A 64415-nucleotide genomic window follows, 5' to 3' on the forward strand; every position below is an offset into this window, starting at 1 on the left:
GAGAGAAAGAGAGAGAGAGAGAGAGAGAGAGCAATTCAGTGCAAGTCTTATCAAAATCCTAATGGGGTTTTCAAAGAATTTGAAATTCTGATTCCAAAATTTATATGGGAGGGGGAAATCTCAGAAAAAGCGAAGAAGAATAGGGTGTGAGATTTGCACCCTATCACAATTTATCAGAAGCTGTACTAAGATAGTATTGAAGGGTGTATTAAGATGCATTGGAGGAAGAATATAAAGATATAAAATATAAAAATATAAAATATATAAATCAATCAATGGAATGACATAGAGTCCAGAAACAGACTTATAAATATATGGAAGCTTGAAGTGGCACTGCAACTCTCTTCTAAACGGAGGGCATTTTTGAAGTCCTAACCCTCCAGTACCTCTGAATGTGACTATATTTGGAGATAAGGCCTTTAAAAAGGAAATTAAGATTAAATAAGGCCATATGAGTGGGGCCTAATCCAATCTGACTTGTGTACTTTTATAAGAAGAGAAAATTTGGACACACAGACACCAGAGATGTGCATGAACAGAGGAAAGGCTATACGAGGACACAGCAAGAAGATAGCTATCTGCAAGTCAATGAGAGAGGCCCCAGGAGAAATAAAACTTGCCAACACCCTGATCTTGGACGTCTAGTCTCAAGAACTGTAGAAAATTAATTTCTGTTGTTTAAGCCACCCATTCTGCAGTATTTTATTACAGCAGCTCTAACAAACTAATACACTTCTTTTAAATGGAATCATACAGTATTTGGGGGCTGGAGGTGACTGGCTTATTTCACTTAGCAAGATGTCCTTAAGGTTCATCCATGTTATAGCATATGACAGGATTTCCTTTTTTTTAAAGCTGAGTAATATTCTGTTATATGTATATAGGACATCTTGTTTACCCAATCACCTGTTCGTGGACATTTCGGTTTCTTCTACCTCTTGGCCATTGTGAATACTGCTGCTATGAACAAGGGTGTGCAAGTATCTCTTCAAGACCCTGCTTTCAATTCCTTTGTGTATATGCCCAGAAGTGGGATTACTGGATCACATAGTTTTATTTTAAATTTTTTAGTAAATGCCATACTGTTTTCCATAGCCATTACACCATTTTACAGTTCCACCAGCAGTGCACAAGGGTTCCAAAATCTCCACATTCTCACCAACACTGACTTTCTTTTTTTTTTATAGTAATCATTCTAATGGATGTGCAGCAATATCTCACTGAGGTTTTGATTTGCATTTCTCTAATGATCATTTGGTATTTTTAAAAATTCAGACTAAGACCTCTACCATATACACTCACTATATTGGAAAAACTAATCTGATAATAACAAGGATTGATGAGGATAGAAAAAAAACCTATACACTGCTGGTGGGCATATACATTCTTAACAATCTCTTTGAAAAACAACTTGGGATTGCCTTGCAAAATGACATTCACATTCCCTATGACTCATCTATTCCACTTCTAGGTAGTCCATTCTTGCAGTGTTTTTCAAACCTTGGGTCACCACTCATTTTTGAGTTCTGTTACTCATTTACTGAGAGTCACAATTAGCATTTTTTTTAAACATTGGAAAGGTGAGTATTGTTTTATTTTGTGAAACTTTTATATACATGCGTGTAAACACCAGTTGAAGACAGCAATTGCATTTCTTTATTATTTCTTAATCTTGCTTTTCAGAGTGAGTAGAAGGGGAGAAACATAGATGTGAGCAAGACATATGACTATTTGCCTCCTGCACACAGCCCTGGGGATTGAGCCTGCAACTGACGTACGTGTCCTTGGCCAGAAGTGAACCCAGGACTCTTAGTCCATGGGCCCATGGTCTAACCACTGAGCCAAACCGGCTGGGGCACCAATTGCATTTCTTATACTATGGGTAGTGGTCAAAAAAATTGTAAGCCTCTTCATGTTGACCCCAAGAATAAATGTACCTGCTGAGAAGGGTTCCTGTTGCTAACTGGGCTCAAATTTATAAACAGAGGCCTCTCACATAAACGCGTCAGGGAGAAGCTTGCAGTAAGCTGCCAGCCTCCTGCACTGAACTACCTGCCTAGAATGTGTTCCTGCTATCTGAGCCAATCCTTATGAAGGAGTGCCTAGAACTGTATTTCAACCAATAGGGCTAAGACTTTCCTTGTCTGTTTGGAGCCTCATAGTTATATCCCCATTTGCATCATCACTAATGAATCAGAGCAGCTCCATTATAACCAATCAGGACAGTGCTTTTTGGACCAATCAAACTGTGAGGATTTGGAGTCCTAATTTGCAGGAAGATGAACCAAGCAGGGAACCTGGCAGGGACTTCGCTGTATTTGTCAGCTCCTCTCTGACTCACAGAGCACACTTTTCCTTCCTACAGAAAACTGAAGGCTAGAGCTGAAACACCAAAGATCGGCCTGGAGCAGGATGGCCCCCCAAGCTGGTGGAGCAGACAAAATTCTCATCCCAGGGCCACCTCACGGCCACATTGTTCTGCAGCCTGGCTCTTCATAATTGAACTGCAGTACTATTGTGCTCTTTTCACAGACATGCTGTATTACAGTTCAGCTGTTTGCACTAAATAAAGTGTCCTTCACCACACCTCAAATTAGGGGTTCCTGTTGCATTGAATTGATGCCAACAACCATTGGTGGAGACTTAAAATTTTGCACATGTGCACAAAGAGAATGTATGAGAATGTTCATAACCACAGAAAACTGGAAACAAACCAAATGGCCAGAATCATAAAGTTATGGTATATTCACACAAGGTGACTATAAAGCAATGAAAATGAACGCATGAATCTCACATCTTCTTAAGTGATAAAAGATCACAAAGACTGGTATTTTTATAAAGCTCAAAACCAAGTAAAACTAAACAATATGTTTTTGAGGGTTACACATGCGGAAAGAGATTAAAAGTACAAATTTGTAAACAGGAAGTAATAAATAATATTGGGAATATATTTGACAAGTGGATGAAATGGGGAAGGAAAACAGATGCAATAGTATTGGTTGTATTCTAGCTCTTAGGCGCATTCATGGACATTCATTTTATTAATATGCCACATAACAAATTTATACTAAATATATTATGTGCATATGTATTTTATTATTTATAAAAGTACTCCCAAAAGTGTACATCCTCTACCTTTTAGCACAGTAGTGAGTCGCCATTTCCAAACAAAACCTGAATTTCCTGAAAAACAGGTTAAGAAGTTGAGGCAACAGCGAGGGAAACTTTTTTGCAATTCATTAAACTTTGCCCCATGTATCCACACCTCAGCTAAGGCAGTATAACATCGATTTATGCATGGGCCATTTGGTTAGCCCTCAGCTAACAACTAAACTACGGAAAGAGTAATTAACCAGACCCATACCTCTCAGTTATGAATTTAGAGTGGGAACAAACTTTCATTGCTTTCCTAATTTCCTTTAAATGATCTTGGGGCAGCGCACGCAAACTTCCGATCAAGTGGAAAGCAATGCATTTATTTCTGAAAAGTAGCTTGCAAGAAATAACAAAATAGCAGTTGTGGGGGAAGCGAAGAGACAGTAAAGAAAACAGGAAAGAAATCCCCCAGGAGAAAGGGATTGTGGAAGCTGGGGAGGGGAAGGAAAAAAAGGAATTTTCACACTGAGAATTCCCAAATAATATGCAAGATCGGGGGGGGGGGGCTTTCAAGGGCTCTTTTCGATGTAACAGCAGTAAGGAAATTCAGCTGAGGAAATTTATGCTTTTAAAAAGGACGATAAGGACGGCGGCCCGGCTTCAGCAAAACCCACCGCAAAGATGGCGGTGGGACGAAACCCCTTCTTCTCCCGCTGCCAAAGGCTCTCGCCTCACATTTCCCACAAACCCCTCCGCGAGGCCCCGCTCGCCGAAACCAGCCCCGCCGGTCGCCGACCGCTGCGCATGCGCAGCACGTCGTCACTTGCGCTCCCAGGACTCCGAGGAGCTGGCAGGAGGGGTTTTCCCAGCTTCCGCCGCCGCGTCGCCTCGGGTCTCGAACGTCTGGTTCGCGCTGCCTCCGCCGCCGAGGGGCAGTCGGGGGTCGCGAGGCCGAGCGAGGGGCGCGCGGTGGCGCGGCCATGGGGCTGCGCCGATCCCGGTGACAGCGGGGAGCGGAGCGGCCTGGGCCCTGAGCGCGTCTCCTCCAGGGGGCCTCGCCCTCCTGCTCGCGGGGCCGGGGCTCCTACTGCCGTTGCTGGCGCTGCTGCTGGCGGCGGCGGCCAGGATCATGTCCGGCCGCCGCTGCGCCGGCGGGGGCGCGGCCTGCGCGGGCGCGGCGGCGGAGGCTGTGGAGCCGGCCGCCCGCGAGCTGTTCGAGGCGTGCCGCAACGGGGACGTGGAGCGAGTCAAGAGGCTGGTGACGCCGGAGAAGGTGAACAGCCGCGACACGGCGGGCAGGAAATCCACCCCGCTCCACTTCGCCGCAGGTAATCCGGCGTCGCCGCCTGGACTCGCGCCAGACCCCACCTGCGCCCCGGGGTGCGCAGGCTCCAAACCGGACTCGGTGCTCCTGTGCCCCGGCCGTTCCCCGCTGGGACTCGACCTGGTCGTCTCGTTCTGGTCAAGCAGGGACTGGGGGAAGCGTGCCGCACTCACTGCAAGGGTTTTTGGGGCTTTGTTTTGTATCAACAATACTTGTATCAACTTCCGGTCTTGCTCCCTCACAAGGCCTCTGCACACAAGGAAGAGTGGGGGACGGAGTAGACCTTGGAATCCGAAAGGCCAGTTACCTCCAAAGGCTGTCGTTCTTGCAAATTCCGCTATAATTTTTATCAATCCTTTGGGTTAAAGTGTTAAAAGCCTTTGTAAAATGCAAAGATGTTATTTAGAAGGAGTAGCTTAATTGGCTCTTGACACATTGCGTTAATGGGTTTATCTAGATAGTCGGTCGTTAGCAAGTTTCTGGAAAGACTAGAACTGGAAATTGTCAAATTCGGGAGATCTGAGGTCTGGTTTAGTCTGGATCCGGGATGGTGGTTTCCCTCCCCCCCCCCCCCCACACACACGTTGGGGTGGACCGTAGTACCATGAGAGGAAAGATTGTGCAGATACTTTAGCTTGGATCTAGAGTTAAATTGGAACTAACCTTGCCTCATTCTAAGATTTATAACGTTTAAATGACTTTCAGTATATACTAGTTTCACTTTATGATATAAGCATATTACATTTTATTGAAGAATGTAAAAGAACTAGAAATGAGACACTCAGCTTATTTCCTTTTTCTTTTTTTTTCTTTTTTAATTCTCACCCAATTATATTTTTTCTATTGCTTTTTAGAGAGTGTGGAAGGGAGGGAGGAAGAGAGAGAGAAGCATCATTGTGAGAGAGACACGTCGATTGGTTGCCTCTGCCTCTCGCATGCCTCTGACCCTTAGGTGTGCTGAGGCAACGCTCTAACCACTGGGCACACTGGCCAAGGCTCAGCTTATTTCTATAAAACATTTATACTTTTAATTTTGAGGAAAGATCCTCACTATCCCTGTCCTCATAATTGAAAATGGAAGTAGGGTCTCATATTTCTGATAATCCTGGTGTTTTGTTTTGTGTATTACATGATTATTTAAAATAATTTTTTATTGATTTTAGAGAGAGCGAGAGAAACATCAGTTTGTTTTTCAACTTTTTTATGCATTCATTGGTTGATGCTTGTATGTATCCTGACCCAGGATCGAACCCTCAACCTTGGTGTATTAGGCCGATGCTCTAACCAACTGAGCTTTCTGGCCAGGGCTAAAATAATTTTTTGAAAAAGCAGAAGGATATGCATTAAAGCACTCTGTTCTTTTGGAGTGGGAATGATGCGCAGAGGAGGAGCATAAGAAAGATTTCCTCGTTCACAGACACTGCTTTTACACTTTTTTCCAGCAGAGATTTGTTTGCTTTAACCTGTACCTGTTTTAAAATGTAAATATTGTTAGAAAGTGTGCTTTCTTGATCACTTACATCTTTTTGGAGTTCCCAGTCGGAAGCCTTTTTAAAGAAAGGTTTGAGGGACTGTTGGTGAGAGAACTAGAAACAGCCTGTGGGCAGCAGAAAGGAAAGAATACTAAAGTCAAATCTCACCTGTTTAGCCATTTTGCCTAAAATTTTGGTGTTCAGTGCTGCTTTCCCTCAGCTAATTTGGATTGTCCTGTTTTACCATGTAGTCAACATTTAAGCAACTGATTGGACAAACTGTCATAAGTAATGGATATGTAATCCAAAGGGTAGTGTTACTTAGATTCTATTAGCTTGATCTGTGGGATAAAAATAACCAAGGAAGATCGTAGTTGCTACCTTTCAAGAATTTGATGTATTAATGAGTTCATATCTGAAAATAGTAATATTTAGAAGTTTAAGATTATGGGATTAGCTTCTTACTGACTTTGTTCTGCCCGCACCATCCCACCCTCAGTTCTGTCCCAAGATTTCAAAGTACTTTCTACATAGGTTTCATTGTGGTTCAGACTGAAATGGAACACTTATTTTAGGAACAAACCCACCCCTCACAGTTTATCCATATTATCAGGTACAGGTTAGAAGATTAAGAATTTAAGGTATAAAAAGAATAATAAAATAAAGGTTGCTAATGGTCTGTATCAGGGGTGGGAAATGTCCAGCCCACGGGCCAGATAAGGCCCGCAAAATCATTTGTCTGGCCCTGCCTGCCAAGGCAAACCGCAGGCGGGACTAGAAATTCAATAGATTTAGGAGCTTTTTTCGTAGCTAATTTTTAAGTTGATAATTTTGTGTGGCCCACAAATGATGTCACAAATATCCAAGTGTCCCTTGGTGGAAAAAAGGTTCCCCACCCCTGGTCTACATTAAACCAGAGCTTTAAAGCCCTGCGTTTAAAACCAGGCATATAACTTCATGTTTTACAAATGTCTAATCACTATGTTGTACAAATAAAAAATAATATAATATTGTATCTCAACTGTAATTGAAAAAAAGCTTTTTCAATTTAAAAAAATTTTTATAGTAAAAAAAAATTTTAAGTCCCCCTCTAATTATGCAGAAGTTGCAAATTGCAAATCACAAAAAAGAAATTTATTTTTAATTAGCTTTGCAAATTCAATCTAAATTATTAGATTAATGAGAGAGAACTTTTTTTCTTAATTTTTAAGTAAATGCATCCATCTGCATTTTCTCTTACTATATGGAGAGTACATTTTATATCTTTGGTGGATAATGAATTATCAGTCATGTTAATGTGAATCTGAACATGCTATTGGAAGCTCGATGTAGGGGGTGAGACTAGGAAACTGCCTGACCAAGTGGTTTCTTCAGTTTGTACATTATAAAGGAAAACTTTTTTTTTTAGCCAAAGTTTGGAGATTTTACTGAGGAAGAGGGGAGGATGTTTTCGTCTTTCTGTTTGGATGCCCAAGGAACAGGAATGAGAGATCTGTGCAGACCAAGGAAAATGGATCATGATAGAAGAATACTTTAGAAAAAAATTGTGTCTTCTAAAACATTTAGTTAAAAGAATAATCAGTTGCTATCCCCAAAGGAGTTCTAGTAATGAAAAAAGCCGTCAACATAAATTGAAACTTTTCTTCTGTTGGGTGTTTTTTATTGAACTAGATTACATTCCTTCTAGATAAATATGCTTTAAGAAGTCATTTTTATAAGGAAAATTGTTTCCCCTTCAGTCCCACCACCACCAGCTTTCTTTTTCCCTCTTTTCCTTCCCCCTCTCTCCCACACAGAGGAAATGAATGAATTTTTTGTGACAAGTCGCAAAACTTGTAGAGGCAAGTTGGTGGTAGGGAGGTTGCAGTTTTAATTTTGCTAAAAGCAATAGCCTCTGAAATGGTTGACAGTGTAATCCCCTAGAAAACAGCAGATGTCAGTAAAGGGAATTGCTTCTCTGAACTTGTTTCTGAAAAATAAAGAGGGACAGAAGCTTGGGAGAAAGTCATCTTATTGTCCAAAGAAAGAAATACGCATTCTCTAGAATCTTAGAACTGAGGTGGGGTGTGGGGTGGAATAGAATTCCATGGCTTGAGAATTTTAAATATTTTGTGGGGGTGTGCAGAGAGGTATCATTCAGTAGAGAAATGTGTAATCATTTATCAGTTTCAAGGAATTTGGATATAGAGATGGTGGCAAGAGATTTTATATATATATGACAAGTTGGAAAAGATCTTGCATTGTAGAGTTCTAGCTAAACAAAGTAACACTTGTTTTGTATTTGTAGTGTGTTATGTTACTGTTTTGTATTTATAGTATGCTATTCAGCCATGTACATTGGACCAGTCAGGCTTAACCTTGATTATTGTGTTTAATTGTGTAGATTGCATATAAGAAGGATTATTATTATTATTCAGAGAAAGGAAGTGGAATTAAAGCCTTTGGAATTTATTATACAAGCAACAGATGAAACTAGAGTTACTTATTCTAGAGATGAAAGACTAAGGTCAGAATATTACTGTCTTCACATATGTGTAAGACAGTCCAGTAGAAAAGTGAGTGGATATAACTTGTATAGCTTCAGCAGTCAAAACAAGTACTAGTAGATGGAAGATTACAAGAAGTTAAACTGCCTTTAACAATCTGTTTAGCTGAGGAATTGGCTGGATTGGCATCTTCCAGAGATGCTATAGAAAGGATTTCTGCATAAGGTGGACAATTCGACCAACAAGTCAGAATCTGACTGGTATAAGAAAGTGGAATGACTCCCCCAACTAAAGGATTTAACAACTCAGCTACCAAAGATATAATAGCTTTTGTACTTGCCATTCATATCCTTTCCCAAAGTGGTACTTTTAAAGACATCCAATATCATTTCAATAGTATTTCCTTCTTTTGTCTGTAGGCCAACATCATAATTATGGGAGATGCATAAAATGTACCCACATTCCTTACCTAGAACTAGACCTAGAGATTATTGTTACCAAGATTGTTTTTTGCTGTGTGGGGGGGGAGGGGGGTTGAGTAAACCCTACATCAATAGAAAACCCCAATATCGAATAAACACCAGTATGTTTAAGAATTCAGAATCTTTCTTGAGTTAGCAGATCTCCAAGTATATTATCAAGAGTTGAGCTACACTTTTTTCCTCAACTCTTGCTGGACTTAGAGGTAGGTGATTGACTTCATTAACAGCTAGTTTGGAGCACTTGTTTCAGTACTTCCCCATTTAGATTGTCAGAAATTTCATCACCCCAAAGGTCATGGTGCCCTTTTCCAGATTTCTCTTAGTTTTACCAGAGAGATGGTATATCCATCCCAAGTTGAGCTGGAGAAAACCTTCTCTCTTGTATTCCTCATTCTAAAGAAATACATGTGGAAAATACCGTTCTTGGATCTTTGTTAACTAAAGTTACTAGTAAGTATAAAATGGCATCCCTCAGAAAAACCTGACAAGAGTCCTGGCTATGTAAATCAGCCTAAGACTGCTTGATTATCCATCCCATCTCCCAGACTGCAGGAGCCTTCTCTTTTTCATGGCATTTATTCACATTTTTTTGTTTCTGAATGTTTTCTTCTGACAAAGCCATACATGACACCAGCTTACCTTTAAATTGTCAAGACATCACAGTCATGTCATATTGGACCAGTTATATCATCAGTGGGCCATCATCTTTGGGCTGTAAAAAAGGGGAGGTGGCAGCTCTCAGCAAAATTTTGAGTTTACATTGGCTTCTCTGTAGTGACTTCTGCCTTATAGCTTTTTGGAAGCCATTCAGATGAAAGGATATTTCCAATATAGCAGCAAAATATGATACTGTTAACAGTAGTCATGGTTAGCAAGACAGTTCCTGGAACTGCTGAAACTGATGGCACTAGGTAGTAATGAAACTTGACAAGAGAGAAATTGAATAGACTGTTTTTCTTAGTGGTCACAAATCATCAGCTCCATATTCCCTGTGAGGGTCATTTGCTTACTATTTCAGCAAAGTTTTAGACATGCACTAAGCAAATGTTTATTAAGTCCTATATGCTAGATCCTGGCCTTGACCAGTGAACAGAAATGAACAGGACACAGTGCCTGCCATTAAGTGACACAGTTTATTGATCAGCAAATACACTTTCCAGATATGCCTGCTTTGTTTCACTGTTAGTGCTTTATAGTAGATTCAAACTCAATGTATAATTTCATCAGGATTTTCACTTATAGACATCAAGCAGTGTTTGAAGATGACTGCTCTTCCATAATTATAAAATAAACCACAATATATCCTGAGCAGCCATGACTACTAACTTTAGGCTTTTGATTCCTTTGTAAAGAGATCCTGAGGATATGGAAATTGGCATTGACTCTAAGGATATGCCTATTCATGTTCTGCCTGGCCAGTGAGAACATGATCAGAATATACCCTGCAAAGCTACTTTTCCTTCAAGAAATGAGTACTTAACAGATGCTTTGAACTATTTTTGAGACCATAAGAATGGGGATTTCATCAGGGATTAGCCTTCAGAGTTTAGGAAGCATCTTGAATATAAAGGTTTCACCAAACTCCTAACTGGAAGAATTAAAAATTTTAAATAGCAACGTACTCACCCCCTCTAATTTCCTTTTATGCCAAGTGGCTTCAAACATTCAAAATTTCAGACTCTTCATCTACTCTCAGGATAGCAGCATGACTTCCGCTCACATGTTAATAGTCTTTACAATATGACTTTGAAAACATGCTGATCTCTGTTGTCAGTCTCCAGACAGGTTTCAGACATCTTAATGGCTGAAGAATCATGTTGATACAAACTTATAGAAGTAGAAGTTATCTGTGTCTTGGACTTTTGGTAACTATATAGATATAATCACTTCACCCTTTCTACCCAGCTTAAACATCAATTTCAGTATTTAGGTCGTACATGTCAGTGTTGAGTCTTACCTCTATCTCATCAATGAATTCTTGAATTGTTGAATTTCTTATTATTGCCTATCCAACATTTTAGCATGGCTTCTACTTATTGATTCTAATTTGATATATTTTCTTTGCAGGATTTAAATATGGGTAATTTGTTTTCTTTTAGGTTTTGGGCGGAAAGATGTAGTTGAATATTTGCTTCAGAATGGTGCAAATGTCCAAGCACGTGATGATGGAGGCCTTATTCCTCTTCATAATGCATGCTCTTTTGGTCATGCTGAAGTAGTCAATCTCCTTTTGCGACATGGTGCAGACCCAAATGCTCGTGATAATTGGAATTACACTCCTCTCCATGAAGCTGCAATTAAAGGAAAGATTGATGTTTGCATCGGTAAGACTGTTTACTTTCCAGAATTTTCCTGAAGTAGTTTATAACTATTCTGAATCTGAATTGACTTCATTTGTTAATGTGATCAGATTCTGCCAGGCTGAATTTAAATACTTAAGAACACTTCGTGATTTAAGCTATCCACTATTTACTAAGTGTCATTTTGTGTATGGTACTGGGCTTAAGTTGTTTAGAGAATAGAGACAAGATTCTTGTTTTCTGGAAATTTGGATTCTCTTAGAGATGGCACAAACAAAGAACCAGATAAAGGCATGATAGGGAGCAGGAGTGTTAGAGGAGAAGGAGTGCAGTGAGTTGGCTGGAGTCCAGTGACTCCTTCCTGGAATCTCCCAAGGAAGTAGTGGGAGAAAGGTTGAAAAGGTAGGCAGGCCATCTTTATAAAGAACTTTGAATTCCAGGTTAAGGAGCGTGATATTATGTGTGTTGTGTGGAGTTGTTGAAGACTTTTAAGGAGGGGAACAACAATGTGATGAAAATAGTATATTTTAGAAAGAGTGATTTGGTAGGGGGCTGGTAGAATGAATGGCATCAGGGAGATTAGCTAGGAAACTGTAGAATAACGCAGATCAGAAATGATGAGGGCTTGAACGAAGGTTATTGTAGGAGAATAGAAATGGCAGGATAAGTAAAGAAGCATTTGAAGGGAAAATCATCAGTCATTTAGAATCCTTTAACAAATAGGATTTGCCCAACAGATTGATCATTGACAGAAAATTATATGTGAGAAGGCCTCTTATTTGAGAGTTTTTATTAACCTGGTATTGACTTTTCTGAGCCTAATGTAGTCAGGGATTTTGGACTCTGCTACCTTAGTTCTATTTCCTGATGCAAAACAAGGACAGTTGAAATTCCTTAGGCAGATAGAAAGCCAGTTCTGTGTCCTAGGAAAAGTCCCGGGGCTCTGTGCTGGACTTAAATTGTTCTCCCCTGTCTTCCAAACCCCAAGTCACTATTTATACCAGTCACCGCAGTGTACCTAATTTAGTTTAAATTAGGTAATTTATAAAGATATGAAATAGATTACCAAGTAACCTCTGCCCAATTCTCCTTTTCTTTTGTGTTTGTTATCTTATATTGCTACTGCCTTCTGCTTATAATCCTTTTCTAGTTCCTGAGTCTCAAACATATAAATAATTAGTTTTAGTAATGTAAGGTTTTCCAAACGTAGTTATAGAGCTACACTATTCAATATGGTAGCTGAGGAATTCTAATGTGGCCACTTGAAATTGAGATCTACTCTACGGGGAAAATACACCAGATTTCAGACTTAATTTCAGATAAAAGGAATGCAGAATACCTCAATTTTATATGTTGAATACAATATAAATGTAAATATTGAAATGACAATATTTTGGATGTGGTGGTTTAAATAAAATGTGTTTAAATTAATTTAACCTGTTTTTTTATCTTTTAATGCGGCCACTAGAAAATTTTAAGTTACATATGTGGCTCACATTAATGCCTCACATTTTACTTCTGTTGGATAGAACTGTTACAGATAGGAATAGAGTAGAATGAACAGTAACCCTATCAAAGGATGGAAGCTGGGTTTCTCTTTCTGCATGTATTTGCCTGTCTTTCCCCAGCTCCTTATTTAGAGTATGCTATAATATCTTTATATAACAAATAACAATACAGAGTATAGCATAGGTCTTTTCTTTGTATGTGCTTTGGGTTATAATATAGCAGTTTTGATTTGGGTTTAACTTACAGAAAGTATTTTTCTTTTTTTTAAGAATTTTCCTGTGTGGTTGGTTGGTTGGTTTATTTATTTATTAATAACCACAGGTCCCCATTCCTGGGCTATCCATAGGTTTAGAAATTTAATTTCTGTTATGATAGAACAATCTTTCTAACATACTCAATATTCATTTGGAATGAGAAAAGAAAACAAACTTTTAAGCAGACTTGCCTTTTATTTTCTTATGCACTCTTATCTGTCCTTAGTCACTTGTCTAGCAAAGGAAAATCTGACTAAGCTTAGGGGACATTTATTTAATGTGTATAATACATTAAATAATAAAATATTTTATATATTCTTATCTTTAAACTATAACATTTACCACACTATTGGGATATGAAAGATCTTTAAGTAACCTTGAGACGTCTGGACCAGCATTTCTGAGAAAATGACTTACTAAAATTGTCATTATTACCGTCTTGAAAAAAATCATATTGCTATTTTGCAGTGCTCTTACAGCATGGAGCTGAGCCGACCATCCGAAACACAGATGGAAGGACAGCATTGGATTTAGCAGACCTGTCGGCCAAAGCAGTGCTGACTGGTACGTTTGTGTACTCTCTTTGGGTTTTCCAGGAAGAATATAGAGAATGAGCTTGGTGTAGGTAGTCAGCTTCCTGTGTTGAATGACCTCAACTGGATTTCTAAAATAGTGTCAGTTCAGTTATTTTTTTTCTACAACTGGACAGTTGGCATTTGATTCTCATCTAAGAAAGGTAAAGCTTTTTTGTGTGTGTTTTTTCATATTAAAATTGGTGTTCCTCCTTCCCTAATCCATGCTATTCCTTGCTTTTATCTTTTAAAGAAAATCTTGGGGCTCAAATGAAACCTTGCACTAGTAGCCAGTGTGCCATTCATATTGTGGGCAGCAGTTTGGGTTTCATTTAAGCAAATCAATAAACTGTCCATTTTGTTAAATTATGTTTATTTAAATTGTATTAATTTTAAAGTTTTTTTGTATGCATTATATATGTTAAAGCTATAGGCATAAAGACTTTATATTTAATCCTTTTTTTATTTGTATATACAGTTGCCCCTCAGTGTCCAGGGGGGATTGGTTCCAGGACATGCTCCCCTCGCCCCCAGTGGATACAGATATCTGTGGATGTTCAAGTTCTTTAAGAAGGTGCAAATCAGTGTATATGGTCGGCTCTCCAGATTCATAGATTCCCAACCATGGATTGAAAATACGATTTTCAATCTGATGTTGGATGAATTCTTGGACGCAAAGTCTGCAGACGTGGAAGGCTGACTAAAATAGCAGTATAATAAAAACAATTGTAGTGTTGAAAAATCTTTTGGAGTCACAAAATTGTTAATGATTATGTTCAGTTGGTGATGCTATAGATTATTTAGTCATTTCTGAATGTTAGTATATTGGATTTTGTTTGGCTTTTGCGTGAAGTAGATTCATTCTGTGTGTTAAGTGAATAACATATTGGTTTCCCATAGTAATTTAAGGAGTAAAAATAAAAGGAAAGGTTCACCCATAACCTCCCACCTAAGACAAACTTTGTTAAAATTTTGGTATATTTCCTTCTTGGCTTTCCTTTTTCTGTGCATATTGTTTTTGTATAATTGGGGTCACACTTCATTGTATAGCATTGAATCTTTTTACTCACTTTTATAATATAGTCCATGTTCTTCATATAAATATTTTTAAACTGTACAATATTCTATTGAATAACCGTTTTCCCTTTATTGAAAACTTATTTTCAAGTTTATATGCGTTAAATATAATCAGTGAGCATTTTCATGCATAAAACTCTAATTTTATAATTGAATTTTTTTAATTTCTGTCTTTGGTGTGTGTGTTTTTTCTTAATTCACAGGTGAATATAAGAAAGATGAACTCTTGGAAAGTGCCAGGTGTGTTATAATAAGTACCATGAAATCTTCACCATTTAATTTTTTTAATTTTTTTTGCAATAAGCAAACTATAAAAGAATGAATTTTATTTTAGTGTTCACATAAATGCCTTCAAATAGGATCTGATAAAGAATAGAAATTGCTAATGCCTTTTTTATGTGTGCGTTAGGAGCGGCAATGAGGAAAAAATGATGGCTCTACTCACACCATTAAATGTCAACTGCCATGCAAGTGATGGTAGAAAGGTACTTCTTTTTGCAACTAAGTTTGTGTTCATCTCCTGGTAACATGAAAATGCATTTATCTTCTTATAAATTAAAACACTTGAAGAGAATGCTGATATATTTTTTTAAGCAGTAATTTGGATTAATTCCTAAACTTAGTAAAACTTTATTGCTAATAAATATTTAGTTGTTGGCTTCCTATTTGCAATAATGAACTTATAAACTTTTATACTATACCTTCAGTATGTGTGTTGGATTTTTTAAAAACCAAATTGTGATGACTTTATTTAGACAATAAAGTTATAAAGCTTTCTTCTTGATTTTTATATTTGGATTTTTAGCTTTTTACACTTTTTATATTTGGATTTTTAGCTTTTTACACTTTTCTTTTTAGGCCAGTATTTGAATTTCATTAATTTTCTGATTAATATTTTAGTCAACTCCATTGCATTTGGCAGCAGGATACAATAGAGTAAAGATTGTACAGCTCTTATTGCAACATGGAGCTGATGTCCATGCTAAAGATAAAGGGTAAGTATTTGAACAAAAATTTGGATTTCTTAAATATTGCTATCCTTATAATAAATCCTGTGACCTTATAAAAATCATTTTTTACTAAACTGCATAAACATTTATTGAGCTTCTATAATACGCAGATTGAGGACACGGAATTATAAAACATTAAGGCAACTACTCTAGGGCTTACACTACACTTTAGGGGGCATGAAAAGACACTTAACAATACAAGGTCTCTACTATTATGTGATAGAGAGGGATACTGCTATAGGAGTTCATAGGAGGGAACTCTCAGTAATGGCTGTAGTGACTGGGAAATTTTTCAGGAGGAGATAGTACTTGACCTGGACCCAAATCAAGAAAGCAGAGTGTTTAGGAACCATCCCTCTGTACAACAGAACTGGTGTGAGAAGAGGTGCCAAAACAGATATTGCAGCATATTAGGAAACAATCACTAGATCAGCTTGACTGAAGCAAATGATTCACAAAGGAGAGAAATGAAGGTTAGAGTTGGAGAAATAGGTAACAATTCGGTTTTAGAGAACTTGGGATTTTAGTCTAAAGAATTCAAACTTCATTCTGTGAGCAACGTCAACCATTGAAGGATCTTAAGGGGAATGATTATTCTAAAAGAAGAATTTTAGGAGGTGTATTCTTACAGCATTGTGTAGGGTAGATTGCAGAGGGAGACTAGAAGCAAAAGGAGCAATTAGGCGATTGAGTATTGCAGGGATTCAGGCATAATGAAGATCTATAGAGTGGTGGCAGAGGAAATGGAAATGAAAAGACACAATGCAAGAGATATTACAGTGTAAGAATGGTGGGCAGGATTTGGTGAATGTATGTGATGAGAGTGAAAGGAACAAAAAGGCAACTACATTTTAAATTTTGACGCTGAATGAGTGAGACTCACTGATACACGTATTAAAATCCAGGAGGGAAAATTATTTTAGGGGAAAACATTGAGTTCACTTTTAGAACTCTTGGTTTTATGAGATGATGATGGGAACTCAGGTGGAGGTAACTAATAGATAGTTAGAAATGAAATTAGTGCTCAGGTAAGTAAAAAATTATATAACCAGAAATGGTGAGGAGAGTCTATGAGCCTTTAAAGAGGACAGATAGAACTAAAGACTAAGGCATGGGTGGCCATCATTCACCAGAGGCCATCATGATGGTCAGTGGTAATTACTTGTAAGTAAGCCCCATGGAGGAGCAGCTTAAAAATATGTTAAGATTTTAAGATTCCACTGTACCTTCTTACATAGAAAGTTCTTCTCCCATTGTCGTCATGAAGAAATTGGGTTTTAGTTTCATTAAGGACTATAGCAGTTTACCTTATAGAATCTCAAGAGTTTCAGAGAAGAGTCAGTGTGTGAGCTCCGATTTTGGAAAAGATGTGTAGAAGCAAGCCAGGAGGGAGGGAAACCCATTCTACACCCAGGGAATAGTTCTGTGTAAAGGAATTCAGGGAACTGCAGTGGTTTGGTATACCATTATTGAAGAGTACAGCTAGCTAGCGTCAGATCATCATATGCCAGACCAAGCGGTTGGAACCATTTGAAAGCAAGGAAGAACCAGTGAAGGACATTAAAATAAGGAGTAACTACATCAGATAACCTTTTGAAAGATACTTGGTTATACCTTCAAGGATAAATTGAAGTGGGGGTTATTTCAGTAATACAGGGAGAAATAGTAAAGGCCTAAACCAAGGCAGTGGCAGTGCATTGGGGATGGAAAAATGGATTTGAAAGAGACTTGGGAGTTAGAATTGCAGGACTTCATGTTCAAATGGATGTTACTAAATTTTATGCATTTTTATTAGAAGGTCACATAAGCCATTTGCTATTTAAATCTGACTGTAAATTTTAATTAATTAAATAAACTAAGCCTAGGGAATCTATAATAACAGGCTTTCCTCCCGTCTCATATTGTAGTGATCTAGTGCCCTTACACAATGCCTGTTCTTACGGTCATTATGAAGTAACTGAACTTCTGGTCAAGGTTAGTTCTGTTGTACTTTTCTTATATAAGTTATTTTAAATGCATAGTGTGTCTGTTCTTCTATGTGTTTTGGGTGCTTGGTGGATATAGGAGTATTTATAATTATTATAAAAGGTAGATGATTGATAAGTCAGCATTTGACTGCTTGAGATTTTTGAAATTCCGTAAGATTTTAAATACAAAGTAGTGCTACCATCTTACGAATAGCAAATTAAGTGATTCTATAATTTGTGGCTAAAGTGAAATTTCAAAACTCTTGAAAATATCTGAGAGCAATTTTTAGTGAATTGTATATTATTAAAACCACCAGTTACATTTGCAAGACTTGCCCAGTTGTACTTTGAGTTGAAACAGGCTTACTTGGTAAGCTTTTTCCAGTGTGCTGCTGGGTGGCTGCTGTTTAACAGTCAGGTTCCCAAGACTGGCAGATTCCTTATTTTGCTCTCTGTTGGATGAGAATAGATATATATTCTCCTTAGAGTGGATCCAAGGATGTTACCCACACCCCAATTTTTTTGTTCCCCAGTCTCTATATGTATTTGACCACTTGCTTTAGACTTCTCTCACTCTGCACTCGTTCTGCCCCTTGAATACTTTTCCTCATTCTATCAGCAGTTGTCATAGGAAAGGAGAGGAGACATTTGTTTCCAATGCCTCTTTGCTTCCTTTGAAAGCAGAGAATACATTTTCTCACAGAAATGACTTTATTATAATGGTGGATATTCTGAGTAGCCCATAAGCCTAGACCAATAGATCAGAGTTTAAAGTACATATTTAACTTAATATAAAAGAGAACTTTCTAACAACAAGAGTTATCTAGTAAGTATAGAAAGTTATGTCACTTAACAGTTAGTTCCCAATCATTGAAAGTACTAAGTAGCTGTCACCTTCTACAGGGATATATCTATGGAAGGAATTTTGTGTTTGATGAGAGGTTAAACTAGAATGATTTCTGTGGTCCATCCAACTCTAATACTTGGAAATGGCAAAATTAAAAAGTAACAAAACGAAGTATTAGCAAGGCAATGGAGCACTGGAACTCAAACATTGCAAGTGTTTGGCAATTTTTAATAAAATTAATCATATCTACCATATGACCCAGCAAGTTCCATTCCTAGGGGTATATGCAAAAGAAATGACAGCATGTGTCCGTAAAGAGATTTGTACATGAATGTTCATAATTATTTATAATAGTCAAAAACTAAAAATAGTCCAAATACCCATCGACAGGATGATGGGTAAGTAAATTATGGTATATCTTGTACAATGGAATGCTATTACTCATCAATAAAAATTATTGATAGAACAACATGAATGAATCTCAGAAATGTGTGAAAAAAGACAAAAAGTACATACTGAGTTATTCCATTTTTATGAAACACAAGAACATGTAAATCCAGTATATGGTGCTAACAGTCAGAATGGGAGCAGGGATTTTCCACACATAAAAGGAGCATGAGGGAACATTCTGGGGCAATAAAAGTGTGCTATATCTTGAATTGGGTGATGGTATCATGAATATGTACATTTCTCAAAACATATCAAACTGCATTAGTCCCCCTACCCCCATCCCATCTACAGTTTCATTTTCTGCATTTTCAGTTACCTCCAGTCAGCTGGTCCAAAAATATTTTAAATGGAAAATTTCAGTAATAAACAATTTATACGTTTTAAATTGCATGCAATTCTGAGTAGTGTGATGAAATCTCATGCTTTCCTACTTGGGACATGAATCCAGTGTATCCCCTCCTGCCCATTAGTCATTTAGTAGCTGCTGTGTCTGTTATCAGATCAGCTGTCCTGCTTCTATTTAAGTAAACCTTATTTTACTTAATAATGACCCCCAAAAGCAGTAATAGTGATACTGGCAATTCAGATATGCCAAAGAGAAGCCGTAAAGTGCTTCCTTTAAGTGAAAAGATGAGTACAGTACAATAGGATATTTTGAAAAAGACTATTCACATAACTTTCATTACAATGTATTGTTATAATGATTCTATTCAATTATTAGAATCTCTTAGAGTACCTAATTTATAAATTAAACTATCATGGGGAAAACATGGGGTTTTGTGCTGTCCATTGTTTTAGGCATCCACTGGGAGCATTGGAACATATCCCACATGGATAAGGAGGAACTACTGTATATACTTAAGAACTATGTATTTTACCGTATGTAAACTATTTCAAAAGAAAAAATTAGTTTTTGGAAAAGATGCATGTTAAATCTAAAGCTTCATTCTTAACTGTTTTTAACAATAAAAGAGTTAAATAGGCCTTTATGGGTAGGCCTAGCAACCAGCTACTGTTTCTTCATGGGGAGAAAAAATGTATTTTTTTTTCTGAAATAATTGGTTTAAAAAGTGAACTTTGGGAACATAACCTGTTTAAGCTTACATGATGTTAAATTACACACTAATAATTCCAAATTCTCTTAAAAATTGAACACTAAATATGTGTTTCCTTCTCCCTCCCTGCCACCCCAGCATGGTGCCTGTGTAAATGCAATGGACTTGTGGCAGTTTACTCCTCTTCATGAGGCTGCTTCTAAGAACAGGGTTGAAGTGTGCTCTCTTCTCCTAAGTTATGGTGCAGATCCAACACTGCTGAATTGCCACAATAAAAGTGCTATAGACTTGGCTCCCACACCGCAATTAAAAGAAAGATTAGCATGTGAGTATAAAATGATGAATGTTTAGCTAAGCTTTTATGATATCAATAAACTAAAAATTACTTCTTTCTTGTTTGTTTCTAGAAATTTTTAAATAGTGATTTCCTTAGCCATGGGTATCTGTTGTTGTTCAGACTAGCATATTTAATCATTTGGAAGTGTCTACTTACTCTGCTCTTAAGATGCTATGAAAAGAAAATACAGTGTGTCCCCATAAAATGTATACACACTTTTTTCTAAAAGCTCAATTGAGGTCTCTTCAGATTTAACACATTGGAATTAATAATTATTCAAAGTATGTATACATTTTTTTTGGGCACACTGTATATTTGTATGTTTTTTAAAGCCAAGTTAAATGTGCTTTATATGTATTAGTCTTATAGATGATATGCTTTTAAAAGGAATTTGGGTTTTATTCCTGTGTTTGATATGACTTTCCAGGGACACTGCCATGAAGTGTTATTTGTAGGATTGCCATCTGGTAAACATAGTCCTCACTCAGATTTTACTATCTGATATTCTTTGGTATCTGGGCAGTTCTGTGGTTTTCTATGTATAGCTGAAGTAGATGTAATGAGAAATAGCGACCTAGTTCAGATACAGTTTTGCTGTACATAAATAGGAAATATATTATTTTGGAATAATAAAGGACAATGGATAGTTTCATAAATCTGAAGAATAAAAGAGAGGAATCTTGAGAAAATACCCTCCTTCATTTGTTCATCATTGGGTGCCTCCTTGGAAATACCTAACTTGTTTGGTTCCCAGTTCTCTGGTGTGTGAGCAAAGCCATCTGCTACTGCTGTAATGTTAGTGTAGGGACTGTGATCACCCTCTTGTTTTATTTCTTTACTGAGAAAAGTTCTATGATTTGGAAAATTCTCAGAACTCCCTTGTCTGGGAATATATTGTTGTATTCCTGATACCTCCAGGCCAAAATAGACCTTGAGTTGGCCATGGGATAAATCTGTGTATACAGTTGGAGATTAATTGGGTCTTAACTGAGGGGAACTGGAATACCACTGTGTCCCTTTTCAGGGGTTATATTTGGAGAATATATTTAGACTCTCAATTTGGCTGTTTTGGTAGATTTTGAATATAATTTCAGGAAAAATACTGTGTCTTTTACTAGGTAAGTCCTATCAATTTGATAATTCTCATGCAGATTTATATACTTTTTCTTCATCTAGATGAATTTAAAGGTCACTCTTTGCTGCAGGCTGCACGGGAAGCTGATGTTACACGAATCAAAAAACATCTCTCTCTGGAAATGGTGAATTTTAAACATCCTCAAACGCATGAAACTGCCTTGGTAATGTTTCAGATTTAAGTTTTTGCAATACAGTAACCAAAAACATGCAAAACTAATCATAATGCCCTACTTCTTCTGATGATACACCATAATGTCCTGTTTTTATAATAGCATTGGTTTAAAATCCATGCTTTTTAGCCCGGCCAGGCATGGCTCAGCGGTTGAGCGTCGACCTAGGATCCAGGCGATCAGGGTTCGATTCCCGGTCAGGACACATGCCCAGGTTGCGGGATCGATCAATGACTCTCTCATCATTGATGTTTCTGTCTCTCTCTCTCCCTCTCCTTTCCTCTCTGTGAAATCAATAAAGATATATTAAAAAAAAAAAAAAAAAAAGCTCTCAGATATAATTTGATTTAAAAAAAAGAAAATCCATGCTTTTTACAATTAATACCTGCACGTATATAAAGAAAAATTTCAAGTAATACAGAAGAATAGACAACCTCACCCTCCAAAGGCAATGCTGTTATTCATTTGAGTATCCTTCCAGAAAAAAATTTTATTTATGTACTGGCATATATTATGTGTAATTTATTATGAATGGTACATATAATTTGCTTTTTTATTATAAAAATTACAAATGTTTATGATTGAAAATTTGTGATCCACTGAAAATAATGAAAAAATAATTCTACCACCAAGATAAAAATCACTTGGTTTTCCTTCTAGTATTGTAATTTTTTTCAAAATTAGATCTACAGTATTTTTTTATCCTCACCTGAGGATATGCTTTTTATTGATTTTAGAGAGAGGAAGGGGGCAGGGAAGGGAGAGAGAATCATTAATCGGTTGCCTCCCATATGCACCCAGACCAGGGATTGAACCCGCAACCTGGATATGCACCCTGACTGGGAATCAAACCTGCCACCTTTCAGTGTATGGGAGGATGCTCCAATGAACTGAGCCACACCTGCCAGAGCAAAATTAGATCTAAAGTCTATATTATCTTCCCTCTGTAATGTATGGATAAAGTGTGTGTATAGAGGCTACTTCCCTAATAGAGCTAATAACCACTCTGTGGAACTGTAACAGTAAATGAGAACCAGGCAATCTGTGGAAAAACAGTCAGAAAAGATGGGAGCTGGCAAGGGTAGGTGATGGAAGAGAGGAAAGGGAATGGTATAATCAGAGGCTACCTTAGAAGCAGAAATTTAAAAGGAACAAAGTCTTACTGTATGAATTGCAGAATGTGCTTTGGATAAGGGAAGATGGCCCTAAGTAAATTAATGTGTTTAAGGGCAAGTTTAACTCATAGTAGCCCTACTTACCTACTATCTTTTATGGTTAATTTTCTTCCTTATGCTGTGATGTAAACTATGTGAACGTTATGTAGAAGCCTATCTATAAAACATTTTAGACCTTCTTGCTACATCACTTGTAAAAACTATCCAAGTAAAACAGTAGCAAAACTGCAGGCTAATAAGAAATGTTAATGCAAAATTAAAATCATAGCAGCATTAAGATGGTACAGAGAAACTTGGAACGATGGACATGGAAAATTTTCTGGTCTGAAGAGCTAATACTACATGTTGTTTTTCCCTAAATATTCTTCTACTAAACACCTTATTTTGTTATTAGCCTTAAAACATACTAGGAGTTAAGTATTGCATAGTTGTGGTCCAGGGGCCACTGTCTTCCAGGTTTCCAGAGATTACAGACCCTGTCCCAGGATGCTGCAGAGGAGTAGGGGAGCAATTTGAAGTAGATGTGATCAAAAATTCTTGAAGATAAACTATTTCCATTCTCTGTGCTATCCTGATAGATGTCCTAGAGTGATTACTCGTAACATATCAAAGGAGCTATGTTCACCAGTGGTTTTATTAAGAGCAAAGGAATGGTTTTTGTGACAGCAGCAACATCAAAAAATGAATCTGGAACAAAATTATGAAGATCAGATAAGCTTTATCATTAACATGTCAAAATCAGAACAAATTTCATGTGTTCTATGTACTTAGATACATAAAACAACCTAGTTTAACAATTATCTAGAACTTTTTATTCCATGGATTTTCAGGTTTCAGTTTTATCTTAACATATTTACATAGATTGATTTCACCATTCACTCATTTAGACATTTCTTGAACACCTGTTGTATATGAGCATCATCCTGGATGTTGGGGATGCAAAGATTTGGGACATTACCACGAGGTACTTACTAGGTTTATACCTAACGAATTCCTATCTCTTGTCTCCCTCCCTCCTTGTTATATCATACACATAGAGATGCTGCCATATCCAACTTAAATCAGTATCATTTTCTCTCATTGATTTTTGCCAAACAGGTAATCGAAGCTCCTTATTCTGCTGGAGCAACTGGTTGAAAGAGAAACAAATACTACTCATCTGGCCAGCTATTCTCTCAGTGCTATTACAAAGTAGAATCCAGAGCTGATGAGTGCAATGCTATTTCTTCATGTAAAGAAACCCTAAGCTTTGGGGTATTTTATTTATTAACCTTTAAAGAAATAACATAAACACCATTCTGAATGGGAGCGGTTTTGAACAGAGAATTGGTCACATTAATATATATTTTTCATCACATCAGTAGTGGCTTTTACAAAGATGTAGGACAACCTTAAAGCTTGATCAGAATATTTAATAATAGATATTATTACCTGGTATATCTGGTAAATAAGATTTTCAGGCCCTGCCAGAACTTGGTAATCACTGCAAATTCTATCCATTAGAAAGTCTTTGAGTAACAAAGTTAAAAAAAAAGTCAAAAATAAAACAAAGAAGTAAAATAACTTCTTGATTGGAAACAAAATATTCTTAAATAAAGATCAGTCAGGTATAGTCCTTGATTAATGCTGCAATTTAAATTATCTAGCATTGTGCTGCTGCATCTCCATACCCCAAAAGAAAGCAAATATGTGAACTGTTGCTAAGAAAAGGAGCAAACATCAATGAAAAGACTAAAGAGTAAGTATACTCTTAATAATTAAAAATTATTGACATTTTATATTTTGAAAAATACACTTATTTTCTGGCTGGTTTTTTCTCTTTAAGATTCTTGACTCCTCTACACGTGGCATCTGAGAAAGCTCATAACGATGTTGTCGAAGTTGTGGTGAAACATGAAGCAAAGGTATTACCTTTTTGGTAATCTTTGGTAATCCAGTGAGTTCTTTTCTACTTGGCAGATTAAATGCCTGACTTCCTAAACTATTTACTCTCTCACAAGTATTACTTTTTTCCTCTTATTCTATACTTAAAAATAGTCCTGCAGATACTTTATCTGGTTTGTGTGTTTTTTGCTAGAAATCATGGATTTACTCAAAAGTACATCATTCTTATATATCCATCTTTCTCTCTTCCTTTTAACCACACCCCACTGGTCAAGTTATCCTTAACGTCTTTTTTTAACACTATACTATTCAGGAAGATATCCCCAGCTGGAGACATACTGATTCTGACCTATCATCTTTTCCAGTATTTTTTTCTCATATCTTCTCGTTGGTTACCATGTTAACTCTTGTTGTTTACCCCAGCCACAGTCTTTCTTCCCCTCTTTTATTTCTGTGACTACACCAAAGAACTTGGAACAGAAAGAAAGAAATTATTTCAATGACTTGACTAAAAACATAACTCCTCATATTGGGATATAAATACTACTCATATTGGGAATTTACTGTTTTTTAGTTGGCATTTGTGCACAAAGCATTTTACTCATGGAATAATTATGTTTTCATCCAGGCTACAAATCATTAATTCTTATTCAGGAACTTTAAAAAATAATACTCAGTAAAAGACATTGGGATTAATAGCAGTTTTTACAGTTTTTAGCCACAGGTCCTTGCCTTTAAACAAAATCTTAAGTAGAAATTCATTATATAGCAGAAAGAATGGAGCTACTCTGAATGAAGCAGGAGAATGAAATAGAGATCCTTTCCCCTCGAGTTCTTCTCTAAATGTGCTTTGCAGAAGTTTTCTCTCTTTCCTTTCTTAGGTTTCCCTGCGAAGGCACCACTTAGAATTCTACAATTTTTCTGTTGTCTCTCAGTGTCTTAATTTCTCTTTGCTTTGGGGGAATTCTTGATAATGTATAATCTCTCTTTCCTATTGTAAATTATTGAATAAAGTTAAGTTATTTCTGCTTGACTGCTTGGCATATCTCATTTGTTTGTCCGTTCTATAACTTTCCACTGATTGCTTTTTTATACATGTGATGCATTACTAGAAGAATATCTGGATGCATGTTAAACTTGAGTTGTGAAACTCAATGAAATCATTTTGACTAGGGTGGCCAGCAGTCCAGGTTTTTCCAGGACTAAGGGATTTCCAGAAATAGGACTTTAAGTGCTAAACCTGGGGAAGTCCCAGACAAACCAGGACAAGTTTGGTCACCCTAATCTTAAAGCAGAGTGGTACCCAAATAAACTTTTCAGGGGAATGTGTTTCATATTTCAGTGAGTTTTGGTATATGAGTAAGTAGAGTAATTGCCCTGTGCATTTTAAATCACTTTCAGGCTCCATAAGCTTGGAGATTAGCCATTTGTAGTCTAGTTTTGGATTTATTGAGAAAGTCTTACTATATTCCTGTTTAAATATTCTCCAGTTCTATCAGTATGAATTGAACAGTTACTCAAAACACAGTAGTGGCCACAGGATTGATTACTGAGGAACTTAATTACTCATTTATGTTTTGAGGAATTCTTCCCCTGGTGGGAAGGGATGGAGTTAGGGATGAGATGGGGGGGGGGGGTTTACAGGTGATTTTTTCTATTATGAACATTAAGAAAAATACAAGTTGAAAGAATTTTATAGAGAATAACTGTACCTACCACCTAGATTCTGTTAACATTTACCATCTTTTCCATCAATATATCTTATTTTTTTGGACACATTTCAAAGTAATGTGCAAATTACTGTGCACTTCTCCTTAAATACTTCCACATATGCATCATCTAGAGGTCAGCATTCGTTTACATGGTGATTGTTTTTATGTAAGATTTGCATGCAATGAAATGCATAAATCTTAAATGTACATTTACTGAATTTTCACTAATGCATACACCTGTGTAATCAAAACTCAGCAAGATTATATCAGAACATTATATCATGGCAGAGAAAGGGCCCCATCCAAGCAATCGCCACTCCTAGAAACAATAACAGTTTTAATTTTTTCCTACATAGATTAGATTTGCCTTTTCGAGGCCTTCATGTCTATGGAATCATATGTATTTGCTCTTATATAAAGCTTTTTCCTCAATATACTATTTTGGAGATTCATCCACTTATCAAAAGTTTGTTCCTTTTTATTGCTCAGAAGTATTCCATTGTGTGAATATATCATAGTGTATTTATTTATCTCTGGCTTTATTACTGGCTGTTTAGTAATAGTCTCCACATTTCTGGACCTCAGAGATCCATAAAAATGCATGGATTAAACTTGGGCAATGTCTAGCTCTAAATGCAGTAAACCTATTAATACTTTAATGCTAAATAGAGCTGTTATTCAACATGTCACATTTTTAACCCAAAATCTAATCTTCTGATGCCAGTCCATGAATTGTTAAATTTATGTTCTAGAGTTAAGCATAAATACTTGTTTTGAATAGGTTTCTTAAGAGAATAATTGACAATTTTAAAGTAGTAACAAATGTTAAATACATGATTGGATGGTTTAAATTTTGCATTTAAGGCTAATTTCAGCTTTTTTTGCATTGTTAAGGTTAATGCCCTGGATAATCTCGGTCAGACTTCTCTGCACAGAGCCGCACACTGTGGCCATCTGCAGACCTGCCGCCTACTCCTGAGCTATGGGTGTGATCCTAACATCATATCCCTTCAGGGCTTTACTGCCTTACAGATGGGAAATGAAAACGTGCAGCAGCTTCTTCAAGGTATTAAATGCTTCCATGAAATGAATTTTTTAAATCTTAAAATTTTTTCACATGTCACAAAAGAGTTGGTAGTAAAAGGAAAATTTTTTAGAAATTTTGGCTGTTATTTCTTCCTAACTCATACTCGATGCCCAAATGTTGTTAATCTTAGTTATGATTTTGTTCCAGTAGCATTTTCTGCCCAGTTTCTCTGAATAAGTAGCTGACTCTTAAGTGTTTATCTAGAAAACTTTTAATACTATGATACAATAGTAGCTGTTTATTTTTAAAGAAGAGAAAACTTTAAAAGGTCGGTGTCTTAGTAGAGCAACCATACGGATAAATAATACTCTAAACACTGGCCCTATGTCTACACTTTTTTAAGACTTTCATATATAAGGCATGTAGATTTTGTGCAAGGTCACCAATTTGACTTATTAGAATATATTTAACTATTGAATTCACCCATTCATTACATTTAAAAGTATTTAGATTAAATATTTACACACAATCTATAAATATCTGCACATAAGTTAAAAATTTTATCCTCGAAATCTGGTCCCATGATTTTAAAGTGTCTTTGCCTACATCTCTACATTTTATTAGAATTTAATAGAGTGTCTGACATCTCAAATCTCTAAGTAGAAGAAATGTAACAGATCAAGCCTTTTATATCTTTGTCCCCCTTGATGATCCTTATACCTATGGTCTAGAAACCACATTTTGAGAAAAACACTGCTAGAATACATCAAGGCAGGTTGATAAAACCTCCTGGAAGCTGGCAAAACTGTGAACAAACTACAGGACTGCTTGACTTCCCCATGTACCACATACTTCTTTCTGTGTCAGTTTTGGGGATACAACACTAGTCCTGTCTAGTTGCCTAGTGAGGTACATTTACAGTCTTGGTAGTTTTATGCTAAATGCTATTACTTTTCCAGTTCCTTTCTTAGGATAAATTATCACAGTACAATTCCCAGGTCAAAGGACAAACATAATTGTTAAGTCAACTTCTAGAAAAGTTGTTACGTACCATTTTACACTCTACTGCTAACAGTATATGACAGGACATGTTTTTCTTACCAGCACTTGGTATCATGATTCTTAATCTTGTGTGAATTTGTGTATGTGAATTACAGAAGTAATAGATGCTTTTTTAATGCAAATTATAGAACTGCTATTCCATAGCTCCCCCATTTCCTCTTTGCCCACTAATGGATTGGTGGGGCGGGAGAGCAACACTCATCATTTTGCATTTTTAAGATATATGTTGCATTATTTTTTCCATTTTTTTCCTTTGCTTTACATCTTTATTTAATGCCTGGCAGATATTTTTCCAAATCAATTTTGGTTCTGCTTTTGATGTACTATCAGATGGGTTTATATTGCAAGATAAAAAATACCCATGTATAGTTTCTTCTATTATATTTAAGGTTTAATTTTTACACTTAAGTCTTTAACCCATCTGGAGTTTATTTTATTCTAAGATACAAGGTACGTGTCTTCTTCCTTTCCTGTGGGATTTATATATGCTATATAACAGAATTTTTCAGACCTGAAAATGAGTTTAGATATGTTCTAGCCCAACTTCTCTTTTTAGAACTGAAAAAGTCTGAGGCCCAGAAAGTTCAACTATCTTGCCCCCCAGTCAGATAGCTAGTTAATGTCAGAACCCTGGTTAGATCTCTGGCCATTGCTCTCCTATATTTTTTCCCCATTCAACAGGCTTAGTTATAGAGCAGGCCATCTTTCATCATCTATTTTATGCTCCTTTACATTGCTTAAGTCACATTTTATAATTATTATTCACATTTACATACATTTCACTTATATATATGTTTCCACAAAAGACTTTTAAGAAAGTCTTATTGTTTTTTCTCTGCTACCATAGGGATTTCCTACTAATCTACCAAACTAAAAGAACTCTACTTTCAGATAAATTTCCTCCTCCCTTAAAGCTTGGTTCTAGGTAGTAATTACCCTTCTCTCTCTCTTTAGAGGGTATCCCATTAGGTAATTCAGAAGCAGACAGACAATTGCTGGAAGCTGCAAAGGCTGGAGATGTAGAAACTGTAAAAGTAAGATACAATCTTATGTTTTTAATTTTGTGTTTTTATTTTGAGAGTGTTTAATGAGTCTGTACTGTAATAATGAAGAGCCTAGTTATTTATATGTGTCTTGTTTTAAGAGGTAAATAATGCTAATCTAGTTCCCTGAAAATAAGAATAATTGAGAAATAAAAGAAACTTTAATTTCATATGCATCTCTGTAAATGCATCACAGTCACAAATTGAAATAAACTGCATATTCACAGAAATGAATTTTGTTTAAAGAATCTATATATTTGTCCCTTTAAAAGAATAAGGTGCTGTGGCCAGGTAGCTCAATTGGTTAGAGCATCATCCCAGTACGCCAAGGTTTCGGCTTTAGTCCCGGGTCAGGGCACATGAAAGAAGCAACCAGTGAATGCATAAATAAGTGGAGCAACAAATTGATGTTTTTGTCTCTGTCTCTCTCTCTCTCTCTCTTTCTCTTTCTCTTTGTCTCTTTTCCTCCCCTCTCCCTCCCTTCCCCCCCCTCAAAAAATCAGTAAAAATTGTTTTTAAAAAAGAGTAAGGGTTTTTACTACTCCTAATATTCATTTGACTTTTTTTGAGCACCATGACTTATTACCAGTGTTGCTTTTATTCCCAAAATGTTTATACTTTTCAGGCAAAATACTCTTGAGTATTTTGAATGTTACTCTTACAGCCTTTCTCAGCTAGGCTTTGTCATCAAACCAGAGAACACAAAGAATTGTTTGATTGACTATTTTCTTCTCCTAAGGATGGTACATAAACAATAGCATTCTATTAGTTCATTCCATATAGTGCAATATAATTCTCTAATGTAGTTCCTTGACTACCAGCATCAGCACCACCTAAGAACTTGTTAGAAATGCAAATTCTCAGGCCCCGGCCCAGATACACTGAGTTAGAAAATCTGGAGGTGGGACCCAGTGCACATGAAAATTTGAGAATTACTAGTCCAAAGCAGTGCTTCTCAAACTTCAGTTTGCTTAGAGATCACCTAGGGATCTTGTTAAAATGCTACTTCTGACTCAGTAGTTGGGAGTCTCAGATTCTGAGTTTTTAACAAGCCCCAGGTGATGCTGATGCTTTTATGATGCACTGTACCTCTACGTACTGTATATTTACCAAAAATGCAAGTTATAAGTGCTGATAATTGATACTTAGGTTCCCTTTACGTAAGTAGTAGTAGTGATAATGATAAAATATACCTACTAGTTTCAGCAAAAGAAGAGGATACAGGTATTGATGAGAGGACCAAAACAGTAACAAGATGAAATAAGGATAAAGAGCAAATAGCTTCTGAGGATGCTCATTTAATGAGGCAAGAGAATGAAAACAAGCCAGAATGTGTAGCATCTCATTTATGCTGTGTCCCATCCTACAGAAATTGTGTACTGTTCAGAGTGTGAACTGCAGAGACATTGAAGGGCGTCAGTCTACACCACTCCATTTTGCGGCTGGGTATAACAGGGTGTCTGTGGTGGAGTATCTGCTGCAGCACGGAGCTGATGTGCATGCTAAAGACAAAGGGCAAGTACCAACTATTGCATGGCCTGTTGTTCTTTTATCTGACCTTTTTAGGAAAATCTGGAAATATTTTTGTGATACTTGGTAGCTCTTTTATTTTCAGGGAAGTCTGTTAGCTTAAATATAGCTTCTTCATTTTAGGTAAGATTTTATGATGGTTAGCATCTATATACAAACTTATTTGCATAGTGCTTTATATTTTATAATGGCCAGGGAGATTGCCGTATTAGTGTGATATTGATTTAAAATTTTTTCAATTTGCTTTGAGGATATTTAAATTCTTCCAGTTTATCTTAAAATTATTTTTCTTTAAAAATATACAATTCTCAATTCTAGATATTGAATATATATGTTTGTTATATTTTTTGCAATTTTAAGTATTTCCTCCTTGCTCCTCCCAAAAAATAATTTCATTTATGCTTTCAATAAATATTTAGGATCTATAAAATATAATCCATATAATCCCTTCTACAGTTCAAGAAATTTTTCGCTATATGTAATTATTTAAATTAAAACATATCTTTGTGTTGCATTGCTTACTTTTTTTTTTTCCCCCCCAGAGGCCTTGTACCTTTGCACAATGCATGTTCTTATGGACATTATGAAGTTGCAGAACTTCTTGTTAAGCATGGAGCAGTAGTTAATGTAGCTGATTTATGGAAATTTACACCTTTACATGAAGCTGCAGCAAAAGGAAAATATGAAATTTGCAAACTCCTGCTCCAGGTATATTTAAATACTTCCTGTAGACAGGGTGTATTATGACGTAGAATATGTTTAATACTTCTGATAACTCTAATGTAAATAAACTAGTAAAGGAATAGGAAGCAGTTACCTAATTCTTTACCTAGATTTCAGAATAAATGTCAGGAACAGTATTTTAATATGAGTCTGTTTACCACACATAGGTTTATTATTTTATTTATTTATTACTTATTTTTAATTTAAATTTTTTATTGTTGACTTGCAGTTGTCCATTATTGCCCCCCTCCTTTGCCCACTTTCACCCAGCCCCCACCTCCCTCTCCCTTAGCCTTCACCACACTATTGTCTGTGTCCATGGGCTATGTATATATGTTCTTGAGCTTATCCTTTCACCTTCTTTATTCAGTCCAGCCCTCCTTCCCCTCTGACATTTGTTAGTTTGTTCCTTGTATCCATGCTTCTAGTTCTGTTTTGTTTGTCAGTTTATTGTGTTCATTAGATTCCACATATTGGTGAGATCATTTGGTATTTGTGTTTCTCTGACTGGCTTATTTTGCTTAGCATAATGCTCTGCAGATCCATCCGTGCTGTCTCAAAGGCTAAGAGTTTCTTTTTTACAGCTGTGTAGTATTCCATTGTGTAAATGTACCACATTTTTTTTATCCACTCATCTGCTGATGGGCACTTGGGCTGTTTCCAGATCTTGGCTATAATTATAAATAATGCTGCTGTGAACATAGGGGTGCATATATTTTTTCTGATTGATGTTTTGGGATTATTAGGATATATTCCCAAGAGTAGGATCTATGTGTCAAAAGGCACTTCCATTTTTTAAGTTTTTAAGGAAACTCCATACCGTTTTCCACAGTGGGTGCACCAGTCTGCATTCCCACCAGCAGTGCACATGGGTTCCCTTTTCTCTACACCCTCACCAAAACTTATTGGTTGTTTATTTATTGATAATAGCCATTCTGGCAGGTGTGAGGTGATAATCTCATTTTAGTTTTAATTTGCATCTCTTGATGATTTGTGGTGTTGAGCATTTTTTCATGTCTGTTGACCACCTATTCTTCTCCCAGTTCACTTTTCATATGCCTCTTGGCCATCTGTATGTCCTCTTTGGAGAAGTGTCTATTCAGGTCCTTTGCCCATTTTTTAATTGGATTGTTTGTCTTCCTGGTGCTGAGTAGATTTATTATTGTATAAAGTCAACTATTGTCATATAATAGTTCTCTGATTATGTTAAATAGTTGATGGATTATGTAATTTATAAGCCAGATTTATTTAACACTAATAAAATTGATAGTACTGGTTCAGTACAGGTACCAGTGTAGATATTTTACAGTAAAAACAAGAGTAAAGTTAAATTTATACTTTATTTCAATGTTTATGAGAACTAAAAATGGTATACATGAAAATAGCAATCTTGTTAACCTTTAAGGTAGACTCTTAGTAGAAAATAGTTTTCTTTAGTATAGTTACATTGTCTGTTCTCATTAACCAAGGACAAACTTAAGTCAGTTCCTCTTTTTCTTTTTCACATGCCCAGCATGGTGCAGATCCTACAAAGAAAAACAGGGATGGCAATACTCCTTTGGATCTTGTTAAAGATGGAGATACTGATATCCAAGATCTACTTAGGGGAGATTCAGCTTTGTTAGATGCTGCCAAAAAGGGTTGTTTAGCCAGAGTAAAGAAGTTGTCTTCTCCTGATAATGTGAATTGCCGTGATACCCAAGGCCGACATTCAACACCTTTACATTTAGCAGGTAAGGGAATGAAGTTTCACAGATTTAGACTAGTGACATCTTAAGGCTTATTTTACCTGGGTAAAATATTTTCTACAAGTAAATGTAAAAGATTCAAATCAATTATCTTCTGATGCCACTGTTATACTCTAGTGTATCTGTATAGGACAATTGTATTTCATGTTCAGTTTAGTACTAGTATGTTACATTCAGTAAGAACAGTTGAAAGAGGCTATGCCAGTCACCGTGTGCTTTGGAACCTTTATTCCAGGTCACCATATTATTTGAATCATCTTTGGTGAGTGAGTTTTGGGTACAGAAACTTAAAAAATATGCCTGCTTGATCCAGCCTTCCTCATGGAAATCTAAAGCTTTCCATTCTTCTGGTAATATCTATTAAGCACAAGCAGAAAAAAATCTTGACTTTCAGAAGTTACATAAACCTCTTACCAAAGTTATGTCTTGTATTAGTTACAAAATACCACAGACTGGTGACTTAAACAGAAATTTAGAGACCCTGTTTACAAATATAGTCACATTCTAAGATTCTGGTGGCTAGTGCTTCAGCATAGGGATTTTGGAGGACATGCTTGAGTACATAATATTTTTTCTAAGTTTTCACTCAAAACCGGCACCTTGCACCTTTGTTTTTAGTGCAAGTATACAACATTGTGGTTTCAGTACAGCTTTTTCAGCTGCATTGAAGGTGCTAGAGAATGGGCCATTAAAATCACTGAGCTACAGCTAAGACTTCAGTGGATTTGTGTCCTAAGCATATTTGACTTATACAATTTTATTTAAATGCACACGGTTTAAAAAGAGAAAAGGTAATGCAGGTGTTTCTGCCACTTAAGATGGGAGATGGAAATCTGCTCTTCTCCCAGTTCATTTCAGTCTTGGTGAGTAACTGAGTGTGTTCCTAGTGTTTAAGGGATGATTTTGGTTATATGCAATTTTACCTTTAAATTCTAACCCCATGTAAGTTGGGACCCCACTCTCCAAGGAAAAGAATTAGTCCATCTATGTGTCTTTTGGAGAATTTTGGAAGTGATAAACCACGAATGCTAACTAACATGGTGAGAAAAAGCTTTTCTGCTTCCACTGGCAATCAGAAGTTTCTGGTTCATGCAAGACAAGATCTGACCTGATTTGAATTGTGCTATTTGTATTTATTCATATTAGCTTTTTATATTTCTATGGAAGCTTATCTAGAACATTTAACATTACTATTTGAATCTGTTGTCTTTGTAAGTGGCAAATATGTTGTATGCACAAAATATTTCTGCCCACCTGGGCAATATACCTTGAGACCTGGAAGGACTTTTGGATTCAGTATAATACTTAGCTTATGATAGTTTTGTAGTTTTATTTTTCTTTACTTGATCTTAGTAAAATTTTTTTGCTTTGGATCCTTTAGCAAAAGGATAAAAACTATAATAAAAAATAAATGTGAATAAAATAATTTTAACCATTTTAAAGTTTCAAGTCATATCTCATTTTATTTTGGCAAAGTTAAGTTCCAGATTTTCTTTCAATCTATGAATATGTGTCATACTATACTTCACCATAAGATTATGTGTTAACAAAGCTGACAATTCCCAAAATGACAGCTGATAGGTTATGGCATATTTATAAAGTACTAAGTTTTTTACTTCATAAGTTTAGCAACACATAGATTCTGCTCCCAGACTTGTAGAGATGTGTACTCCTAAGTTCTCTCTAGCAAAAAGCATGTCCTGGTGGCTTTCTGGGGAATTTGGGTCCTGAGACCCATGCTGGGTGCTGTCTCCTGCTCTGCCAGACACTTGAAATCCTAACTTAGCTTTTATATGATTGACTGCCTTTAACTTGCAGCCCTTGAGACCATGTATCTGAATTCTGGAAGTTGTATATAAAAGCCATGAAGGCAGGGACTTTGGGAAGGTTTTAAAAGATACATACAGGCACATTAGTCAGATTCTCTAAAATGAATGGGCATTACCACTGAGAGCTTCCAGCTGCCAGCGGGCGGATTTTTTTCATAAGATAAATATTTAATAGACTCTAATGGGGAATTTCGGATTTCTATAAATATATGTAACTATTTTTCATGTTAACAATTAAAAGTAATTTTGCTTCTTTTCTAAATCAGCTGGTTATAATAATTTAGAAGTTGCAGAGTATTTGTTACAACATGGAGCTGATGTGAATGCCCAAGACAAAGGAGGACTCATTCCTTTACATAACGCAGCGTCTTATGGGGTAAGTTCTTCATGTTACCTTTAAAAAGAGTCTTTTGAGATTTTCAAACTGAAAATCAGTATTGTAGTTCAATGGGAATTTAGTTTGACTTTCTCATTTTATAGAGAAGTAAATATGAGGGCTAAAGAGGTTAAATAACTTCCAAGTTTCAATTCTGAATCTATTATAAGCTTGCAGTGTGATGTGCAGCACATTTATCATTCATTTGATTACCTTACCACCTCTCATTTTCACTGAGCTATTGATTTGTTTATTTGTTGGTGTCCAGGAAACTCATTGAGATTCATAGGAATCTGTAGGTTCAGATGCGCTGTGGCTGACCTTTTATAGCCCTAAATGTCACAACCAGTTTTGACTATCTTTAGTAGTATAATTTGAATAATTGAGGAAGGCTACTGACTTATAAGTGGTTGTTCAGCAGTTACAACTCCTGAGTAAATGAGAAATTGTTAAGGTCATGTTAGTTTAGTTCCTTCCTTTGTAGAATTCTTCATATTTTCTAGGTAGTGTAAGTACCCATAAATCATGGTGTTGGGGAAAAAACAGTTTTTCATTTCCAGACTAAGTGTGAAAGCATGGAAAAATAGGTATATGGCTAGTTTCTTTTTAGGAACTCAAGTGTGATAAAATTTCAGACTGTAACAGGAATATTTTCTTTTACAGCATGTAGATGTAGCAGCTTTACTAATAAAGTATAATGCATGTGTCAATGCCACGGACAAATGGGCTTTCACACCTTTGCATGAAGCAGCCCAAAAGGGACGAACACAGCTTTGTGCTTTATTGTTGGCCCACGGAGCTGATCCTACTCTTAAAAATCAGGAAGGACAAACACCTTTAGATTTAGTTTCAGTAAGTGATGGGCTCTTTGAAAAATCTCAGTGCTTTTCTCACTTTTTAAAATTCACTTTCGTATATATAAAATGTCTTCATGATGAGTGTGTAAAATCTGGTTTTTAGCCCAATGTAAATGTAGGACTTTTTTGGCATTAAAACATAATAACTAAATAATAGGATTATCAGATATTGTGTTTTAAATACTTTGGGAAATAGAAAAAGGAAGCAGAAGGCATAGCTGCTTACTTTGAGAAACAAAACAGGCACAGGCCTCCATTGAATGCTAGTACAGTGCATACAGTGCAAGATAGTACAGGACATGGGCTTTGATGAATTTCCCCAGCTGGGAACATTGTCCTCAGGGTGCAGCCACAAAACCTGCTTCTAGTAGATTCCCTCCCACACTACCTCATCCCAAAGTTCCTATTTCTTACCCTACCAGAACTGTTCATGAGACAAGCTTGTTTCTCCAGTTTTCTATGGAAGTCTTTTCTTCTGCTCCTGAGAGAACTCCTGTAGGAGTCTCCATACTAGCCTCTACCTTTGCTTTGGCCACTGTAACACAGGTATCTCTCTTGCCTCCACCACTGAGGAAATTGACCAAAGCAATGGAGGGAAAAGGAGAAGAAATTCTGGAAGTAGAAAGGGAAGTCTCTTTTACAGACTGCTTTCTACCAAGAGAGATTCCATTGTTCCACGTTGCATTGAGAAGCTAATTTAGTTCAACTGCATTGGAGGCTAAATAGATTTTTCTCAGGCTGACAGCCCAACCATATTTGCAACATTTTTTCAGGCAAATGTCTTTCCTATTCCAAACTATCTTAAAAGTAAACTTTTCTTGTTCAATCCACCCATTTATTAGTCCACCAGATATAATTGACGAAACAAAATGCTCTGGAGAACATGTGTGGGCTTTAGAGTCAAACATACTGCCTTAGAATTCCAGCTCTACCACTTATAGTTGTACAATCTTGCAAGTTGCCTAACCTCTAAGCCTCAGTTACCTCATCTATAAATGGGGATAAAATATATCTAGTTAATATGAGAATTAAATAAGGTAATGTACTTAAAGAAAATCCTTGGCATATACCAGGTACATAAAAAACACCCAATAAATGGTGCTAATATTATTTTATAAAATGTTATATACATACCTGGCCAGTTTGACTCAGTGGTTGGAGCATCGGTCTGCTGAACAAAGGGTCGCAGTTTTGATTTCTGGTCCAGGGCACATGCCTCAGTTGCAGGCTCGATACCCAGCCCCGGTTGGGGTATGTGCGGGAGGCAGCCAATTGAGCATTGTAAAAGAATGGTATATATCATTAACAAAAAAATTAATGTACCAGTAAACTTGGGGATTTTTTTTCAATTCTAGCAAATTTGATTAAAATGATCTTTTTACCCCCCAAAAATTGTTCATTTTGAGGAACAAATGTATCATTGAATATTTTCCAAAAAACAAATTATTACGTGTGCTAAATAAAGTTCTGTATAGGTTGAATTACTTCTTTCAGAGTAATTGCGAGTGTTAAAAGCTCTTACCTTTTTAAATTGATATTTTTAGTTATAATATCAAAATTATGATATTTTTTCATGCTTTTCCACATTTAACAGTTTTGATTCTGTGTTTTGGAAGAGATGTTCTGAATTATGTTCTATGTTTAATAACAATATAGCTGAATATCACTTATTTGCTTCACTTTTAAATAATCATTTTTATATTAAAAGCAATTCTAGTGCATATCTGGTGGGGTTTTGTCATATTTTAAAATGCATTCTATTGGGTATAGTAGAATTTTAACAGATTTCATCTCTTTGACATGTACCCTAGGCAGATGATGTCAGTGCTCTCTTGACAGCGGCCATGCCCCCTTCTGCTCTGCCTTCATGTTATAAACCTCAAGTGCTCCATGGCATGAGAAGCCCAGGAGCCACTGCAGATGCTCTGTCTTCAGGTCCATCTAGTCCATCAAGTCTTTCTGCAGCCAGCAGTCTAGATAACTTATCTGGGAGTTTTTCTGAACTGTCTTCAGTGGTTAGTTCAAGTGGAACAGAGGGTGCTTCCAGTTTGGAGAAAAAAGAGGGTGAGATTCTACAAAAAATAACTTTCTAATTCATACTGTAGGCACATATTTGACATTTGGAATGCTAAAAAGTTATTCCACTTAACTTTAAATATAACTGTTAGTTTCAGATTAACATAGTCTAAAAGTTTTAGCCTTTTATAATTTTCTTTACATTATAATAATTCCTAATGATATTTCCTTCTTCCAAGTTGAGACTTGATGCTGCTAACCTACTCTTTAGATATAAATATGCTTTTTGAAAAGTTTAGAGGTCCTTTTGGTTGAGCAGTTATGGTTTTATTTACCTCTTCCAGTGCATTATTACAGAGTTATGGAATACCTTTTATCCCATGTCAAAATACTGTTTTGAAGATCATTTTTTTAAAAACATAAAAAGACACACACATACCTGCAGTCTCTAAAAGCTGTTCTCTTTACCTTTTACCCATCAAAATATATCTCATCCTATGTGACATTGTGAAACTTCGTTTCACAAATTTTTTTTGTGAAGTAGCTTACATCCTCAAAGATAGGGAAACTTTTTTTAGTGGAGATAAAATTGACATATAATAGTTTCAGCTCTGTGGAAACTTACTTTAAAGATAGTTAAAAATAATTTTTTTTAAATTAAAAGATTTTTTTCAACCTGAAAGTGTCCTGTTGGTTTCTTCTAGTGATGAACTCTGACAGCATTCTCTTTGCATTTTTTATGTTTTGTTCAGTATTTTATCCCAAGTAGCTATTCAACTTTTGCTTTTTTTTTTTTACTTTCTTCACTTATATAGTAATATTACAAAAGTTTGTTATAATGTTGATATCTATTCTGATGCGAATTTTTTTGTTTGTTTTGGATTTTTTATTTCCCAGTTCCAGGGGTAGATTTTAGCATAACTCAGTTTGTAAGGAATCTTGGACTTGAGCACCTAATGGATATATTTGAGCGAGAACAGGTGAGTTGATGAACTCTTTGGTTTGTTTGGGTGTTTTATGGAACTTCAAGGAAAAAGTAGAACATACTTGAAATGCTCTACTTGTTTGGGGGCTGAGAGGAGATTTTTTTTTTTAAGAGACTAGAAAACAGTTACTCTTCTAATTTGTCTTAATCTTAGAATTTCTGTTCAGTTTTTTAGCACATAAAAATTTGCTCTCACCTAGTAATAGTAAAATAACTTTCTTGAATGCGAAGTTTAGCTTATTCAACCAAAAATAAGTTACCCTTGACCCCCCTTTATTTAGTTCTGTTTTGTCAATCACTTCCCACTGTAAGCCTGACACTTCACTAGCCGCTGTATAGATATGCCAGCTATATATCTAGGTTTTTCTAGAATAGTCCCAATTTACAGTTCTCTTTCAGAATACAGTGACAGATTTTTTTGGTTCAGAACATGCAGTTACCCTAAGGACTTGTACCCTAAGGAACTTCCAATCTAGTTACGGAGCTGTAACAAGAACATATGAAGAGTTGAGTTTTTGGCATCAATTTTAGAAATTCAAAGAAAGGAAAGATTACTGCAAGCTGGATTCCAGGGATAGCTTCATGGAATATGTGTAAATAGAAGAGGATTTTAAAAAATGTCTTTAGTTTCACAAAGTGGGAGTAATGTATTTGCAATAAAAGGATTAGTTTGAACAGTGACACAGAAGAAGTACCAGTTAGCACAGTCTGGAACCTGGAGGCATAGTTGAAGGCATTTATAAATGACTTGGTTGTAGAGGGCTGGTGGAAAAGATATAAAAGTATACCTGAATGTGGTTAATTTCAAAGTGTGCATTTGTTTTGCAGTTCTGTTGTTCTCGGGTTCTTGTGCTAAACGATAATGGTATTTTTAGTAGTTCATTTCTCAACTTCATTTAATTAGCTAGTTAGCTAATTAGCTGCAACTTTTCATTTTCGGTTTCAGTATAACAACTGAATTACTTACATTCCTAAACTGTTCAAAAATTAATTTGAAGTAAGTGTATGAATCTAATACATTGTGCAGTCACCAGTATATGAATGTCCACCAAATGAGTAAGTCTTCTAATCATTTTATTCTCTTTTGTAAGATCACTTTGGATGTATTGGTTGAGATGGGACACAAGGAGCTGAAGGAGATTGGAATCAATGCTTATGGACATAGACACAAATTAATTAAAGGAGTTGAGAGACTTATCTCTGGACAACAAGGTATTTCATTTTAAATTATTGCTATCACCAGTTGTAACAGTTTCCATAAAGGCAGCCCTCAACTTTACTAATTTAAAAATCTGTAATCAAGTCTTAACTCTGCTGCTATTAAGTTTCCTGAGCTGCTGCTGTTTACTGTGTGAACCTAAGTAAAATTTCTGGGCCATTTAGAAATTTGGGGATTGCTTTAGCTCTGAAGTTATTTCTGTTATTTCTATTGAGCTATTTCTAAAGTTAATCTAGCTCCAAAATTTTGATTCTAAAAGATATGCAACTTGCATAGCTTGTACCTTATGGTAATAGATAAGGACTAGGTGTTCAGCCTGCCCATAAATAGTTTATAAATCTCTCTCTCTCGTTGTAAATAACTAAATTCTAAACACTTGCAGTGAAAATACAGGGAGACAGTAATGTTGCAACTGACCATTGATATTCAGGAAATACGACAAATTTCATTGCATTGAATTAAAAAACCTATTGTGGGTTAGAATAAGCATTCAGTAGTTGGTTAACTTTATGGACTTCTCATTCTAGGATGATTTAAAATTTCTTGAGGTCATGAAAGTTTCTGTCATAATTCTTCCTCATAGTTACAAAAGATAAAGGGACTAAATGCTGAAAGGGCTGCACATTTAATAAAGGAGATAATTTGACGAAGAAAAACTCATTAAGAATAGGCGATAAAGAATAGATTTTCTGAACTGTTCCCACAAAACCCTTATGACTTGTCAGGTCAAAAATTAGTAGTTTAAATGCAGTGGAATGTTCTGGTTTAGATCCTGGAACAAAAAAAGGACATTAGTGGGAAAAACTGGTGAAATCTAAAAAGTTTTTAAAAATTGGTAGTAAGCATCAAATAAATCAGAGTATTTTGGTTGATGTTAATTTCCCCCCCCCCAGTGAATTTTTACCTTCAAATTTCATTTGATAGGTCTTAACCCATACTTAACTCTGAACACTTCTGGAAGTGGAACAATTCTCATAGATTTGTCTCCTGATGATAAAGAATTTCAGTCTGTGGAGGAAGAGGTATGTTCATATACCTTAAATAAATGTTGGTTCAATAGCTAAGTTTCCTGGAGGTTTCCAGATCTACTTGAAAATGTAGTGAGGTATTTTAATTGTCTCTAACTCTTTTCCACTTGGAAAACTTTCAGAATCAGCGTTTAAGATACACTCCCTCAATAAAATTTAATTCCAGTAACTTAATTCCAGTTCAGCACTACAATTAATACTAACACAATTTCATTAGAGAAGAGTTTGCTGTCATTTGAAAGAAAATGCTAATATCTCCTCCCTTCATGAAGGCAATTGCAAAGCCCAGTATCTGGGCTTTAGCTCTGAAGTTATTTCTGTTATTTCTATTGAGTTATTTCTAAAGTTATTCTAGCTCCAAAATTTTTATTCTAAAAGATATGAAACTTGGATATCTTGTATCTTACGGTAATAGATAAGGACTAGGTGTTCGGCCTGCCCCATAAACAAGGCCCAGAACAGTGGATGACACTTATCCAGAAAATTTTTCTTCCAGCATTCTTCCTACAAAACTCATGGATCCACTGAAATCTTTTAATAGTGCCTTACACTTTGAAGAACATGTACCCTATATATGTGTGAGTCAAGCACAAACATACAAAATTGAATGTGACTTAAGTCTAAAACCCAAGAAATTCCAACTCTTGATAAAATACAAATTTTGCTTTGTTAGGACAAAACAAATGGGAACAAATAAAGCTTTGTTTTTTAGTATGTCAAGTGGTTGGTTAGCTTTATATGTTTAGCTCACCTGTACATCCACTTGTTTTTTCTTCCTTTAGTTTGCATTATGTAGTTTTCACCTGTAAATACATTTTCAGATTGGTTATACTAGCTAACAGCTATCACTAGAAAATAGTACTTATGAACTTATAGAACTCATTCCTTAAACCACAAAAATATTAACCCATTTTATATTCTCAAAAATAGAATCATATAAGCCAAGAACCATGTTCCCCAAATCAGAAAAGACATAAAAGCTAAATATTTTAAATATTTTTTCATCAGATGCAAAGTACAGTCCGAGAGCACAGAGATGGAGGTCATGCAGGTGGAATCTTCAACAGATACAATATTCTCAAGGTAATAAGTTAGTAAAATTAAAGTTTGCTGAGACTAGTTTTCAAAACCCAAAACAATTAATAACTTTCATAAGAAGATAATGATCTATCCAGCCCAGTAAGTCTTTTACATGGCATCAGGGGATATTTTGGGAAAGAGTATACCCTTGGAAGGTTAAGATTCTGTACAATTTTTATAATCAGTAATTCAGTGCTTATTGAACATATTCAAGTTTAGCTGTTATGCTTTGTCTTGGAGTAATAAGTCCTGTAGATTTAGTTCTTTATATAAACATTTTATTAAGGTACTCTGTGGTAACAAAGCTGAATTTTTTTATGGCTCATAAAAGGACTTCATCTCTATAGTTACATCATGCTTTTTTTTATTTGTCCTGACTACTCCAGGTTTCTGTGAGTCAACATACATGTCACTTCTTTATAATTTAATAATACTACCTCAATACCTTCATCTTTTTCAAAAACAGTCTTTTAAAAATGTTTTAAGTTATTCTAATAAGAGCCCTATCTCCTTTTTGATACCAGTTACTCTTCTCAGGACCTTTTCCAACTTTACTGTATTTTGCTATAGTTTTTTCTTGAACTATAGCAAGCAAAACTGTACACTCTACTTGAGATGCGTAATGATTCTGTAATAACTACATTCATATAGTCTTAATCATTATAAAAATAAGATGGCTAGAATTAAAATGTGGTAAATATCTAATACCTAAATTTTAAACTCAAGAGTGAGCAGTGTCATCTTTCAGCTGTTTTTTTACTGTTTTACAGTAATATACTATTATGAGTATATTATTAGATGTTATATTTTAGAATTAGTAAATACTAAAACTATACATTAAGATTGCTGTGTTCATACTATTAGAAATTAGATGATTGAAAACAAACACCTTATCCAGGTAAAGGATCATACTTCTGCTTGTTCGTTTTTATTAGTTTATATCATAGTATGACATAATGACTTCTTGATATTTCCATTTAGGGCATATATAACAATTTTTAATAAGACAAGTAATTATGCCTATTACAGGCAAATTTTCAGTCAAGTCTACTTTGTCTACAAACAGTAACAAACAGTTTGTTAAGGGGAAGGGCAGGAAAGAGAATATGCATTTGATTTCCAAAATACAGGCACACCTCCCTTTATTGAGCTTCACAGATTTTGCATTTATTTACAAGTTGAAGGCAAGACCCTCCACCAACAAAAAGGTTACAACTCTCTTTGTTGCAATACTTTCTTTGTTGTGGTGGTCTGGAACAGAATCTGCAATATTTCTGAGGTATACCAGTAGTTGATTTGAGAAAGATATGCTATTTCTTCCTCTATAATGTATTTTAATGCAATATTTAATGAAAGTTTTTTCAATGGTAAAATTATTTTTGTTACTTTTTTACCTAAATAAGATCCCCTTGTGCCAGTTGTGTCCCTGTTCCATCTGTGGTAGTACACTGAATTATTTTGAACAAGAACTAAAACCAGCTCCCAGATTTGCTCTAGGACCAGCAGGGGGCTGCAGCACCTTTAAATACAGCTAAGGAACAGCTCTAGGATTGTGAAATTTGACCTCGTAAATACTCCAGATGAGACTAGCATCCACCTTGAACTCCTCCAGACAAAAATTTTAGGAATTGGAGGGATAGGGAAAGATAGAGGGAGTAATAGGGGGTTTGTGTGTGTATGTTTTTAAAATGGTTTTTGGTGTGGCTATTTCAAATATTTTTAATTAAAACCAGATAAAGATAGTACCTTGAGCCAGATGAAGCAGAGGAAAAAACATAATATACTTCTTTTAATACTTATATATAGAACTCAACATGTCTGATTTGGTGGTACTTAGTAAAAATTATAAATTAATGAGAATGGAAGTATTTTAATCAGTTCATAGTATCGACCTTTACATATGACCATATATAGCTTTTTTCCTTTTGAAGTTTTCCGTTTCCAAAATGTAGCTATATTTCCATCTTTTTCTTTTTTTTTTTTTTTTTTAATACATCTTTATTGATTTCAGAGAGAGGAAAGGAAAGGGAGAGAGAGAGATAGAAACATCAGTGAGAGAGTCATTGATCGGCTGCCTCGTGCATGCCCCCAACTGGGGATCAAGCCTGCAACCCGGGCATGTGCCCTGACCAGGAATCGAACCACAATCGCCTGGATCCTAGGTCGATGCTCAACTGCTGAGCCACGCACGGCCGGGCTCTATTTCCATCGTTATGGTTAGGACAAAGTATTTTTATTTGACTAAAATAACACATAGTTTACATTTTAGAGAAAAGTTTTGCCTCTTCTGGCTATGTGGCCCAATTTTCATTAAGATAAGAAGGTAAGTAATTATTATGCTCTAAAGATGTTATTTTTCTGGTTCCTTTTTTATAGATTCAGAAAGTTTGTAACAAGAAACTATGGGAAAGGTATACTCACAGGAGAAAAGAAGTTTCTGAAGAAAACCACAACCATGCAAATGAAAGAATGCTATTTCATGGTAAGATTCTTCTCTTCTACCTACCACCATTCTCCATATTAGAATAGTTTTTTGTCAGGTGTGAAATAATAATGAATCTGTATAGTCCTTGTGGCATTTTAAAAAATCATTATTTCTGCAAGTTTCACATTTGTAGTTGTATTTTCAGCCTTTTTAAAATTTGTATATTTTATAATGGATAGCTTAGAAATAGGATTACCATAATGGAAAAAATACAGAAATGGGAATGTTGACTATCCATATTTTTCTTTTTTCTTTATATAGTAAATTTTGCTTATTATGATCACTGAGAAATTATTTTATTTTTAACTAGTTAATTGAATTAAGATAAGATCTGAAAATCCCCTCAGAAGAAAGTACATTTAACTTTTTATTATGAAGAGCCATTATCATTGAACTTATATTTTCTGAGAACTTTTATTGAATTGAGAGCATCATCATTACTTACCATTCTTGACATTTCCTGGATTTTTTTTTTAATGTTGCAAGTTGGCAAGTATTGCTTGTTCTTTCAAATTTATAATAAATAAGAATATAGGTATTAATGTAGTATTAAGTCTTCCAGCACATTACCCATAGTAGCTCCAATCTGTTCCTTCATTTTGCCTTGATTGCAGAAAATTTTTAGAGACCCATCAAGTTCTATAAAACACAGCATTTAAGTTTCACAATCCCTGGAAGAATGGCTATAGCACTCTAAAATGGTGCATAATATCTAAATGATATTTCTCATTCCAAAACCCTAAAAATCATGATAATCTCTTGGTACAGGGCAAAATAGTTATGTATTGCCTTAATGGTAATAATGAATGGTTTTTATATTTCATAATATAAGTGGTTTTAGTTTTCCCAATTCAAATAATTGATTCTGTTCTTCAGTATTTCTATAAAGTGGAATTCATTGTATTTTCCTGTCCCTTTATGAACAGGGACACTGATGTCGATGAATCAGTTAGCTGTTTTATATCAGCTTTTCCCAGCTCCCACCCTGACCCCACTCTCTGGCCTGGTTCCCATGTTCAGTACCTCCTCCCCTTTGGCTAAGCTCCTCTTTGCACACATGCAAGGAGAAAAGTCAATGTGCAGGGGATGAAGGCACACCGCTGACGCAGATGGAGTTTGTTAAAGCAGGTGATGAAAGGCAGAGCATTGGGGGGATAGGGGAGACAAGGCATAAAGAAGAGAGTGAACGTGAAAAGACCACTTTGGCCACTTTTGTTTTCTAAAAAAAAGTACGTAGACATGGGTGTCATTGTAAAACCCATTCAGCCTTGCTCTGTGAGGTGAATTATAAGATTCTTGGTTCTGATGTATATGGACTTAGGGCCTGGAATTTGATAACTCTAGCATTGTATTTCAAGTGACCTGTTTGTTGCTCTAGTTGAATCTGTATGTGTCTTTATTTTGGCAGCTGAGCCACCACCACCCTATTAGAACATTAATTACTTTCACAATGTCTCTAAAATAGTTATTCTAAAGTAGTGAGCCATCCAACAGTTAACTTGTTATCCTTGTTTCCTGGTTTTGCTTTATTGTGCTGGTGGTGTATGTATGTTTAAGAATTTAACATCTAAGAGGCTTTAGTTTTTGTTCTTTTTTTTCTAAGACCATTTTAAATTGTTATTCATCTGTGTGTATTTTAGGGTCTCCCTTTGTGAATGCAATTATCCATAAAGGCTTTGATGAAAGGCATGCTTACATAGGTGGCATGTTTGGAGCTGGGATTTATTTTGCTGAAAACTCTTCCAAAAGCAATCAATATGTATATGGAATTGGAGGAGGTACCGGGTGTCCAGTTCACAAAGACAGATCTTGTTACATTTGCCATAGGTAAGAGATCACTTGTTCTCATTTATTTTGATAAGAATCAGGTAAGAACTGGTTTCATGTTTGAAAATTTTGGGGTGCGAGGCTGTTTGAGGTTGCTTTTGGCCCTATCACCTGTTAGACTAGCTAATGTTTCTTTAATGATCTTTATGGGCCAAGCACAGTTCTAAGCACTTGATCTGTTTAACTCATTTAATTGGTGCTTTAAAGAATATAGTAGAACATATCATTGGGCATGAAAGAGATTTTATTGTGGCTTTTGCATATTGTGGGACTGTGGAGTCTTTAAAAATTCTAGTATTCACATACTAAAATGGTATTACTTGCTAAGCCTAATTATTTTGTGGCAATGCATGAGGGAGAGTCTCTTCCATTATGATATGCTCTTACTCCTCAATTGGTGATATTACTACTGAAAAGTTGCAGTAAAACACATCAATCATTTAAAAGTACATTATTATCAAATAACTACTTTGTGTGCTCACTTCAGCAGCACATATACTAAAATTGGAACTATACAGTGAAGATTATCCTGGCCCCTGCACAAGGATGACAAGCAAATTCGTGAAGTGTAAATAAGAAGAAAGAAAAGGGGGAGGGGGCAGGGTTCAAAGTAGTTACCTTGGTCTAATACACTTGTTAAAACCAAATACCTTGGCTCTAATTGATAAACTCCTAATAAGTAAATAAATTGTCTTTTGCCATTTGAAATATCGAGTAAGATTAATTCTTGAGATTTATTCTACAGTTAGGGTACTGCTTAAAAAGATCAAGAGCAGTAGTTATCAAACATTAGTAAGCTTCAGAACTACCTACAAGGCTGGTTAAAATGCAGGTTCCTAGGCCCTACCTACTAAATTGCTGATTTAGTAGGTCTGGGGTAGGCCTCTAGAACTTGAATTTCTACCATATTTCCTGATGCTTCTGATCACTGATCTAGGAAAAAAAAACCTAGAGCAGTAGTTCGCAGTCTTAGCAGTATATTGGAATCACTCATGAAGCTTTAAAAACTAATATCTGTGTCCCACCCTCAGAGACTCTCATTTAGTTGGTCTTGGGTATGGTCTGGGCATTAGGATTTTTAAAGGCTTCCCAGCTGATTTTAAGAGGTTGCCAAGATGAAGAACTGTAGCCCTGGAGAGGTCTGTTTTTGTTTTGTTCTTGTTGTTTTCCCCCTAAATTTAGACTTGTATAGATGTCTGAAGTCAGCCCTCCTTCCTCCTTGGTATGACCTCCCATCCATTCTACTTTAGATCATAAATTGGACTGGTTAGGAGGCTTATAATTTCTTGAGATTCTATAAATTGAACACTGCTGTTTTTACTTGTATTATCTGGAGGCTAAATACTTCTGGTTATTAGTAATAAGCAATGTTATAGTACCTCTTCTAAACTTTGGAACAGAATGCTTGGTGTTTGGAAACTTAAGACTTCTATATTCTGGATTATTGTGGGACTGATTGTGACTATAAAAGAAAATCTATTAGAAATGCTAAGAAGGTTTCCAAAGGCCATCTTTAGAATAAAAAGTATAGATACCATCTCTTTGGGGAATAGATTATATCACCTGGTCCACCAAAATCTTTTGTTCTCTCCTCTAAAAATAGAAAAGATAGAAACAATGAAGTAACTGGAGGGGGGGGTGTGGAGAGTCAGTTCATTGGGAACTAAGGGAGGCCAATCATATGCCTGAGGGGAGTGGGAGGGAAACCTACTTAAACTTCTGATAAGGGAAAACCTAGTCGAGGAAGTAACATTTTAGCTGAAACCTGCAAAATGAGTGTTAGACAGTTGAAGGGTGGTAGAATAGATATCATTCTTGACGGTAGAGGAAACAGTATAGTATATATCATGGCCATGGGGTAAGAAAGTTTGACCTATGTGAAGAAATAAAATGTGTCTGGAGCATGAAGGACATCAGATAAAGATAATCTGGTACCATTGTAAGGAATTAGGATTTTCTTCTAAGTACAGTAAGCAGCCTCTAAAAGGGTTTAAGCAGAAGAGTGATGTGATCTGATTTATGGGGTTTTTTGTTTGTTTTTGTTGTTTCCTAAATCACTGGTTGCTTGGATGGAAAATAGTTTAGACATGAATTAGAGTAGAAACAGGAAGACTAGTTCAGAGGCTGTTGTTAAAGTCCAGGTGAAAATTCAAGAGAAGAGAATGGGTTGCAAATATAGAGTGTCCCAAAAAAATGTATACACACCCTTTGGATAATTATAAAGACTGGTTATTAAAATACATTTTATTTTCAAAACTGAGCTATCAGCTATTAAAATATATGTACATTTTTGGGGGACACTTATATATTTTGAAGGTAGAATCCACTGGACTTAGTTGGGAAAATGTCCTCTTTGCAGGCCACTTCTGGGAAGCCCCTTAAACCTCCTTCTCTTTCCCACTTGGGCTATGATTTGTGCTTTTGCTGGGATACAAACAGGATGGCTGAGTCTGCATATCTATAACGTTATTAACATTTTCAGATTTTATAGGTAATTAAAGTGACATTCTTTCATTAATGAGCATAGTAGAAGACGTTCTTACAAAATTATTTTAAGGATAAAATGATAAAAACGCTCATGAGTGCTTATGTATAAGTGCATTAAAAAGCTTATGCAATGTACATAAATTGTCACATGCTACCTTGTATTCAGGGAGATCTTTTCCTTTTCACGTTATAGGCAACTGCTCTTTTGCCGGGTAACCTTGGGAAAATCATTCCTGCAGTTCAGTGCAATGAAAATGGCACATTCTCCTCCAGGACATCATTCAGTCACTGGACGACCCAGTGTAAATGGCCTAGCATTAGCTGAATATGTTATTTACAGAGGAGAACAGGTAATTCAGTTTTATTTGCTCATCTTCAAAAAATACTTTAGAGCCGTACTTTAACCTCTTCCTGCTAACCTGTTAAATTAACAAGTTAGGTTGCCTTAAATGGGTTTCTTTTTAATTTCTTTGGAAATAATTTCAGACTTACAGAAAAGTTGCAGAAATAGTAAGGAGAAATCCCTTATGCCCTTTACTCAGATTTTCTAAATGTTAACATTTTAATATTCGCTCCCCTTGATCAATCTCTCCCTCCTGAGTGGGTGTGTGTGTGTACATACACACACACACATTTTTCCCTGAACTGCTTGAGAATGCAGTTCCTTTACCCTTAGGAACACAGGCATGCTTCTTTACCCTTAAATACGTACTTCAAGTGTATTTTCTAAAAACAAGGAGATTCTTTTAAAATTATCAAAATCAGGAAAATGCCATTGATATATTAATATCTAACCTACAGGCCTTACTCAGATTTTGCCAGTTGTACTGTGTTTTTCCCCCCAGCTTTTCTAAAATGTAATTAATCAGAATCCTCTATTTAATAGTTAACCTGTCTATAGCAAAGAAATGTGTGATTCCCTCTTGTTCTTAGTGACACAGATCCAGTCAAAAGCATCTTTAGATTGTGTTCTGAATTAGGGATATGTATCAAAACTACCTAAGTTAATAAAAACAGACAAACACACATTTAGAACTCATTCCAGACCTGCTGATTCAGAATCTCAGGGATTGGAATCAAGGTTAAGGATATTTTGAGAAAATGCTCTCACATGGCTCTGACCCATAGCACCAAGTTAGAGCCTCTTCCCTAAAGCTTAGGAATCCTTATGGTAAGTCTCCTTTCAAAAAATTTGTTTACCAATATTTGAATTAATCTTTCTCTTCCAGGCTTATCCTGAATATTTAATTACTTACCAGATTGTGAGGCCTGAAGGTATGGTTGATGGATAATTATTTTAGGAAACTAATTCCACTGAATCTAAAATCATCGAAGCAGCTGGTATCCTCTTAGTTTTTTACTCCTCTGCTGAGAAAAATCATCTTGTTCAGCAAGCCTGTGGCAAAAAGATAAAAAATGTGAAAGAAGTTTAACATTCTGACTTGATAAAGCTTTAATAATGTACAGTGTTTTCTAAATATTTTCTGTTTTTCAGCACTTTAACAGATGCCATTCCAGGTTAAAACTGGGTTTGTCTGTACTAAATTATAAACAGAGTTAACTTGAATCTTTTATACGTTATGCATTGATTCTAACAGAAACTGTAATCCCCTCAACAGAACTCATTTTATTAAACAGTACTGTGTTCTTTAAAACACGGCATTTACACTGAATCCAATTTCATTTGTAAAACTGTAAATAAGAGCTTTTTGTACTAGCCCAATATTTATTTACATTGCTTTGTAATATAAGTCTACTGTTTTAGAATTGCAGCGGTTTACAGATTTTTTTTCATGTGTACCGCTCCTCTGCCCTTCATCCTGCATCATCGTGACAATGATCTTCACATTTGATTTCAGAGGTTGTGTTGTCAGCAGAGACTTTGTCAGCTGGGAGATTTATTTATCACATTTAATTTGCTGATGGAAGCATTTATCTCTCATTAGAAATCTTTCCCATTTAAGCGTCTGTTTCATTCTCTGGGGATTTAATTTGTGCTACCTTTGTATGTATAAGATACATTCCAAAGAGCTCTAACTATGATAGTCCCAGATATTAAAGATGGCTTCTTTACTGGCATCAAACTCTGGGTTTCACATTAGGAAGATTTCTCATGTCATTTTATGAAAATTAGAGCAAGTACTTTTATTTTTTTAGAGAGTTTATGTCCTGCCACTGAACAATTACAGTGTTCTTTTTGTGGACTATAAATAGGAAGTTAAATTTCAGAGGCGGGAAGGGTAATCTTGAATAATTTTCCAGTATGTTCTAATCACTGTAAATGTAAATGAAAAAAAACAGCAGATGGGAGTGGGTGGGTTTTTGTCCTAAGTATTTTTTTCCTGTTCTTTTCCTTGGCCTTACTGTTACAGCCAATCTAGACATGATAGGTAAGCTTCACCCAGAGCATGAAGTGTAGGTGTCCCAGTTCTTTCCTGGCCTCCTGAATGGGTAGGTGCAGTGAAGAAGGGTGCTTTTCTGCTCTGGGTCGCCTCATCATGACATTACACCCTGTTGGAAATACTCTTTGTGCACCACATGGTGACTAGGCTTGTTTGGCAACTGTGGAGAGAACGCTATCCCGTAAAATGCCATTCCTATTTTCTAACGTAAACTATCTTTTCCGTGAAAAATACTAAAGCATCTTGGTGCAGACACAAGTTACAGCTTGGCAGTCAGTTGACTCTTGCTTCCTCATAAGTCAAGGCAAGATTTCTACCCACCTAAGTCTTTGTAAATGAGGATGTTCCCATTCACTCTATACCAGTTTACCTTTGTTCTGTGGTTTATTCAGTCTCTAACTAATTGGTCCTTTACCGTAACTTGTACATAAAGTGCTAAAAAATCATGTTTCTTGTCTTGATTAAGAGTTCATCAGAGTAAATGCACATCTGGAGTTTCTATGATGTAATTTGTGATTATTACTTAAGAGGTCAATTCCTGACCTTTAAGTGGTTTTATACAGCTCTCTAATAATTGCAGACATGATCCTAAAGTCATTTCTTGAAACTCGAATGGAGTATGCCAAATTTTATATAATTTTTCAGATTCTGGAAGCTTCCAGGTTTTATAATTAGAAGATAATGAGTTGAGTTAATGGAGTTTATATTTACATACCTTATCTCTAAACATTTAGCCTGTAATCCTCGCCCTATGAGTGAATCTGGAATTGCTTATCATGTAAAATTACCATGGTCTATGAGTTTACAATGTTGCAGCCTGTGTTGTTTCATCTAATCCATTGCTTAATTAGTGTATTGTTTTTCTATAAATGATTATATTGTGGTTAGTATGTTAGCATGGCAATATTTTCAGATAGCTTTTTTGTTTGTTGGGGGGTTGAAGGGGGGTTGGAGGGGTTAGGGGATTTTTTTGAAGTTTTTGCATGAAATGTCTTACTTTATAATGATGGAATTGCTTTTTCCTTTGTTTTGTGAATTTTTTTTGAAATGAGATTTAACTTTCTGTGTGAGTAGTACTATTATATTCATCTTGAGTGTCTTGTACTGTATCACATTCCATACCCTCATTTAATTCTTAATAAACTGTTCACTTGTTTTTCCAGGTAGCATGGTAATTACTGGAGTAGTATAAATGTGTTGAATGGACTTTGAGAAAATGGATTAAGATTCTAATAAACCACAATTGCAGGAAAACATTGTATTTCTGAGTCTAATAGTAATAAAGAATATGGTTTAAAGGTTGAAATATTGAAGGATGTGACCATGTCTGCTCAGATGCTTTAAGACTGAAAGTAGCTATAATACAATTTAGTCCACCCAACACAACTTTTGGCAGGCCTTTTTAAAGCTCATTCCTGGGAAACCTATCTTCTTATAAAGAGGAATATATTTTGTTTTCTATATCATAAAAAATTCTAAGTTTTCAAATCTTAAAGTTGGCAGTATTTATTACTTCTAAAAGAAAGGATAATAAGTTTATTTTAGATTTCAGTATGCTAAGTGTCCGTGTGTGTGATCAGTTCTCCTTTTTATAGTGAGAGAACAGTGGTGTAAATAACCCATAAATCATGGCTTTGAAGTATTTTTCAGCAGCTCTATCTTGCAACTTCAGTTAGGATCATATTAACGTGTTTGCTTGCTAGTTCCTAAACAGGCATTCCCATGTTAGATGTGATCCAGTTGTTTGCAGGGAGATGGAGAAAGAAAACATGCAAATTAATTTCCCTAAGCTTTTGTGATTAATATTCCTGACTTGCCCTTTACCTACTGTCCTGTTCTGTTAGAGGACCAGCGTGACAGAGGAAGCAAGTTATAGTACCCATTTTTCCCCTTGAGAACTGTCATATTTTGATAAAGTTAGACTATAATGTGGCCTTTTCACTGGCTCCTGAATCTCTACCACCCCGTCCCCTTTTTCATGCTTACTAGCTTAGGCAGACTGTGACCTAATAAAATACTTAATTGCACCTTCTTGGAAGGTTTTTGCTCTCCACATACAAGCACCATTATCCAAAATGGGGGAAGAAAGCATAAAACCATTAGAAAAGATGACACTATGAAAAAAGCAAAGTCGATTTGAAAAACTTAGTCTTTTGAAACTAAAAAAAAACAAAACATAATAAAATTAAGAACTCAGTGGACAGACTAAACCACAGATTGGGCATATCTGAAGAGAGAATAGGTGAACTAGGAGATAAGTCAGGAGAAGACCCAGATTGTAACAGAGGAAGAGATGGGAACTGGGAAAGGGCTAAGAGACATGGAGAACAGAATGAGAGGGTCCAGTGTAAAGAACAGGATGGAAGAAATTAGATTTTTCCACAATTTATAAAGGATATGAATCCTCAGGCATAACAAATATCTAGTAGAGTGAATAAAAACATGTCTTCTTCTAGACATGTAGTAGAATTGCAAAAGACAAGAAAAACCCAAAAGCAACCAAAGAGAAAAGACATTACATAGAAATAATGACACTGACAGCAGCCTTTCCTTGGTAGCACTAAAGGCTGGAAAACAATAAAGTATCTTCTGAGTGCTGAGAAAAAATTGATGTTAGCCTTGAGTTCTCTAACAGATAAATTGGTATTCAAAAAAGAGGATGAAAAACACATTTTTCAGATTTTGCTGAAAGAACTCATAAAGGATTATTCAGGAAAGAAGACGACTGAAACCAGAAGGAAGTAGTGGGATACAAGAAGCATGGTGAGAAATTGGTAAACAGACTGAAAACATATTCGTGTGTAAAAAGAGTATGAAGTACTTTATTAACTCCTAGCAATAACATAATATTGATCATAGTTACCATATTTTAAATTCACCACTAGTAACAATATTACCAATAATCACAGTTACAAAATTCAGTCAGCTGTTATATCAATAATCACAATTACCATGTATTAAATTCCTACACCTTGAGCCACATAATTCCATGTAGATTCTCTTTCAGGTAAGGGAACTGGATTCAAGAGTTAAACTTGCCAAAGCCAAGGCTGGTCAGTATTTTCGGATTCTTTTTCCCCTGTGTTCCCCAACCATCCTAAGTCTGCTCTGCTCCTGGGAGCAGTACATCGGCCCTAAGGAGACAGGAGTCTTTCCTCCAGGCTCTGTGGGAATGTCATTTGTTGCCTGTACCATACAGAGATCCAGGGCAGGCAGGCCTCTCCGACTTTTGTGGTACTTAAATTCTCAGATCATGGGTAGTAATAACTGTGTGTCTCCTGGAGCCAGCACTTCTTCCCACCTCAGTCAGCCTGCATATTTGGTCAGAGGAGCTTTATGTTTCTAAAGGCAGAAAACTCCAGGTTGCCGTAGAAGAGGCTTGGACCGAGGAGGAAGTGGAAAATCAAGCTGTGCCTACCACAGTGCCTTCCCTCTTGAGACATTCTGGAAAGAATGATTTTTAAGATCTCTAAACAGCTGAATGTAAAACTGACCAATGGGGGAACAGATGGATTCTGGATGAAGCTGTAATTCAGAGGCTGACAATGATTTCTGTTGACAGTTTCAACCATACATATTTATCAAGAGGGAATAGTGGGAACTCTTCTGGGGAGCGTTCTGTCCCAGAAAGAGGAGACTTCCTGTTCTGACCGCTGAATGAATAAAGGAGGAGTGAATCTAGGCAGAAATGACCTGGCTCAAGTTTAAAAGATTTTAATAGAAAAGGGGTAGCAGATTCCAGTGGAAGCAAATATAGTCAATTTGTATTTATAGACAAGGATTAAATAAACTAATCTGAGGGGTGTCTGTGCAAGCAGTTGTTTGGGAGCAAGATAGATCCATCTGCATGCAAAGAATTGTGAATGAAAGGACCCATGGCTCAGTGGGCAGGCGAGGCATGGGGAGACCACCAGTCCAGATAATCAGACATTCACGTTTCCCACTGTTTTGTTCTATTGTATCCAAATGTGAGAAGCTGCTTTCCAGTCCCCCACATACAAAGCTCTTTATTGGACTTTATTGATGCATGATCCCTGCTGCTTTACTCAAACTGCCAGCCTCAGAAAGAGTTTTGCTTGATGGTGTCTGGCAGCTCAGTTTTGCCCCCAAGTAGATTTATGAGCTGTGAAAGACAGTCAAATTAACACCCTAAGCATTCCTGATAGGATTAGAGGGTCAGAGACGAGCTGGCATTTGCATACCCCCCTGATGCAGACACCATCTTTGTGTCTTCCCAGCCCTTCCCTGTGGGGTTTGGAGGGGGCAAGTAAGAGGTGACACCACAAACTCTTCCCAGCTGACAACATTGAGGGTCACCGTGAGATTCTAGATGATGTTATTTGGCATTTAACATCTAATGTCAGCATCTTCCAATAAAAAGAACTGAACTGAAGTGGTAACTGCATTTACTTTCAGGGCTGGATTACCCATCCATGACCCCCCATGGAGAGATACCATCTTTTCTTTGGGATGGGATTAACTCCCAGTACCCTGACAAGTGCTAGGGTTGGGCCTTAAAACATTCATTTACTGATTGTAACAGTAAAGCACGTGTATTGTAGAAAATTTGGAAAAGGCTAAAAAATACAGCAAAGTAAAAACCCATTATAGAAATAGCTTACCTTTAACATTTTCATGTAACAATTTACAGCCTGTTTTCTGTGCATACAAACAGGTAATTTATTGTTTTAACAAAGCCAGATCATATTGTTTAACCTGAATCTTTTAATACTATATCCGAAGCATTTTCCCATTTACTAAATTACCTCTTTTTAGAAAAAGTTATGAATGACTGCATTGTGTTCCATCACATAAAGTATGTCAACTTCAGTTGTCTGGGGGTCAGGAGCAAGTGCCCTCAGAATGTGCCACCCTGGCATTGCAGATTATTTCAAACTGAAGTCAATAAAAGCTCAACAAACTCAGGAAAACTTTACTCCCCCTTTTTCTTAGAGATTCAGATATAAAACCCTGCTTTCAGAAGGGAACGTTGGCATAATCACCTTAATCATTTTCACCCTAGCTAGACAGGAAACCTCCAGTGTGTGTGCTACATTACCCCGTGTCCCATTGTTTCTGAGATGCCTGGCAAGAATTTTTCTGTCATGTGTGTTCCCCTCTTCCTCAACTACCTGTAAATTGCTCATTCTCACTCGGGAAATCTAATGCCCCCTCCCCTTTTTTTCTTTGTCAAAAATATGTATACCCAATGTTGCCTCCCTGTCTTTGGCATGTTCGTGTTTGTGTGAATTCCCCATGCACATGTAACTAAAATTTTATTTTCTCCTGTTAATCTGTCTTTAATTTGATTATTAATTAGCCCAGGTAGGAGAACTTAGAAGGTGGGAGGGAAAATATTATTAATTTAGCCCCCACAGTTGCATTAGCCAAAGTACCATGTTTTGTTTCAGGGGACAATAAGCATGAGCAAGTGTGTGCCACACAAACAAGATCCAGGATTAAGACTCTCCCCTGAATTTGCACGGCCTGATACTAAAACATGCAACGCTATAATAATTCATTAAAATGCGTGCTGTTATTTCAAGAAGAAACAGTAAAAATTAGTGAAGCCATAAAAAAGGAAAGGCATTTCAAATGGTTGCCGGTGGAAGCGGGGCCCTTTCACAAGGTCCTGAGAGCAGCCTCCGGGGAGACCCACGGGAGAATGTGGCCCAGGCGTAAGGGTGATGGAAGACGCTGGAGCGGCACACAGGCGGTCCTGGATCGGCTCCATCTGTCCCGCCACGGGAAAAGTCCAGCCTTGTTTTCATCAGGCCCAGAAACAGGGCCAGTGTCCGGAGATTCTGTGCCCCGCCGAAGCTTAGTCCAGTTTAGTCCGTGTCTGCCGCCAGCCAGCCAGCCTGGTCCGTGCGCCTGGCTGCGCTCCAGCGGGCACTGAGCCCCGGCTGCTGCTTGGCCTGGGGGGCGGGGGGAACCCTGAGGGACCCCGGCCACCGCCAGGGCCATATGGCCGCTACGCAGCGAGAGAACTTTGTTCAGTTCTGGTTATATTATTTTAGGCTTGGGAAGGACCAGGCGCTTCTTCGCATTAACCAATCAAGCTCCCGATCTTTCCCGGGCTTCTGCTGGATCCTCCCCCCAACCAATCCATTTCCTAGATTCCCTGGAGCTCTGTGTCCCTTACCCAATCCAATCCTTCCCCCAGCTAGGCTCCGCCCCTTGTGGGCGCCATCTTGGTTCCGCTGGGCATGCGCCCTGGAAGGCCTGGCTCCTTTGTTGGCCCATCCCGGCTGCCAGCAAGCTGTGGGAAACCGATTCCCCGCAGGAGCGCGAGGCTGACTCCTGGGGACGCAGGCCCAGGCGCGGCTCCAGCGCCCGGTTTATCAGGCTGCTTAAGATGCGATGCCCCTTGCGCCCTTCCTTTTCCAAAATCTAGCTACCTATGTAACGAAATCAGTGGGGAACGAATTAATTATATAATAAGTGGTCCTATTAATAAGTGATTATTTAGGGAAAAAATAAAATGAAATCTTTACTTCATTCTCTCGCCGGTTGCGCTCCGCGGTTGGAGCGTCCGCCGGTGGACTGAGGGGTCCCGGGTTTGATCCTGGCCGAGGGCAGGTGCAGGCTCCGCCCCGGGCCAGGTTGGCGCCCGTGCTAGAGGCGACCATCCTGCCTCTTGGGTGTTTTGTAAAGCGTGTTTGGGGCTTTCTGTCTTGTCTTTTCTGCATTAAATTGTTTGTGGTATGAGGTGGGTTTTCAGAACAATACCCTAGTTCCTAATCTTGTGTCCGTAGAAAATAAATGTTTATGATTCAATTAAGAACTGTCACTCAGGAGTCGTTTAGATTGTGTTATTAAGAGGCTGCCCGTAAATCCATTGTGTTAGAGGGGCTGTCAACGCTGGCTGTCATTAGACTCGCCTAGAGAGTTTCAAAAACAGGCTGCTTGGGCCTCACCCCAGAAGCTCTGATTCCGTTGCTCAAGAGCGGACCTAGAGCCCCTGCTGACTCTCATGTGCAGCCGGAGTTGAGAGGCTGCTGCGAGCTCTCAGCATTTGATGCCTTGTTAAGTCGCCCTAGCAACTGGCGGCTGGCTCCGTGCAGGCAGGGACTGCCTTCGTCTTGTTCATGGTTGTCTCCCCAGCGTCCAGCCCAAATGCCAGGGACATTTGTGTTCAGTGAATGCAGCGGTTCCTGTGGAGCTCGTTGATTTAGGCTTGAGTGGTAGCTTGTTTAGACCCACCACTGGCTTTGGGGACGGGGGTATTACTGGAGGCTCTTAGAATCTTCTAACTATACTCTAGTGTGGTACAGTTATAATCAGTCTTTTAAATTTATTTTCTCACCCCGCTAGAAAGCAGGTTAGCTCAAGTCTGAGATTCTCATAGAGTTGGAACAACTCTTAGAGGCTACAGCTGTTTTTAATATCTATATGATTTGGGGGGTGGTTTTATTTGCATTTCCATCTCAGTGAATCGTGGATATGGGCAAAGATTCGAGAAGGTAAACCGTTTCAGAAGGCTCATGTGTACTCTGCATTCTGACTTGCTAAATCCTGATGGACTCCAGGATTTCACACATCAGTGTTCAGTATAAAATTTTGTTAGAAATAAAGATTTGGGTCTGATATACCCCCTTGGATTTCAGAAGAAGGTAGTGAAGTCAAGAGAGGTTAACCAACTTATGCATGGCCACCCAACTAATATAAGCAGGACTTGAACAAGCAATGCCCACCTCCTTTCCCTCTTCTCATGCCGGGATATGTGACCACCACATCACTCAAACACAAAGAATTGCTTATAGAGTGGACATTCCGGGGATCCCTGAAGACCTATGGGGAGGGTGTTAGAGGGAAAAAGCAGTAGATAGACGTCTGATCTCTCCAGCAGTTCACAGGTCTAATTGGTACAACACCAAGGAAACACTAGATCCAAGAGCTCACAAGAGCCATGAATCAAAATAAAACACTCCTGGGTCTTGTCTAGGTGAGTTGCATGGTAGTTACTAAATGTGATATTTATCAGAATCACCTGAACAATCTGCAGGTGATAGTCTCCCAAGTGCTGCCCCAAAGGGTCACTTTCGGAAGATCAGAGTGGGTCCAGAGTGGGTCCTGTATTTTTCACCAGCACCCTGGGTAGTTCCAATAGAGCTTATGCTCAACCTGGATCTGAAGAAATACCAGTGACTGGAGAAAGCACTTTACAGTCAGACATGGGTTCAGAGGGCAGCTCTTTCCCTCTGAGCCTCAGTTTCTCACAGTATTAATGAGGAGAAAGATCATGCATGCCCTGCCAACCTAACAGGGTGGCCATGAGGCTCAGATGAGGTAATGTCTGTGAAAATGCTTGGCAAATTATAAGCTGCATATAAATGTGAGGAGGCGTTACCTCATTGTGCCCAAGAAGAAAGGGTATTTGGAAGAGCCTGATTTATTTTCAGGGCTTAACAACAGCTCCCAGCTACTTTTGGGGAGTCTGCTTCAAAATCCACATTTATTTTCTTACTAAACACTCTCCTTCCTTGTCAAAGGGCTTTGCCTGTGACTGGCTTCCTTTTAGGTCAGCTTCTGTTTTTCAGGGCTCAGACTCCTTACTGCATTGGGTATGGGACTAATGAAAAAGGAGTGTTCTCCCTCCAGATCCATTCCTGGCCCTGCCCCCTCAGAATTTCCTGAATTTGGAGGGCCTTCGAGGGTCAAATCTAGGAAACAGAATTGCCCTTTGTTAATCCCAGGTTGTCACAGTTTGCACCCAGTGCTTCAGGGGAGGACCAGTGAAACGGAATAAATGCCGGGCATCTGCCTTGCTGCTTTCCTACAGAGATGCAGAGGTTCCTAGAGGTTAATGAGATAGAGCCAGTGTGGGGTTCACTCCCTGGGGCTCTCCAGGAGTGGTAAGACATCATGCCATTTAGTCAGGGCTTTTCTGGGTCTCTTAAAATGTTAAATAGCACCCTTCTCCTCCCAAAGAAGGAGTTCATGCTCTGTGGTCTCCGATCTAATGAAAATGAAGGCTGCTTCAGCTGGATTCAACGAAGTTTTCTTTCTCGTCTCTCATTTAAAGTGCCTGTGAGCCTGGAACTACCATTTAGAATAAAAAATTGCAAGAGGCCATTTCACAGCCAGGGCAGAGAGAGCCTTAACTTCCAGCTCGCACAGCTTACTTCCACTGACATGAAGGAATATTCTTCCATGTGGCCTCCTCCTTTGGCTGTTCTTGACCTTTCATGATTGATGTACTCATAATTTTGGCAGGCCTTGTGCTTTTTTAATAAAGAGGGGGAAACCATTTGAAGATAGAAACAATAGTCCTTTAACCGTTGTCTCTGCTGCAACAATTATAGCGCAGGATGACGATGGAGCAGGTGAACTGAGAAAGAGAAATGTTTCCCCAGTTGTCAAAGTGCTGCAGTTTACCTTCTCTCTGGTGAGGACCTGCCATTGTAAGTTTTAGACCCGAATTAGCTCAGTATTTCTTCTTCAAGAAGCTTTCCCTCAGTCCCCCTTTCCCATCACCTCTACTCACCCATGATTCTGACCCTGTGGGGTATCCCTCCTAGGCTCCTGCAGCACCTGGTACTTACCCTCTCATAATACTGGCCACTACACTCAACACCCCTTTTGGGGAATCCTGGGAGATTCTTTTATTTTTAAGAGAGAGAGAGAGGAAGGGAGATAGACATGGGTTTGTTGTTCCACCTACTTATGCACTCATTGGTTGCTGCTTGTATCTGCCCTGACCTGGGATCAAACCCACAATCTTGACATATTGGGAGGATGCTTTATCCAGCTGACCTATCTGGCCAGGGCTCCTGGGAGATGTTTGAGGCAGGACTAGTTTCCCACTTACCTTTGAATTACCAGAGCCTAGAGCATCATGGGCTAAGTACTAGTTGAAAGAGTGAATTAATTTTCTATTTGGACATTTCACTTTAGTGATTCTGTACACGCCAGTTTGCTTTCTCTGATGATAAATGTCATTGTGTTTTGCCCACTTAATCATACTTTTTCATAGTCATTTGATCATGTAACAAAAACGAAGCATTTGCACTATTTTACATTTTCTATATATCTTATAAAATATTTTAGGAAATATTGCCAGCTGAAACTCTCAAATAAAAGATCCAAAGTGTGGTTTGTCACAAGGTGAAATGATTTGACTTGGTTCAGGAGCGTTATGTATGAAAATATGTATTTACACTTAGGTTTTCCGTAGACTTAAAACCTCTTTTTGCTATTATTTCAAAGAGTTTATATCTTATAATATATACTTTATAAAATTAGACAGAGGCAAATCAGTAAAAGTGTCTCCATTTGGTAAGTTTCATACATTCCATGAAAGGGCGCGCGCGTGCACACACACGCACACACATTTCTGAAGTTGTACCACCTTTTATTTTCAAAATTCAGACAAAGAAACAGATCTGCCAATACAACCCCCCTGTAACATCACGGAAGGGGTCAGATTACAAGGTTGGGCTGGGGGGGGGGCGCTTTCAGAACCAAGGCAATTGCCCCCGCGCCCCGCGCCCCGCGTTTCTGGCCTGTGCGACGCCCGCGGGCCTGCCAATGTCCGCCTCTGTGCGCCCTCGGGGCTGCTTGAACGGTGGGCAAGGCGGCGCGACTGCGGGCGCGGGCGCGACTACAGGGTCCCGCAGGGGCGCGGGCCTGGCCAGTGGGAAGGGCGGACGCGGAGGGGCGACATCACCCACCGGCGTCCGGCCACCGCCTCCGTTCAGCGGCGACATGCGGGCGGGCAGGCGGCGCGCGGAGCCCTCGGCCCGCGGTAACCCTGTGCGCGCCCCCGGGCGTCGCCGGACCCGCGGAGGGTCCCCGAGGGCGCGGCCACGGCCACGGCCCGGGGCTCGGAGCCTCCGGGGCGCAGGAGGCGCCGCCCGGGTCGCTTTAGGTGTCGCCGTTTTATTGTGTTTTTTTCACCGTTTAATCACCATAATTACTTTCCCCAGAACCACACAGCCCCACTACAATTCAAAGGACTCAGAGTCCATTTGAAGGTCATGGCGGGGCCCCGGGAAGCCCGTGTAACGTAGGCGGCTTCCCTCGCTGGCGGCCCCCGCGCCGCGTCCAGGGGCGGGAGGCCCGCAGCAGGCGAGCCCTTCAGGCCGCACCGCCGCCTGCACGCTTCGCTCGGGGGAACAGCCAGGCTTGTCTCCTGCTTCCCTCCCTTCTCTGTAACTTTGTTATATTAGTAAGTGGAAGAGTGATCCATTTCCAGTTAGTTTTTCTTAAGACTTTTTATTTAAAAAAAAATACTCAAATCTGCGGAATAGTTGAAAATGTAGTTCAGTAATACGAATGAACATTTCTCTAGCCTTCTGGCTTCACCACTTTGTTGGCATTTTGCTATATTAGCTTTATCAACTATCTGTATAGAGATTTTTTTCCTCCTAAATTATTTGAAAATATATTGTAGATCTTGTGACATTTCACCCCGAAACAATTTACATGCAGCAACTAGGAATAAGACGTTTTCCTTCATATCCACAATACTGTTATCACAACTAGGAAAATTAACCCTAGTTAAGTAATATCACTTAAAATATAGGCCATATTTAAACTTTCTCTGTGTTTCCAAAAGTGCCTTTGAACTAAATTTTTAAAAATCCAGAATCCAATAAAAATGGATTGCATCGCATCTAGTTATGCTATTTATTTTATGGTAATTTTGTTATATGATTTTTATGATTTTCAGCCTGCATAGCATATTTCTGGAGTTTAAATTTGGGGACTGTGGTTATTCTAGATCTCTCTTTTCCCTAAAGTTAGTTAGCACATTTTTAAATCAAGATTTTTCACAGAAATACTTTGTTGCTAAGCTTCTAGTACATATAGTGGTTTTCACATGCAGACCAATGTGCTTCCCTCCCCCAGAGTCTCACCCAACCCCAGTGCAGCAAAGCTCCCTTTCCTAGGCCCTCACCTTCAGGGCCAAGTGTCCCATAAAGGCTCTTAGTCTCTCCATTTTCCCTTATCGCCCTTTTGGGTCCATGATTTCCGTGTACCTCTGATCAAACCCAAATTAAACCATTCTATTTTCTCTTCTTAGGTGACCTTTAAAAATATTTTTAAACGTCCCCAAGTCCTGTCATTGTTCTTGTCACATATGTGGACCTCAGAATTATTTTTCTACAGTCCTGTTGCCTTTCTCTCCTGGCTTATCTATAATAAATATGTATTGAATGCTTGCTATATGCCAGACACACACACACACAGCTCAGAACAATCTCACAGAATAAGCACCATTAATATTACCTCCATTTTATTTTATTTTATTATTTTTTTATTGATTGATTTGAGAGAGATAGAATCAATTTGTTGTTCCACTTATTTATGTGTTCATTGGTTGATTCTTGTATATAACCTGACTGGAGATCAAACCTGCAACCTTGA

The 64415-nt window shown here is 37.3% G+C and overlaps 1 protein-coding gene and 1 non-coding gene across 4 annotated transcripts; both read left to right on the forward strand.

The window, feature by feature from the left end:
• The first annotated feature begins 4156 nt into the window (after positions 1–4156).
• TNKS2 (tankyrase 2) lies at positions 4157–53294 on the forward strand. Of its 3 annotated transcripts, none has more exons than XM_016220778.2 (27): positions 4157–4424; positions 10960–11184; positions 13392–13487; positions 14776–14812; positions 14982–15057; positions 15473–15567; positions 17490–17556; positions 20040–20226; positions 21415–21536; positions 24367–24458; positions 24546–24624; positions 27211–27382; positions 29360–29439; positions 30818–30963; positions 31521–31686; positions 33215–33434; positions 35545–35654; positions 36318–36506; positions 38323–38575; positions 39425–39507; positions 40604–40724; positions 41656–41753; positions 42768–42842; positions 45216–45321; positions 46965–47151; positions 49832–49988; positions 50868–53294. In XM_016220778.2, exons 1-27 carry the CDS (start codon positions 4226–4228, stop codon positions 50928–50930), a joined length of 3501 nt encoding a protein of 1166 aa, XP_016076264.2. In that variant the 5' UTR covers positions 4157–4225; the 3' UTR covers positions 50931–53294. The 3 variants fall into 3 exon arrangements, with proteins under 3 accessions (XP_016076264.2, XP_087680566.1, XP_087680567.1); XM_087824440.1 differs by having other exon boundaries at positions 4211–4424; positions 21415–21497; XM_087824441.1 differs by lacking the exon at positions 36318–36506 and having other exon boundaries at positions 4211–4424.
• Positions 47626–47732, forward strand: LOC148091546 (U6 spliceosomal RNA). Its single transcript, XR_015715650.1, has one exon. It is a non-coding gene; the product is annotated as a U6 spliceosomal RNA (small nuclear RNA).
• Positions 53295–64415: the final 11121 nt, after the last annotated feature.

The sequence above is a fragment of the Miniopterus natalensis genome, chromosome 14, assembly GCF_054644295.1.
Source record: "Miniopterus natalensis isolate mMinNat1 chromosome 14, mMinNat1.hap1, whole genome shotgun sequence".
NCBI lineage: Eukaryota > Metazoa > Chordata > Mammalia > Chiroptera > Miniopteridae > Miniopterus > Miniopterus natalensis.

Bases quoted from the DNA above. Each gene is read 5' to 3' on its own strand.
- TNKS2 (XM_016220778.2), top strand. From the start codon at position 4,226: ATGTCCGGCCGCCGCTGCGCCGGCGGGGGCGCGGCCTGCGCGGGCGCG. The intron at 24,459-24,545 runs GTAAGTATACTC...TTTCTCTTTAAG, and splicing joins ATCAATGAAAAGACTAAAGA to ATTCTTGACTCCTCTACACG. The intron at 45,322-46,964 runs GTAAGATTCTTC...TGTGTATTTTAG, and splicing joins TGAAAGAATGCTATTTCATG to GGTCTCCCTTTGTGAATGCA.